Below are 65564 nucleotides of genomic sequence, written 5' to 3'. Positions count from 1 at the left end.
TCTTAATAAACTGCCTTGGTCAGCAACTTTATGGTTTTTAATATGGAAACAAGGCTTTATTATATTAACAGTAACAAAAGGACTAAACTATGGGAGGCAGAACCCTCTCCTGTACTAGCCTCTTCCATTAGTTCTGCTTACTGGACAGCTCACTCAGCGTCTATGCAAATAAAAAAAAAAAATTGCATTTGAAACATTAAAGAATCAAATAGAAAGAGGATATAAATAGTAAAATATCATCTGTTATAAAAACATTCAGTGAGACTAATACGTATCAATCAGTTCCCATTTTACAAGTGATGTGAAGAACTCACCACTGTATACTGTCGTTACCCCATCCCTCTTGCCAAAGCTGCATGTGCCACAGTTTACATTCGAAAGCATTACATCTTGTCTATCAGCAGCCAGCCCTCCTCTGGTTATGGCCACTGCATCGCCCAGCTGCATGTATGTGAGGGAGGGATGAAGACACGAACGTTAAAGAGAAAAGGACAGAACCGAATCTTTCGCATCTTGAGAAATGCTCAAGGGAGCCACCCTCTCCCTGTCCTGTTTTAGGAGCTGGGGTGGGAGTGGCAAGATGCTTGGCAACTCCAAACTAGCCATCCTTTGTCGATGTGCACTACACCCCTAGATTTATAAGTATGGTTTTCTCTCGGATTAGAGAAACGGATGACGTTATACCTTGGCGTAGCCTGTAGTAATTATATAACATTTGCATTTGACACAAGCATCCATTATTTAACATTTAGGATGTCTTACTTTTTTTTTATCACACACAAAAATCACAAAATTATCTGCACATATATCAGGTAATTTGAATGGAAAAATTGTACTTTAAGCACCAAACATTTTAGCTGAATTGCAAACAGTATAGAGCCAATAACTAAGATTTTCTAAACTCCTTAAATATTGCACTAATATCATTAAGAGTCTGAAAATACAATAAGATGAGAACAAATAGAAACAAAGTGCTTTTAAAATGAAAACAAATCTTTTGATCTACAAAAAATAGGCAGCAACTGATTGAATAATAATCCCATAAATAAGAATTACATTGCATTACCCGACATTCTTCTCAAATAAGGGCTGCAACAGATTTGCCACGGTGTTTATATAACTTTTCATCATTTCCAGTGGTATGTTGTCAACACCCGCTGCTTTACATATCTCTTCCAGAGCCTGTTTAATTTCTCATACTGTTGGAACATCCATCCTTATTCTTACACACGGGTTAACATCACCATGATTATCATTTTCCTCTTCCCCCATGTCTATCTGACAGGGTTCCCACACACCTGCAAAAACCTGGAATTCTCAGGGAATTTGAAGAAAAGTAAATACTCAGGGAAAATCATCATTGAGTCCCAATGAAGCACATCTGAAGGACTAAAATGTGCTTGTTCTTGTGCTAATAATTCCAACTTCACTAACTTGCTGTATATGAACTCGTATTTTGAAGATGTAGGCTCTAGATATGTGTTTACTTTGCATCACAGATTAATTGATATTATAACAGGGTGTCTACCAATCAAGAGTGTCAAGAAATCAACGGATAGGTCAAGAAAGTCAAGAAATTATGCTTTAGGTCAAGAATTTTTGCAACTTTTTTGCAGTATAGTGAACTTACATTGTTATTTACCTGTACAGTGATTTGATAAAATTGAATATTTGGAAATCTAAAATTGTATGGAGTTGTAGTTGAGATTTGTTCACTTTATTTCTTAAGAATAATTTTTACGTGCATTAATAATTAAAGCAAGTCTAAATCTCTTCTTAAAAGTACAGCTTCAGTTTTCATCATAACCAGCCTTGTGGCAGGAGTTTTTTATTGAATAGAAATATGTATTTTCTTAATTTCCAACTATACCTAAGTAGTGGGCGATTAAATAAATGTTAAGAATAAAGAAAAGGTCAAAAATTTTGGATTTGTTATTTTGGTAGACACCCTGTATAATCTTCTGTTTGCCCAGTCTTACCATATAAATATTTCAAAGCTCTGAATGGAATAACATAATATACTTTTAAGATAGTATATCCTATGGATATGAGTTACGTGGATATATTGTGTCACAAAGCACAAAATGACTGCCTTTGACCTGCACATAGGACTTAAGTCTGTGGCCACTCATCAATTGCATTACGCCTGTATCGAGGGGGAAATCTTCCGCTGCCTTCACAAGATAGTGGTTCAAAGTGGCAATACTGCATTATATATTCTTGCAAATCATGTCTTGAAGTACAGACCACAATTTCTAGTCCAGAGAGCCGAGGCCTGCATTGCCAGATGATCCATTTGAAGGCGAAATATAGTTCAGCACATTTGTCAAGCCAGTTTGAAAGTTGCCTCCATGATAATTCTTCTGTGCCAAATTATGCTTAATGATCCAGTAGGCACTTTGCCTTTATTGCTTTCTGAGGCTGTAATGTGGTCTGTATGTTGTTTGTAAGCTTTCAGTCCTAGGTCACTTTGCAACATATGAGACATAGACATATTGGAAGTGGTCAGTTCACAGACCATCACTGATTTTTCCAGTTGCACAGTCCTTATAGTACGTGGCTGTCCCTGGCTGGGCCCGTCTTTCACTTTTCCAGTGCCAATGAAATGCTGGACAATACGATACTTGAAACACTTGGAAGATTTGAAGCTTCTAGAGAATCTTGAAAATTTCAGCAGACTTCCCTATCTTACAGGCTGCTAAACAGCCACATGGTTTTCACAACCGCCCCATTCCATTATGAAAGCTAAAGACAAAATGTTCTATCACTACTGTAGATCAATTAGCAATGACTTTGAACACCACATGATGAACCATCTACTAAAGTTTGTGACAGTGTTTGAAATTAATTTTGTTATTTTGTGTGCTGTAAAAAATAGTGTGATAATTCCCAAAGAAACCTTACTCCTTAAGTGCATAAGGATATAATTTTATTATTTAATTTGTTTTGTTATTGGCTGATACTGATAAAGTACTACACAAAATTTACTAATAGGCCTACTGATCTGATATAAAATTGCAAGTGTTCCTTGAATGTTCGATGAATGGTTCATTCACCTCCTTAATTAATATATATAACCGGGTGATTGTGGTGGGTATTGCCTTTGAAAAGAAACTACCTATTGTAACGGTATAGTTTGTGCTTTTAAGCTGATTCTCAGCAACATACACAATATACATTACCATACATTTTTGAATCCTTGTCCCGAGGTTCAAAACTTGCAGTACCTGAAGTTCTGTGGATGCTAGTTTAGGCAATAGACACGTACTTCTTCAAATTATAGCTTAACACCCATTTCCTTTTAGATATATATAGGTTTATTCATAATATATTTACAGAAGTTAATTCTTGGCCGTTATTCCCAAATTACATTCCGGTGTACCCTGTCCCCCCTTCCCGAAGAGAGTGTGTAGACTCGCGTAGCCACTGGCTCCACGAGTAAAAAAAAATATAACCCTCAGTACCAAAAAAGGTGGCTGAAGGTATGTGTGTTGTGTACCCGGTTTCCCGCATGAAATAAACTATTGGAATAATGTGAAAAGAGCAAGTGTGTGTATTAAAAGAAAGAAAGTTAACATCCCCGCCGTCGGTTCACATAATAAGGAAAGAAAGCTCGCCCAGCCACTCCCCTCAGAGAAAACGATACCTCTTACATTGCTGTACTCCGCCAAACATCTGAGGCCGACTTCTCCCCTGCCCTTCCTATTTATAGGCCCTGCTAATGACCTAAACCGTTACTGGAAACTTACCGCTCCCCAACGGCCAAGAACCCCAAAGTACAGGAATACATAGCCATACACAATTTATAACATAAAAAAGGATCCAGTAATGATCGCATCATTACATAGTCCCCCCTTCCTGAAGAGAGAAAAATCAAAGTTCTGTAACCTAGAAAAATAATAATAATATACACAAAGCACTTGTCCGCAGTTTCTGTTCACTACAAACACACTTTCATTAGATCACACGACACTGACAGTCAATGTTCACTCTAATTTTGTCCACAAGTGTACTTCGAGATCCGCGATCTTCCCTCAGCACTGGAGCTGTTTAACACACGTCGATTCTTACCCACTCAGCATCTCTTCCATCCTTCCTCCTGGACCAATGAGAGACAGTCTCTTGGAAATCCATCCAAGTCACCAAGGCTGCTGGTTCGACTCCCGGCAACGCCACTACTCTGCGCTCCTGCCGAGATCGGAATACACCGCTTCGACCGGTTTCCACATGAATGGATCCGAAGATGTCACTGCTATGCTCGGCGCTAGAACTGCGTTTACTCGGCACCGAACTGCGACTTCTCGACGAAATTACACGGTAAAAGAATACGCACTAACTTTGCGTTACTTTCGCGATGAAATTGACTGCGGAACGACACTTTTGTATGAGGTATGGGATAGAGAAAATAAGTGAAAGATAGAATAAAGAAAAGATAGATAAATCCCTATGTACAATATTTACAAAAAATCCCCCTTTGAAATTAGACTACAATCTGTTTCTCAGCTTGTAACGCATCCAGGATATATCTTCGTCTTGCTGCTCCTGTCGAAGTTACGTGCGCTGTCTTTGCTGAATTGGGTTCGGCTACTTTCCTTGCAAAGTCAGGTGGCGAAGAATAAGGCTTTAACTGGTAACTGTTGACTCTCAATATTCTTCCGTCCCCGCTGTGTTTCATTTTGAAAGTATTTGCCTAAGTTTGCTCCACAATTGCGTGTGATCCAGAGGACTTCCCCGAGAATTTACTGGTTACTCTGCAGGCCTTACCAGAGATAGGATGTTCCTTAAGCCAAGCTTTATCCCCCACCTGAAACGTGCATTTGTGGCGTTTCCTATCACAAGCTTTCTTCTTGGTGTCTTCCATCCTGAATTTCGTTTCCTCCTTACTTGACATGAAATCTTGCTTTTTCCTGTCATCTTTTAATAGGCAGCATGGCTGGCACGACTTACAATACTGGATAACGTCTTTAGTTAGGCCTATCCAAGTGTATTGTTCCCTAACCTTCGCTAACGTTTTCAATCTCCCAGGATGACAAGCGAATGCATTACCATGCAACGACACGAGAATTTGCGAACGCAGAGATGCAGGTGCCCATATTTTCCCTTTTCCCTTCTCTTTGTACTTTTCCGTAGGCAAACTTCTCCTAAGAATTCCCTCGTTGTCGAAGTACGAAGATTTGGCCTGGGTCTTCACCTTTTCCTTGTACTTCTTCGTTCCTTCCACCTCCTCATTCCTTGTAGCCCTCGCTACATCAGCAAGAAACTTGTCTTTCATTTGCTCTGAAATGAGGGAGGCTGTGTCCAGAAGCCTATGTGGCTCCTCAGAATTGTATTCTTTATTTCCCTCAGTGGCAGAGAATGGCAACAATGAAGAATTTTCCATATCTTTTCTTTCAGAGAGACAAATCATGGGCAGTTTTGTGCTCCGAAGCAAATTTTCACTCTGTTTCTTCCTCATTTGCTTCGCACTTTCTGCAGTACACAAAGCGCTGAAATCTGCAACTGATTTCTGCACAGTGTCAGTCGAACATTCAACACGGTCAATCATGTTCTCAGTTTCGGGGTGTGGTTTGCAATTTCCCATCGTCGCGGTTAGCCCAGCTCCAGCTTCCAAAGTCGACGTTCTCCCCTGCTGCGAGAACGGAAGCCTCTTTCCCACTTCCCTCTTCTCCACAGAAAATAAATGAATGACGTTACTGTTCTCAAAACTGTAGCCTCCCTGTTTCAAATGTAGCGATATGCTGGCCTTCCTTATGAACCCACGACCTGCGATAAATCCCGTGAAACAATTGCGCAGAACGATGAATTTGTGCTTAAATTTCATCCCATTCAAATGTACAGTAAGATACATTTCCCCACATGATTGTACAGAGCCTACTGCCAAAGAAATATTAATACGTTTATTGTTAATCTTATTTCCTTGTTTTTCCAGTTCTCTTGCGATCTCAATAGACACGGTGCTGACAGACGCACCAGAATCCAAATATAGCGAGAAGTCCTTTCCCTGAACCTTACAGGTGACTAACGGTTTTTTGTCGCCAGAAGTGAAATTTCTGCAGTTGCGTATTTCCCTATTCCTCCCCCTATTTTGCTTTCCTTCTACGTGTGAAAGAACTGGAGTTATTTGTTCTGGTCTAACGGTATCTTTAGAAACGGCAAAGGTGGCACCTTTCTGCGGACCATCATACCCCCTTCTCCTCGTCGGTTCTTCTGCTCTCGACGGGGTTCCAAAATTCCCGGAAAGGCTCAAGCGGTTGAAAAGACCCGGATTTATGGCACTCATTGATACTTCTGTTCCCACGCGGCCGAAAGGGTTCATTGTCCCCGAGGCTGCTAATTGCCTTGTGCAACTCCCTGAAGTCGACACGGCTGACACTAAGGGTAAACTGCTGTCTCTTAGTTCTGGACAATAGTACAGGGCTTCTGAATACAATTTCTTTTGAATGTCCATAGCGTGAATCTCCAGATCTTTCAAGGTTGCAAAGGTTCTATCGTACAGGTGCGTTCTGAATTTAGGATGGGAAAATTTCAAAACATGCTGGATAATCTCGTCTTCTGTCCCCCGTTTCTCCCTCATTGCGAGAAGCTTCCTGGTGTGTCGAATAAATGCAAGAAGAGACTGGTCAGGTGACTGGTAATTGTTCTGAATGATCCTTACTATTTCCGAATCATAATCGACACTAAAGTATTCCTCAAGAAAAGCCTTCTCGAATTCCCTAAAAGTACCGAAAGGTCTCGAAAATCTGAACCAATCTGCAGCGATTTCCTTCAACGAAAGCGGCAAGATTCTATCTAAGAGAAAAGTATCCCCAATTTCCATGATTTCCTTATAACTGCGTAATTCATGCAAATAATCGTGTGGACTTACATCGCCGTCGTTTCCCTTAAAGATCGGAATGTTAATGTTGCTTTTTTTCAAGATTTTGCTCATTTTTTCCTCGCCGGTCCTTATCGAAGTTCCTTGTGTAACATTTAGAGACAGTCTCTCAAGTTCCCCCACAATATCTTCCTCAGGCCTTCCTTCTAAGTTCGCATTGCCTAGCAACTTGCTAATGAGCTCCCTGTCTATTTGAATTACCTTTTTGTCTTCTATTATTTTCTTTCCACTTCACAATAACTAATGCCTTCAGTACTTTTCACAAAAGAATATCCCTGACTGAGCCCCCAGTATGTAACGGTATAGTTTGTGCTTTTAAGCTGATTCTCAGCAACATACACAATATACATTACCATACATTTTTGAATCCTTGTCCCGAGGTTCAAAACTTGCAGTACCTGAAGTTCTGTGGATGCTAGTTTAGGCAATAGACACGTACTTCTTCAAATTATAGCTTAACGCCCATTTCCTTTTAGATATATATAGGTTTATTCATAATATATTTACAGAAGTTAATTCTTGGCCGTTATTCCCAAATTACATTCCGGTGTACCCTGTCCCCCCTTCCCGAAGAGAGTGTGTAGACTCGCGTAGCCACTGGCTCCACGAGTAAAAAAAAATATAACCCTCGGTACCAAAAAAGGTGGCTGAAGGTATGTGTGTTGTGTACCCGGTTTCCCGCATGAAATAAACTATTGGAATAATGTGAAAAGAGCAAGTGTGTGTATTAAAAGAAAGAAAGTTAACATCCCCGCCGTCGGTTCACATAATAAGGAAAGAAAGCTCGCCCAGCCGCTCCCCTCAGAGAAAACGATACCTCTTACATTGCTATACTCCGCCAAACATCTGAGGCCGACTGCTCCCCTGCCCTTCCTATTTATAGGCCCTGCTAATGACCTAAACCGTTACTGGAAACTTACTGCTCCCCAACGGCCAAGAACCCCAAAATACAGGAATACATAGCCATACACAATTTATAACATAAAAAAGGATCCAGTAATGATCGCATCATTACACTATTTAGACATTTACTTTTCAAAACCATAACATTAATTACATGTTCTTATTCATAAAATAAATAACAAGATGGCAGAATATTGCACTAAATTACAGATTGTTTATAAATATATCAGATCGGTAATATTACTGATAAAACAGATGCACCTTAGGCCATTGTAAAATATATTTAGAATAGTGTACTCTGGAAAACTCGGGGAAATCTCAGGGAAAATGTAGTTAGAGTTTACGTGGGAACCCTGATCTGAGCATCCACAGAGCGATTAAGGGTTGCAGAGAAGTGCTCCTTCCAACGTTTCAGTTGGTCCTCAATATTCTTAAGGAATGTCCTGAGGTTCACCTTCCCCCTACACCTGTAGTTACGTGATGCGGCACTTGGTTGGATGCAGCTATATATTATGCCCAGAACTTTGAAAAAATTGTATGTGTTGTAAATGATCTCGACAAAGAAGAATTCTGCAAGAACTGTTGATGGATCCCTCCTTAAAAGTTGAATTGGCATACATCTCAACAAACCTGTCCTTTCTCTCTAATTCCATATGAAAGCTTGAATCGTCCGCGAACACTTTGGCAGCTTCTGTGGGTGAAGTCTGTATAGTAAAAACAAAACTGAAAGAACTCGCTGGATCTAACGCACAAGTCTAAATGTCTAAATGTACAGAATTTTTTGAAAAGAAAAAAAACAAGGTTTTCAAACTTTGTGCTAAATTGCATGTGTTTTGGAAGGTGAAGTAGAGGAAGAGGAAGCTTTGGAAAACTTCAGCGTGAGTGACATTTTGTGCTTCAAATATGCAAGAATTGTTTCTTGTGACGTGTAGCGATCTTTCTCACAATATAAGATGCTTTTTAGAGATAATCGTCACAGATTTACAATGGAGAATTTGGAAAGAACTATGGTAATCCACTGCAACTCTTCCAAAAAATAGCTTGCTAAGAGGTAATCATTTAGAAACTGATTTCGGGTGTTTAAAATGCATGTTATAGTTTGTTTTTGTTACCAAATGTTTTTATTTTTGTCACATATTTTCCTGTTTTTATCACATATTTTCAACATTTATGACAAATAAAAAATAAATATTTCTGAGTTTTTTTAGCACATAAAGTTCTGTTCCCTATTCATAACAATCAAAATGTTCCATTGTCGTGGAGAATGTTCGAGCAGACAGCAGTTTACTGTTTAAGTTAGCTTGTGCCGCAAGTTATATTGCTTTGTGTAGCGGAACCACCAGCAAAAGAGCCTGTGCAGACCAGCGAATCCTATGGATCGTCCTCCCACGTGGAGGAAAGGGCAGAGTAGAGCATGCTTCTTTACGGCCGGAGTTGAACCGATGGAGGGGAAGGTGAGGGGAGACTTTTCGCCGAAGGTTCTTTTTCGTGTGGTCGCTATATAGAGCAATGAATAAGCATAGCCAAGAAGCGTAAATGTAGTTTCAATATAGACCTGTGACAAGATTTCAAATTCCTGCATCTTCACACAAACTCAAAAGACAATTAATTACGCATTGTGTGTAAGATAGTATGTGGGGAGTTGTATGAACGGTTGGTGAACAATAAGTTTTTCTAGAAGATTTGTTCTTCTGATAAATACTTCTGACACGGCTCAAATTCAGTGTGGGACTAACAACAAAGGTTGTTCAGAAGAGACCAGGTGTTATACAGAGATTATAATAATTAATACCTTTTGACAACTGGAGATAATATTTAATTGATTGTTTATGATATACCATTTATGTGATACATGGTTTAGTAAACAGTAATAATAATAATGAATGGATAAATAAACAAATGAAATAACAATAATACTCTAATCACAACGACAAATTTATAATTAGCTATAACCTTTTTTTCAGGAAAAGGGTGGAGGAGTGTAAACTGACCTCATTGAGGTATCCTGTTTTTTGGTCAAAACCCTATTCATTAAGGATTATCATCTGTTCACAAAGTGCTACTCGAAAGAGCATATACAGTATGTAACATTCTTATTTGTACACACGGATTTTCAAAGAAAATGCTTTAATATCTGAAAGGAAATACACTCTTTTGAAATTGTTTCTTTACAATTCAATAACTAATATCATTAGGAACATAAAATCTTACCCAAATTCTGTATAACCAATGACAATAATAAATTAAATGAAACTGAAAGAGAAACATGCCATTTTTTGTACAATTTTTCCATTCGTACATTTAATAATATACAATAAAAAAGTATATTCAGAGCAAATTGACTGACAGTTTTAATACTTTGATGCGTATCGTTTGGCTTTAATTCCTGCTTGACACCTATTCTGCATAGAATTAACCAGTTTCTGACATGTTTCAGACCTTATTTTATTCCACTCGGCTTGCACAACAATTTTCAACTGTTGTTTGGACTTGACGCCAGCTTTATAGACTCGGCTCTTCAAAATTGCCCATAAATGCTCAATGGGATTTAAGTCTGGCCAAATTTATAATAACATACTTCAGATCGGAACGTTCCTTCACCAGCATTCCTCTTGACGGGGAGCGCGGCTGCATGTTCAAACTTGTTACGAAGTCGCCCGTATAGCGGTGGCGCTGTATGCGAGGAAGATTGAAACTCTTCCCTGTACGAATAACAATGTTGCATGAAACAGCGTGTTTTTCTCTTTTCACACAAATTATATGCTCTGTTTATACACTTTGAACATACATTTTTATTGACATTTGTTGGTGAAACCTTCATTAACATTAATTTTCAGGTACATATGAAAATGATTATATTTACTAGTAGATATGACATTTTTTCCTCGGAAATTCTATGTGTACGAATAACAATGTTACATACTGTATACCAAGGTACATACAAAGAGCGTTCTATCATAGAATCCTACTATTCTATGATTCCATACGCTCTTTACTCTGTGCTCTTTGCAGTATACTGAATGCTCACAGAGCAGACGACAAACCAACCAGCTACTAATCTAATAAATGACGTATCAACATGGCGGATCGTGTTTTGAACGAAATTTTGGAAGTCTCGTTTCTGCCTTATATTCAACACAGAGGAATGCGATAATTTGATGGGTCATTTTTCCATAGCGTAGTTTTAAAAATTGTTGTATTAAGTAGAATTTAGTGGGAAAATCCCGATTCCAAATTCGATAAATTATTCCCCGATGTTTCGGGTTCCCAAAAATGTGAAAACAATCATTTCAGAGAGAAATGATGTGTAGAATTGGAGATGAAATCCTAAATATTTCCTTTTCCGACACAGCGAATATTTCCCGGCCCGAGTTGTGCAACATGCATGTGCATGAAGACGGAAAATTATCAAATGTACTTCCTCCTTCAGCTGATTCACATGACCAAAGAAAAAGAAGAGAAAGAAAATTTTATCAACAAGAAAAGAAGAATATTGCATATGTGGTGAGAATTCTTTTTAGGGGCGAGGGAATATAATAAAGATTCTTAAAGCCAAAGTTGATAAGTGTGGACCATGGAACAAAATATAAATTTTGTAATACTAACTGAGAATAAGCTTAGTAAAAAGTAATCCAAAAGAAAAAAAAAACCTTTGTTGACAACCTTGAGTCACCAGAAGACTGCATTTATCGGATGATAGCTAATGCCAATATTTCAAAATATGGATAGTGTTTCGTAATTATGTAAAAACTAAGCAGAAGAGAAGTATCCTAGTGATTTGGAAAATTTGTGTTGTTTTACATGTCACATGAGCGAACGGAAACAAACTTCGTCTGGTAATGACAGTTATGGACATCATCGTCAGACTAGCTTTTTGCTTTGGATGTATTTCCGCTTTTGGTCTAGGTAAGCAGAAGTATTTTACGTAAGCTTAATATGTCATTAAAAAAATGTTATGTATAAAATTAAGTGTGTTTTTTGAATGGCAAGTTTCTGTTTATGTGTAAGACGTATCCAATTTGAACTCTCATCGGTTGCAATTAATTCTACGCGAGGCACAGCATTTTTTTAAAATTGTTTATAGCCCATTCATTCAGTTGTACTTCAGTACTGCTGACTTCTTTCTATGTAAAGTTGGGGAGGGAAGAGTGGCGTGAGGTCCGATGGTGTGATTTTTTTGTGTGTGTTTGTGCAACTTATACAGAGCCAAGAAAGGAGGTGGGAAGGTGACGGTTCCTAATGTTTAATGAATTTCTTAATTTGGTAAATATGCGATATCGCCCGAACGGATTTCTTCAAATTTACAGGAAAAACGACGGCTCGGGTACCCTTTTCTACACCCTCGATTTTTCGCACATTTCAAATATTCTCGTTGCGAAAATTAGTTCTTCATAAGAAACGATGTTTCTAAATAGCGCGGAAAGTATTTTTTTTAGATCTACGTGCTAGGAAACTTACGTTTTTCAATATTTAGATTCCTTATGTAACGTCGAAACGGTTTTGCATGGATTTGATCATGGCGCATCTTGGATTCATGTCACAGGCGCACGTCTGAACATTTTCTTTTTCTTCTTATCTTTGACTTGTGCAATGGGATAATTTGCAATTTCTTCTTGTTATGAATGACTTGTGCAATGGGATAATTTGCGATTTCAATATATTATTTATGTAATTTATTGGCGGATTGGATATTTGAGACATTGCAATTGTTTTGTGCGACATTAGACATTGGAATTGATTTGTGTGACATTGAATTAATACAAAAGGACTAAATATGAGATTGACACACGTTCAACGGATGAAGGACATAGAGGGCTTTGTTCGACGAGACATACGGGACATTGTACTTGACTTACAGGGAGATGGTCTGCTGCCCCACGAACCATTGGCGCTAGGCCCACGAACCATTGGCGCTAGCCCCACGAACCATTGGCGCTAGCCCCACGAACCATTGGCGCTAGCCCCACGAACCATTGACGCTAGCCCCACGAACCATTGACGCTAGCCCCACGAACCATTGGCGCTAGCCCCACGAACCATTGGTGCTAGCCCCACAAAACATTGGCGCTAGCCCCACGAACCATTGGCGCGTGGATAGGTTAGTTCAGTTAGGTTGAGATCGATAGTTAAAATTTGGTGTCGTGTTAGTATCACGATCTAGAAATTGGAAATAATTGCGAACCATTTCAAACGACAAAATTTCAACTTTAAACGGCTGTACAGTCGTAAATACTTCTTTCCGCGCTCCATTTTTTTTTTATTCACAAATAGGATCACATAACCTTCATAATGAAAGAAAAAAAAATTTAAAATTCGAGGGTGTAGAATAGGGTACCCGACCCAAAACGACTTGCTGAAATCAGTTTCTGTAGCATTGTCGAAGTTCTTCGAGGTATTTTCTTTAGCGGAAAGTGAAAAATTCACCATAGAATGCTGCAGAACAAGAAATAATCACTTCTCATGTAGGGAACTTGCATTTTCTGTAAAGCGACAACATTATGCGACTAGAGTCTAGTTTACGTCCTTCTTGCCCGTTTATGTCCTTCTTGCGCACTCCTTCTTGCCCGTTTACAAAACCGTGCTAGCAGACAGCCGGCGCTCGGGCATCCGTAGGGTAAGTAAGTTTTTCTTTTTACACTTTCTGTCACTAACCATTCACGGGAACGAAGTATGCCTAGGAGGTTAGGTTAGGCCTGTTAGGTTAGGTTCCTTTAGCACTCAAGTCACCCCTAAATATGTGCTTCATCATCGAAAAATGTCCTCTGTACGTTCAATCACGCATATCCGGACAACATCGGTTTTTCTCAATTTTCTCCTCCAGGAAATTTTTCCTCGCCTTGGGATTTACTTTGTTGAATTCCTTATAAAATAACCTTTCCAACGATATATGACACGTATTCCTTAGGAAAAGGACGTAAACTAGACTCGTACCCATTATGCCCTTGTTTCCATTATGTACCTGCAGATGGTGCGAGCATCGAAAGTCACGTGGTCTCGTCAGTGTTTCTCAAACTTGCCTTTTTTTAAGATAATTTTTTTTTCTTTTTTTTAACTATGCTTACCTAACCTAACCCAACCTAGCCTAACCTTACTGGAAATGGTCCGTGGGGCTATCGTGAATGGTTTTTGGGGCTATCCGTCAATGGTTCGTGGGGCTATCGTGAATAATTTTTGGGGCTCTCCTTCAATGGTTTGTGGGGCTATCCGTCAATGGTTTGTGATGACATAATGAACACGAAAGTAGGTATTTTTCGGTTAAGAAGGTTGAAACACTGCATACCCACTCCAAATCGACAAAACACAAGCACGACACGCGATGATCTATGACGAGTGCACACCATATTGCTGTGCCATATTGTCTGTTGCTCAAGCGGAACAAGGAAAAGAAATAATGACTCGTAATATGAAAACTTGACACTAGTTTATGGAAAACGGCATAACTTCACATTAAAGAATCTTCCGCAATGTAGAATAGGTAAGTATCAATGCTAAAATTAACTAAATAAATGAGTTAGAGCTTTAGAGATTTAACGCTAAAAATATTACACTGTGAAAGAAAACACATTGAGGATCTTCAACGATGATACAGAAAGTGATTTCTGTAAGTAGTTTCATCTGTAAAAATGAAGAAATCAGTTTCCACTATACGGAAGTGTTGCCCAAAATTTTAACAGCTTGCCTAACCTAACCTTACCGGAAATGGTTTGTGGGGCTATCCGTGAATGGTTTGTGGGGCTACCCGTGCATAATGTACTGATTGGAAGACCAAAAGTAGTTAATATACCGAATATTAACGAAATTCGAGATCCTTTCTTACCCTAACCTTACCGAAAATGGTTCGTGGAGATATCAGTAAAATGTTTTGCAAATGAGCAAATATTGTAACAAAATATAAGTTTTGTAACACTAGCTTCCTCACTGCGCAAGACACCATTTTTGTAGAAGAATGCTCGAACACCATTGCCAAACTTACCTCTAATATAAGTCCGCATTCCACATGCTCTTCTACCTCGTCGATCTCACTGTCGCCATCTTCCTCATTCTGCTCGCAGGTTGTGGGATTGTATAGCATTCCGTCTAGCTTGAAAAATTCCGATGTGCGGTCATCAAGTAACGAAGCAACAATTAATGCTCTGCAAGTAACGAAGGAACAGTGTGGCAACGCTGTAGACAGCGCAACGAATGCCGAATGTCACTTGTTCATATCATCAAGTTTCTGTATGGAGAATGATCGTATTAATGAAGAACGTAATTTTACAACATATATAGACGTAAGTGTACAATTTTTTCACGTGACCCCCAAATCTTAACTCCAGATACGTTACCAGGACTGCATATTTAGTGAGTATAAGAAGTAGGAAAGATATTGGGAACATTCTCTGTATTGTTCATTCTTGCGGGAAGTGATTGTGGAGATAAGTTTGAACCTTTCAGAAATTAATTGGTGCAGTTTCAAGTTTCACAATGTATTATTTATTGTATAAAATATTATTTCCAAATTAGCTTACACAAGCATCCAGGCTTGGACATGGACTACTGCTGGAGTATCAAATGTTTCTCGAAATGGTTTTGTGCCTGAGGCTAGATATCACGTGGTCACCTGTTGAAAGCATTAAGAGATGCTATTTTAACACTAAGAGCCTTACTTACAATCTTCATATAAATTTGTGGAATTATTCTAGCCCAGCCAATCTATACATCTTTTTAAGGTCTTAACACTAGAATGACGAGAAAATTAACCACCCTAGAACAACGTAGGCCCATAAGATTTTAATGTAATTTTGAAATAAACATCTGCAAAATGTTGAAATACATGTATTTTGTTGTACTGTAATATTACATTACCTTTTAGTTTCTTCACTTTCTACACACACTGGTAGCAATAGACATCCTTCTGGCCGACGCAAGATCCGCAGACAGCTTTCTTACATCGCACACACTCCATATTTGTCTTGCTTTGGTTGCATCTTCCAATTTGGCACTGCCTTCTTTTCTTGATATCTACGTTGTCTGATGCATCCCTCACCTTCTTCATTCCTCTCTCTGTGTTTGAGGTTTGCCACAGGAAGTTCTGTCGCTGCTCTTTAGCCAATTTCCTGATGAATTCTTTTCTTTTCATCTTTTCCCCTGTCACTTTGCAATACAAAATATATCTGCAATATCCAACGAATTGTAGAAAACGTGAACAGGCCAAAGTCTGCAGGCTGCCTTTGTTGTGTATTTCCTTGACATCTGGTCAAAAATATCTATACAAAATTTTGTCTTATTATTAAAGAGTCCTTTCTTGGGAGAACTGCTGAGGTTAGACTATAAATAATTCAGGTGCCAGCCTCTTTTTCTCAGGAGACAGTTTTTATTAGAATTTCTTTTCTTTACAAATACGTACTTAGCAAATCATAAATGTAAGATAAGCTACGAAATGTGATCTTAAAACATTAATTTTATTAATTAATACAAGATTGGATTAAAAATTATTCATTGTTGGATGGGACTGGCCTTCATAAAGAAGGCTCAACTGGTAACAACATGATTAACTATGCAATACACTCTAATATATAGTCATCTCTATAAATTTTAAAATTTGACTAGCAAAAGTGCAAACATTTATAATGGCATGCTTATTATTCTGTTTTAATGAAACATGAACATTAAAAAACATACTGTACATGTTATTTACAAAAACATTTCCATAATGGAACTCAAATATTAAAAGAAAAAAATAGAACTGGATGTAAAAATTCAGTCACCAGGTGAAAATTTTCAGGCCCCATTTTCTCCCCCCAGCCCTTCTCAACTCTATACTTTGTTCCACGAATCTCTGGAGTGAGCGAACAAAAACAAGTTGTTCACAAGTGATGATTTCAGAGGGCTTGACCAATGAACTCGCGAGAGTGGAAGTGACTACATCCAGTGGCGCAACCACAGGGGGCATTGCACCCTCTAGCTTTGGACAGAAATGAGTTCTAGGGGGGGCAAACATTGAGGGCTAAGGGGTACCTCCAGGGGGCAATTATCACCCCCAATTTCAAATTTCAGGCAAATAAAAGTACTTTTCATAATTTTTTTTGCTCGCTTCGCTTTCAATCCCTTCTTTTCTTAGTCTTATAAAGTTCAGAGCCGTAGGTAGCTAGGGGCCGGCAGGAGTTTGCTCTGGGCGCTGAACGATCTAAATGAAAAAAAAGTTGTAAAAGAGAGAATGCCATGACGCCCCGTGAAATTATTTGCACCCTATTAAATCAATTTCAACCTGCCAAAAAATTAGATCTAAAAATTTTCTTGGTCGCTTCGCTCGCAATATATGATTCTTTTCTGTAATGCATTGTAAATTACCACAGAGAGAAGTGACACTACTCTTAATGAATTTTGTCTTCAATGCATGAACAAAGTTTTGAGGAAAGGGAGCGTGCACATTCGAGAGACAATTTATGTAATTTTTGCTTTTTATTATAAGATGGATGAATTGATTGTATAATGTATTTAAATAATATATGTTGTATGTATATGTAGGTATTAAAGAAACTTTGCATACGTACACAATTTAGTGTTAGCATGCTGCATATGTATTTTCTTATTTTACGTTGCTCCATGTTGTGCATGTGTGAAACATATACCGTGAATGAAAGTTATACATGTTAAGGTAAAAAAAAAAGAATTATATTCAGAATGCATTTATCAAGCATTTTCTGTCTTTCAAAAAATAGTTTGTGTGCTTGTTTTCCATTATTAATGTGAAATTGAACGTGTTGAAATATTAATTGAATCGTTTGTTCGAACCCAATTGCTTTAGCACCATCTTCTACCCCTTTTTTGCGTTATTTAAGAAGATAATGTCTTTGATACTACTACTACTACTAATAATAATAATAATGTTATAATAGAGTTATCATTATTATTATCCAGGTACTTGCCCCTCCACCCCAGACAAAAATTAGTGGTTGCGCCTCTGACTGCAGCTACCAGTTATTTGCAAGGGTGCGCACTGCTTTGCTCCACCAACTCACTTCATCGCCTTCACGTCTGGTATGTGTAATATTTCTCCTTGATGCAATACAGGATTTTGCTGAACAGGCTACTGCTGCTTTGTTTTCAGGTGGTGATAAATATCATGTTGATATCTCCAACAATGGGCCAGTAGTAATGGGAGCTACCATAACGTTCAAGGCAGAGCTCTTCAATTCATTTACAGAACGTCCCTCACGTGCAGACTACATATTCTACTGGAAAGAGTCCTTTCTTGGGAGAACTGCTGAGGTTAGTGTATAGTTTGTAATTTGTAAATTCCCAATGATGGTATAGTTAACATTTTTTTTTAAAAAAATGCTGAAGTTCTGTAAAAAGTGAAGGTGCTTTGGATATCTGTTATTCAGGGGTTGAAATTGGATCATTACATTTAAATGTAATTTGGAATCTATAATATCGCACCTATGTATTAAATTTAGGTCCAAGCCGACACTAGTTTGAACTGATACCAGAGCCGATTGTCTCACTGATTCCCGCTTATACCAATGCTTAATTAATATATGAATCAAATTAGCAGATTATTGCTTTAAAGTATTCAATAATTAAATATTAAATTGCATGTTACATTGTAACAAGATTCAGTTTTCTCACACAAAACTGGTGCAAAATGAAAAGAAACACCGACATGATATATGATGCCAAAATATCGTGATGATATATCTCCTACACTATATATATCACTAAATTATCGTCTAGTTTATATCGCCTGGACGATATTTTTTTTCAATATCACGAACGATATGTCACCCAACAGTATAGACTGACCACAAGGAAAAAACCTTGGATGAAAAGTTCCCGTGCAGCTTTCCCTTCTTCCATTCAGCTCAGGCCATTAGGAAGCATGGTCCACTCTCCCCCTCCCATCCACGCGGGAGTGCGGTGCACAGGAGTCGCAGGTCTGCACAGGTTTCTTTTCTTGTGGTTCCACTATAGTGAAGTGTTTAGTGGAGAAAGATTAAATATAAGCAGAGGTGGTGGTTCAATGAAGCAAATTTCATGAAAAGTTGTAGAAGAAAGTAGTTTAAAAAGAAATTGAGCTCTCCAGTTATGACATTGAGTTTGAGTGTGTGTGTTTAAGTGCTCTTTATACACGAATAAGCTAATTGGCACTGGACCTACAGTTTAAAGTGGGATTCGAACCACTATGTGCCTCCACCTGGTATCATATCGGGGACCTTTTGATTGCAAAGCAATGGTGTTACCACTACGCCATTGGGGAGGCCCCAGTTATAACATTGAGTGTAGCTATTCTTAACAATGGTATGTTATGCTCAAGTTTTATGATTCACATGCATTTTTCAGGTCCGAACTGAGAATGGTGTCAGTTATTGGAATGTGACTTTTCCCACTTCAGCTGGACTTACAGCAGGATCGTATAGCATCGAAGTATCCGTGTTTGAATGGGAGATTTTGGAATGGAGATTGGCATCTAAATCTGAAACATTTACAATATCACGTAAGTTGAATGGAAAACTAACTACTGAACTTTATTGGAACATGTGATACAGACGTTTTTGGTGTGTATTGAAACACACAGATTGCACGTATGGTGCGAGTTGCTTTTAAAAGATGATATGCACCGCATTATCTAACATTATTTCTTTAACACCAAACTTCCACTAAACATTTTACAACGAACTCCATACATAGAGAACAAAATCCAATCTGTTAGTGTAAACATATTTCCATTTCCAAAGTATTATAAATTGGATCATTTACATTCTTTGAATGATCGGAGTGTTACACATGACAATTTTGTCCCCGCTTCGAAGGCCCTCTTCAGGTTTTCAAGGCTCACCAAATGGGTAAAATCATTATAATTTTAGGGCCAGAATAAGTAAATTTTTCTCAGGTTGGACAAAAATCATAATTTTTATTTAAATCACAGTTTGTGATTTTTTAAGTAAACACATCAAATTGCTTGTATTTTTTTTGACACAGTGCACATAGATATATAGTATATTTGTGTGAAAGGTGTTTTCTGATCAGTCTTTCCCTTCTATAGTCTATAGATAGAATGCATATCAAAATAACAGCTTGTGGCAAGAGACTGTGTGCATAGTTTCATAGAAGTTAGTGGTTTTTCTTTATATAATGTTGTGTCAAAAAGTTAACAGTCATATCCCTGTTCTACAAGAGTCGTTCAAGGTTGACCGGGACTTTTATTTCTGCAGAGGAAGTAGGTAGCAGAAGAAACACCAAACTATGTCAGTTTTTCAAAGTATTCTCCGTGCGCGCCGAGGCACCGTTGCCATCGTTCTGGCAGCTCCCGAATTCCTTTGGCGTAGAAATAACTTGGTTGTTGTCGTAGCTACTGGAGGACATCGCTCCGCAGTGCTTCGTCTGTCGTGAATTTCTTCCCTCCGAGATGGTCTTTAAGGGGTACAAACAAATGATAATCACTGGGGGCTAAATCCAGACTGTAGGGGGGATGGGGCAGAACTTCCCAGCGCATGTCGGCCAGAGTTGTTGTTGTCACATTGGCCGTGTGAGGGCGGGCATTGTCATGGAGAAGAATGACATTTCCAGACAACATCCCAGGTCTTTTCTTGCGAATGGACTTTCGTACAGCACCACTCAACAATGTGGAGTAATACTGGGCATTAATCATGCTCCCTTTGTCCAGAAAATCCACATGGATAACGCCCTTCATGTCCCAGAAGACACTTGCCATGATCTTTCCAGCAAACGGCTGCGTTTTGCTTTTCTTGGGGGGCGGGGAACCTTTATGCCGCCACTCCATGCTGCGTCTTTTGGTCTCTGGGGTTGAATTGTGCAACTATGTTTCATCACACGTGATGATGGATTGCAACAATTCATCACCTTCTGCTCGAAACCGATTCAGAAGCTGTTCACAGACCGTCCTGCGTGTCCACTTCTGATCGAATGTCAGCTGGCGGGGAACCCACCTTGCACAGATTTTGTGGAAGCGTAAGTGGTCGTGAATGATTGTCTCAACACTCCCGACACTGATATTCACCTCGGCAGCAATATCCCGCACTGTTACTCGCTGGTTCTCAAGAATCATTTGCTCAACACGTGCGATATTCACTGGTGTGACTGCAGTCGGGCGAATGTGTCCATGCGCTTCATTTGTCACCAGCCCCCGTCCTTCGCGAAACTGCTCACACCATTCGTACACTCTTGTCCGCTACATTGTTTGTTCACCATACTGTGCTTGCAATCGTCTGAAAATCTCAGCTGGTTTCACTTTCTCCTTCACGAGAAATTTGATTACACACCGCTGCTCCACAGCCACAGACACACTGCTTGCTGCCATGTTCGCTGCAACTTCACCCGCACGTTTCATCATGATCCGGCTATTCATTGATTTTTTACGTACGAAAATCCCGGTCAACCTTGAACGACCCTTGTACAATTTAGGGTCTGTGTGTGTGTAGTTTATCACATACATTGGGTAATTCCTCAATTATGCTTTGTTATTTCACTTTGATTGCACGTGCACCTCTCTGTTAATGAAATTATCTAATAATTTCCAGTTACTTTTCTTCCAGTAAAAATCAAACATTTTGCATGTACTACAGGGTGTGCCACAAAAAAAGTAGCCTGTGTCAATGCTACTGACTGGGGCTACTTTTTCATGTGCCACCCAGTATATAATTGTAATTTAAACTATTTTGTACAGTCTTTATAGCTAAATTTTGGCAGGTTTTTTTAAAATGATAATTTGGAAAATATTATTAAGTTTTAAGGCAATAGAAATTTAGTGTATGTACAGTTTATATATTACATTTTCTTTTCATATTTGCTTCACTCCATCAGTACATATACAGTGAAACCCTGATTTTACATTCCTCATTATACATTCAATCTGGGTGTTCCCAACATAGCAAAATGTTTTAAAATTTTCCTCGTTTGTACATTTTCATTTACATATTAACACATACTATGTGCCAAGAATTACGTATGGAGCAGAGACTTTGACAATGACAGAGAGAGACAAAAGAAAGATGCAGCCAGTGGAGATGAAATTTTTAAGGAGTATCTTGGGGAAGACTAGAAGGGATGAAATCAAGAGTGATGTGATCAGAGACCGGGGGGGAATAGATCAGGCACAGATGAGATGGTTCGGACACATGAAGAGGATGGGTGCAGAAAGACTGCCAATAAGAGCTTAAAATGCACAAGGGGTGGGAGTAAAGTCAAAGGAGAGACCAAGATGTTGGTGAAATGAGCAGATAGTGGAGAATGTTAGGAAAAGAGGACAAGATTGGAACACCGTGGAGAGAGAGAAGGTGTGGAAGACCAAAGAAAAAAGGAGAGGCTTGACTTATATGTGGACGCAGCCAGAGGCAGGAAACAGCGAAGGATGATGATGAAGATGTAAATTTTCCTGCATTTCAAGTTTTTTTCTGCTTTGTTCCCTGAAAAATGTAAATTCGAGGTTGCACTGTATTTTGTTTGGATGTGAATTTTTCCCTTTGAAAATTTTAGAGTATCTAAGAGCCTAACAAACACCATTGAATGATTACAAGGTTAATGTGAATCTGCTACATATCTACATTACTAATGTACATTATTCTATATTTTATTTCTTTATTTTTAGCATATCTCAATGGCGATTTGGTAGCGAAGCAGAACGGGACTGTGAGAGAAGAGTATGTTTCCACACGGGGGGAGACGGACGTATTCGTAAACCTAAAACCACCTGACCTGACGTTCGTGAAGAGAAATGCTTCTGAATTCATCACCTATTGGGTTGTTGACTGTGTGTATTACGGACAAACATCTAACAGCTCTTTCAGATACAATTTTCCAAAGAAGGACAAGAAGTATCTCGTGGAAGGGTTGGTCGAAGTGTCCTTTGACCCATTACCCAAACCCACAGAAGCACCTATAAATGTGACCTCCACTAGTGAAAAATCCACGACACAGGGATCCACAACTGTCACCGAGGATTCATCGAATGATGTGAATGCTTTTAGAAGTGTTTCCCCCAGAACTTTCAATGCTGATGATGAATTCCCATCATCATGTTTCAATTCAAGTATTATAACCATAGATCCCAATAAGACTTATGGATATTTCTCCAAAAAGATTATTGCTAAAGGTAAGCTGAAATATAATTTATAGTATGAACCATGTTTTGCTTCCGTAAAATGTAAATTTAAACTCTTAATTCTTTTAAATTAAATTGTATATTCAGTTTTAGGAGTGACACATAATTTGTCATACAGGGAGGGCCAAAAGATGTTACCACTTCAATCGCAATTTGAAGAGCGAATGAGTTATATGTTTATATGCCTTGGAAGTGATTATTGGAGACATGCTACTGAAGGAACGGAACTGAACTGCACTGCATCCTTGAGATAAACTTTGTACCTTTCACATACATACATACACATATGTAAATTAGTGAAAATAAATACCTAAAAATATACTAACCATAACCTCGACATATCCATTTCAGAGGTAACATCTTTTTGGCCCTCCCTGTAATTTGCATATATGCCGGATGGTTATAATGAACCAACTGGCCTATTGCAATTTTTTTCATATTTCTATATCCCCGAAAACTTGGTCTAAACAGAGATTTGGAAATTATGTAGTAGAAGAATTTGGAGTGCCTGCAGCATTTGGAGAAAATTCATTTTTCACCCACCATCTTGAAACATTTCGATTGATGTCCCTCAAATGCAATACCAGATCAGTCATAGGACATATCTAGTAAAAGTTTGAATTTTAGCTTAAAAACCTCTAAATTTGCTTCAGTTATCATGGTCACAATATTGGTAAATTACTCCTAAACTATGCACACACAACAAAGTTTTTACAAAGAACTTATGGCTGTAGTTATTCCTTAAATCTACAGAGATTTTCATTCCTTAATGTACGAAAATAGGGCCTAAATATAAGCAAAGTTTGAAGCTCTTGCAAGACACAAAAAATTTTTTTTTTGCCTATCTTGAAATGGCTGGACTGATTATGCTCACATACAATAAGGTACCAATGTTTATTAGTATCTAGCAGCTGTAAAAATTTTGTCTCAGAATCTTCAAATTACAATAGTTATTGCATTCATATTTACAAATACTTATATATATATACTTATATATATATACGTATATATATATATATATATATATATATATATATATATATATATATATATATATATATATATATATATATATATATATATATATATATATATATATATATATATATATATATATATATATATATATATATATTATAATATTCTCCTCATATATTATAGATTATATTTTAAACTTTCGTCTAAAAATTAAATTAAATAATATTTAAAAATACTAAAAATTATTGTACTTACGATTGGTGAGTATATATTATTTCCGAACAACATTTCGGGAAACCACTGTTCCCTTCATCAGGTTCTATTTTGACTATCGAAAACACTCCATAGCCACGTCAAGTCGATTCAAAAGCCGGGAAAAAGGATATAGGTATGACTCTGGTAAAGGAGGAATTTAGAAAACTAGCCAAAACCTGTTAAAGCTGGCATTCCCACGCTACTATTTAAAAACACAAACATTAAAAAATCAATCTAAAAGGAGCATTTCAATTTAAAAAGTTAAAAAGGTGCATTCCATTTCACTTCCCCGAGGCGACTTCAGAATGACTTCTCGCCAAATGCAGGAAGTCGTCCACTTTCCGCTCTCCTCTTACATACTTCCCCTACATTTCCCCTTCCCGCTTACTCCACGTCGTATTCAAAGTCGCGTGTTTCCTGAGCCTTGCGAATTACGTTCTGGGTAACATGAAAACCTATCTTTTTGTACTCGTGCTTTTCCCAACTTTTAAACATCCCAATCCAAATCTCGTTCACATTGATTCATTTTTTAACGTTTGTGTTTTTAAATAGTAGTGTGGGAATGCCAGTTTTAACAGGTTTTGGCAAGTTTTCTAAATTCCTCCTTTACCAGTCATACCTATATCCTTTTTCCTGGATTTTGAATCAACTTGACGTGGCTATGGAGTGTTTTCGATAGTCAAAATAGAACCTGATGAAGGGAACAGTGGTTTCCCGAAACGTTGTTCAGAAATAATATATACTCACCAATCAATCGTAAGTACAATAACTTTTAGTATTTTTAAATATTATTTAAGAATACGTGTTATTCTGTAATTATGCGTAATTCGCACAACCATAAGTTATGATAGCGTGGTATAATGTGTGCAGTACTGAAAATCGTTTGTTTTTTTATCTTGAAATGGGTTATTCTTGCTTATACAGAATAGTGTACTCGCAAATAGTGTTCAAGCAAAAAAGAAAGCTTCTCCTTCAGTTATACCCTTTCCAAACTGCTCAATTTGGAATAATTTGATTACAAATTGATAATGTTAATATATTAATAACGTTAATACACACCAGCAACAACAGTGGGAGTGATACCAGTTTTGTGCCCCCTGTAGAAGTGAATAAGGGGGGCCCTACATAAATTGACACTCATAACTTTTCCTGTATTTCCAGTATGTTAGATATTTACACATTTACTCGAAAAAATGAGTGAGAATTCAACAAAACCATTGAATATCAAGAAAATGGAATAAATATTCAATAAAAATAAAACTATTTTAACATCTTACAATCCACCTTGGACCTTATTTGCTATAAAGGGTGACTCTTTTACCACTATAGCCATTGCACTGGCTACGGAGTTATTTTGCTAAATAGGGTGCATTGTTAGAATTGTTATTATTTGATTGCTCAAAAGGAATTATTTGGCAATTGATAAACAAATAGGAATATCATCTTTGATTACTAAGTCATTAATGTTTCATATTAAGTTTCAGAGAGTGAAATGTTCTTTACATTAAGGAACCTTTGTTCCATAATGACAAGTGGTACAAAACCAATTGTTTAAGTCCCCCTTTACCTTCTCCCCAACCCAGAAATGGGGGGATCTGCAAAGCCCTTATCACCACTATTAATAAAAACCTAAAAACCTAGTCGTCTTTTCCAAACAAAGTTTCTTCTCTAACTGATGTCCAGAATGGCTTAGGATTAATGAGTATAAGTAGAATCCACTTCTCAGCATATGAACATAAGAATATCACTAAAATATGATTTAAAATATTCTGTCTGGAATTTATTTTACTGTAATTATCTTGGTAATGAATACACAAGGTGTTGCCATACAACACCGACCACTTTCACAGTCTGTAGAATATGTCAGGGCGAACCACTTTTCTTAGTAACAGTTTGCTCGTTGAGGCTCAAAAAATGGGAATTTTGTATCCTAAATGTATGCAACCTCATGGATAGTTTCATGATTCCCACTGGCATTTAATTTTAGTGTCAGATAAGATTCTAAAAGCAATTGGATGCCATGGAAATTTCATGCAAACAATGGTCCTGTCACTGATATTACCCTTTTGCTTCAGATAGTGCATTTACCACTACATATATTTTAAGTGTTCAATAAAAGAAAGTCTATCTGTATCGCACTATTTATTTTGTCACTTTCCAGTTGAAGTAGTAACCATAAATTTTCTTATATAAACACACATAAGGTAGAAAATGCCATTTTCTAGAAGATTCAAAACATCGAAATAAGCAAAATAATAATAAGTCAACATTTGTTTGTCATAGTTCATTTAAGTCGACTTTATGCTGAGATAGGCTAATCAGAATTGGACCTACAGTGTGTCTAATTCGGTACACCATAATTTCAAGGCAACAATGTTGTACCACTCTGCCATCAGGAGGTCTAAAATAAGTAAAATGTTAAGAGGAGTTGTTCGTTTTCATGTTCTCTACACACTGTGACAGTTTGTAGGTGATGTCTATGCATATTGCACAGTGTCTCAGACACTATGTTAATCACATAAATAAAAATAATTATAAGAACACGAAACACACATACAATATCAAGGAAAGAACACAGAAACACAATTTACTTGCAGAAGCTGGTGGATTGTGACGTTTCTCAAGCAATCTTATATCCCTATGATGCCATGTTTTTACAACTAAGAAATTATCATAAAAGATTCAATCCACACTTGCTAGCTCGTAATGTAGTTTCAAATTTGGGAATTAACTTGGTGCCTCATAGAGTACAGAAATCTCTGGAACATACACTCGCACACCTTCTGTGGGGGGACTCACAAAGCTTCTGCCCATGTACTGCATGTGCAAATGCACTTCTTTCATTAGAATTAGTACTTCATATATTATTATTATAATTGGTACTTCATATATTATTATTATTTTATGCATCTAAGCACTACCCAGTACAGAAGCTTGGTATGGGTCATTCAGTGCTTATGGGAAGGTTGGTGCCAGTCATAAACCCCTCTACCCTTTAGCCCTGCATTCCTAAAAGAGCTGGTCTCCGTGGCAGAATGGTTAACATAGCATGCTACGATGCCAGGGGTCCCAGGTTTGAATCCTGGCCTGGTCATGTGCATTATTTGTGAGTGTCTATTGATCAGTTTTATCATATCATCACTCATCATTGTGATTAGCGAGAGTGGAAGAAAAGTGACTCTAAATAACAAAATGCAACATCATTCCTAAAAGAAAGATTGATTGGGTTTTAAGTCTACTTTTATGCTCAGGCTAATTGGGACTGGGCATACAGTTTCAAGTGGAATCTGAACCACTATGTGCCTCCACCGAGTATTGTACCTGGATCCCCTTGATAACATGGTTGTGACTTGACCACTATGCCATTGGGCAAGCATTCCTAAATGAAAGAATGCCAAATGTAGGAAAAGATGGCACATAAATTAAAAATCAAGCCTCCTCCTCATGAGAATTCTGCTCATGCCACTGGGGTAGTTGATACAGTTTTCATGTTTTATTATTTGAAATCATAGTCTAAGGCTATGAGCTTAGATTTACACTGGAGAATAAGTATGTGCAAATTAAGTTAGTAAATTCGTATTTACCAGCCAAGATAATGAACCCCTACATTCATGATTTTTTTTCTTTTTCAGATCCACTGACCAACATATCTGTTTCTGGAACCTTTTGGCTGAAGCAAGGAGATATCTTAAATTTAGAAGTTGGTTGCGGTGGTTCAAAACCCTTCTCATATTGCATAAACAGAATGAAAGGAGCTTATAATGCTACTGGTAAGTTTAAATAACAAATGCTTAATTTTCTGTTCTGTAAACGATGTGAATGTAGCTGATCTGTCCTGAAAATATCGAGCCAATGTTAATATAATGAGAACAGTTTGCGCACCCGCAATGTAACCTGGAAGCCGATGAAAGTGGACTGTAATGCGCATGCATAAGTGAGGAGGATGTTAGTTGGGAGTTAAGAGTGAGCACATGTAGTGTGTAATTATCACATTTGTAATGACTGAGTGAGTAATGCAGCGAATCTGCATCAAATTTTGTGCAAAGCTGAAACATTCGTCCGCTGAGTCTGCGGAAACTATTTGGATGATTCAGAAGGCTTTCAGGATTGAAGCAATGAGTGTAGCACAAATAAAGGCATGGTACAAACTATCCAGAGATGGCCTGGAATCTGTTGTAAGTGATCCATATTCTGGAAGACCAGCAACAAGCAGAGCAACAGAAAATGTTGAACGTGTATGGGCTACACGATTGACAGTCCAAGAACTAGAAGATGAGATGGGGATTCCAAAAACTAAAGTGTCTAAAATTTTGACAGAAGCTTTTCATGAAACGTGTTGCGAAAAATTTAGTTCTGCAGGTACTGTTACCAGAGCAGAAGGAACAGGTCAATCAGCTATGCTACTGCACATGCAGGAATGCGTGTGAGTGCACGCGCATGGGCAAAGTGTAGCAAATGTGTGAAGAAAATTAATAACTCTGTAACTATAATCCGACAATATTTTCAGTCACTCCAAATATTCGCCTAATGTTTTTATTTGGTTATTTAACATCGCTTTTATATTCAATTGTGATGGTGGGGCCTAATATTTTATACTACATACTATAATGTTAGATTTTTTAAAAGTGAAACTTCATTGTTGATTCTGATTCGGTATTTGCAGACCCAGATACTGATAAATAAAATTCAGGTTTCATTATCACTCCCATTAAAATATGTAATTGTTTTGTCTGCATTGAAACAACACTGCAATCTATGCATTTGCATGGCCGATGCTTTAACTGTAATCAGTTGCTACCTCAAGTGCTGAGGTCACCGCACGTCACTACCCTTTGGTGTGAACCCCCCATGTTGCATGCCACTTGTTTCTTTGGTCAAAAAGTTGCCTTATTTCTGTATTTGGGTTTATACTATGGTCAGCACTTAAAAAATAAACCATTATTATTGTGCTATTAAAGAATCTCGTGTATGAGCATGAAGTATCACAAATGAACCAACCAGAGACTGCACAAGGTGCTGGTGTTTGGTAGCTGTTAAAAATTTTATTGAGGTTTGTATGGATTGATTGAACTTGAAATGGTCATTCAGGTTTTCTTGACATCATTAATATCAGTCTTTACACTTGGCTAATGTGTTCCATTTTAAATTTTCATTAATTTTTATGCTTTGACTGATTTGATTCTGACTAAAACAAAATGTTGTGCTTTCAGGAAATGAAACCTGCACACCAGACTCCCTTACTGTCACGACTGAGTGTGACTTTCCAATAATGTGGTATTTCCGAAAGCCTTCCCTGTACACTTTTGTAATAATAATAAGTAATGATGTAAGCAAGAGAGTGCAGGGTGTAGGCATCAATGTATATGCAGGTGAGTGTACATAGGCAGTAAAATTACTATGTATCTACAGTATTTTTATTAACAGAGATCATTTTGTGATGAATTTTATTGATAGACCTGTATCTGATTCGCTCTATAATATATGTATGGGTGGGTGGGTGTGAGTTATTTGTAACAACAACACAAGGCTTTAGCTCCCTGATTTTGAATCCTGGTCTGAGTATGGATGTTCTTTGTGAGTGTCCCTTCATCAATTTCATCATGATATCACTAGGGAATGGTTTTTTAGGTGCTAAGAAAGAAGGATATAGGACTTTTAGGTGCTTATAATAAATTAATATATGAGGGCAATTTGGAAAAAAACCTCCGTTTGGTTATCAATGACAGACACTCGTAGATACAGAACTTCTATTATATACATTAGAAAAGTACAACATTCATTACTTTTCGACATAATAACCATTCAAATTGAGGCACTTGTCATAACGTTTTACAAGGTTTGAAATACCTTCTGCAAAAAAAAATTCCCACCTGGGAATGAAGCCACCCTCTAACAGCACAGTGAAGCGCATTGTCATTGTCGAAGCGGTGCAACACAAGCCACTGTGTTGAAGTGTGTGACTCTGTTAGTGTTGTGGACACGGGGGTCATTAGCTGGAACAATGTTGTATGTATTTGCTTGGTGCCAAGTCTGGGCTATAGGGAGGATGATCAAAAACATCCCAACGGAACTGCTCCAAAAGTTCTTGTGTGTGTTCAGCGGTGTGCAGGTAAGCATTATAGTGAACCAACACCACACCGGAAGTCAGCATCCCCCGATGCTTGTCAGTTTCTTTGCTGACTACAGATGGGTGCCCACTTCTTGCCGCATCATGCTCGTCAGTTTGTCCATCTTTAAACATACGACCATTCACATATGACACCTTAACTCATCACGTTTGGTCCGTAAACATTGCACAGTTCGCGATGAATCACAGCTGCCGAAAGTTTTTCGCTCACAGAAATCTTATTTCTGCACGAACTTCACATTTGGCGGGATTTTCTATTGTAGCGTTCATTTTTAATTGTTGTAGCGGACAAGTCAACTGCAACACAGCCTTCTCCTTTCACTTCTCACTGCCTGCTGAACTACTGCGCACAGCACCACAAGACTGACGTTGCTTTCCCGGGCTATTTCACACACATGCGCAAACGGAGGTTTTTTTCCAAATTGCCCTCGTATGTAATTATTAATCAATAATAATTTTATGAAATAACTAGTTTTACAATTTGAACACAAAAATGCAGTTTTCAGTGCAACGAATTCTAATTCTTTGGTTATGAATAAGATACAATTTGTCCAATACAAAATCATTATCATATTTTGAAGTACTGCACCATCATATCCTTTTTGAAATTCTCCTTGGTAAAGTTCTTCCAGTCGTCCGTGAGTAGGTGCTTGTACATGGTGAACCTTTTCTCCATGCTGGAGGAAGTCATTGGAAAAAACTTCTTAAATACAACTGCTGCTGATTCCCAAGCCAGGTTTGGGCAGTTTCCAGTTCCGATTAGCCTATCTGTGCATAATGTGGGCTCAAAGAACTCAAACTCAAAACTGAAACTGCAGGCAGGTTTGATGTGATCTTCTCTCCTTGATGAACGGTCTCTATACTAGGGCAGTTGTAGTTTTCGGTGCAAACTCTCCCCTTTCACCTAGACTGTTGTTTCAATGGGGAAATAGGCAACTTGATTGGCACCTGCACGATTGCCTTTCCTACCCACCACAGCAGGAACTTGAAACATCCAATCAGACGGGGGTATTCTTGGAATCTTTCCCTGCTCTTACAGTATTGGAGGCTGGGAATAATGCTGCCACTGCTTTAATAACTGAATGTTGCTTGTTGCCTGCATCTTTGGTATGCTACACCAGTCCCTTTAATTGCCTGGGAAGTACAGAACTCGAGAATGGAGAATGGCGCAATTAAGCCTACCATAGGTGAATGGCGTTCCTCATCCCGTCCCTCCCTTCGAGGAGATGTTTTTCTTTCTCGGCTACATATTGGACACAGCCGTCTAACGACTGGTCATTTGCTGCAGGAGCTGGACCCTCCAATGTGTTGTGTAATGCCGTTGAAGAAATCGGCATATTCTTGTTGCTTTCCTGAGGCAGACTTTTAATTTTCCCAGCTGTTTGTCATCCCTGTTGGGCGATGACAACAGTGTTTTATCAAAATGTTTTTAGCTTTTGAGAAGATCTGCTCTCTTCCACTGTCTGTGAAAAAGTTTTTAGTATATTCTTACTTTTTAATGTGTTGTGTTTGTCTTTACAACCTTCAAGGGACTTTTTACACCCCTTTCTTTAAATTTTTAAGTAAGAAATTTAGATATAAGGGAGGATATTTCCCAATATACATTGAAGGGTGCAAAATGGCCTAATGTGCCAACAACCCAACAATTTTAATTCAGTCAATCAATCACTCCATTTTTCCAGTTTTGTGATTTAGGCTGCAAGGTGGTGAAAATTTGCACAGAGGATATCCTTTTACATTACATTTATGTTTATATTCCCTTCGTCCACTTTGCAATTAAAGATCGTCTTGTAATCAAGGGATCCTGGGTTGAATTTGCAGCAGGGTTTGTAAGGATTTGATATCATCATCTTATTAGTGCTTTTGCAAATTTGAACATCCAGGTTATTTTGTCCACTACTATAATAGATCACTTGTTTAAATTATATATTTTCTCAATGTCCAAATATGTTAATGTTTATCAGATGTGATTCTAAGTGATTCTAATGTTTTTTCCCTTTTTGTTCCAGTTGTGAAAAAGTCTCAGTTGTCAGTGATCGTTGTGCCAGTTGTCTGCAGTGTTGTTGCGGTAATCTTGATAGCTTTTGGCCTGACTTGGTACATACAGAGCCGAAGGAGGTATGTCAGGAAATGTTTCCTTTTGCTTTTTAATAAGTAGTCTGATTTTTCGAGAAGTATGAATTTCTTGTGACACAGGATCTAGTCTTATGCCTTGTGCTTGAAATATTTTATTTATGATTTGATGTAACCAGGACATATAAACAAGATATACACAATAATTTTCTGAGCTTTTGCCACTTACAATAAGGATGTTTTTATGATATTGAATAATGAATATCATAAGATATAGAAAGATTTAGGTATGTAGCTTGTTTTTGTAGTAGAAATTTTCTGCAATTTTTTCTGACTTGTGTCTAATTGCCGCCCCTCATGGAAAAGAAATATTGGGCAAGGCCCACTTGAATACATTTTTTTTGTTTCTGAGATTTGGAAAATATGTTCATAATATAAGCACCTAGTCTCACACTGTGACCATGCAGTCTAAGGTGGAAGCTTCGAGCTCCGGCTGCGGGACGTGCACAGGTTCGAGTCCCCTGGGGGTCGATACCCGGTGAGGCTCATAGTGGTTCGGATCCCACTTTAAACTGTAGGTCCAGTTCTGATTAGCCTTACTGTGCATAAACTGGACTTAAGACACCAAATCAACCAACCAACCCCGCTTCTTTTCCTTCAAAGCTGAATGTAATTTATCCAACAGGACCACATAACGTTCAGCATTCAAGGTGGTGCCTTTTTCCATATATTTGCTGAGTATTATGCACCCACAATCCCAAAATATCACACCCATTACTTTTCCTGCAGATTCTGTTGGCGACATTTTTTGGGCCATGATGATTCACTATGGCACCACTGCATGGATTGATATTTTGTCTCAGGATCATACTTGCAATGGAGCTTCATTCACTGTCACTATTCGTTCAGCAACACTGGCTGCACTACATGAAAAATGGCCCAACAGCACCTTAGCACTGTCCCTCCTTCTCTGCTTGTGATCAGCTGTCAAGAGTTTGGGCACCCACTTGGCAGAAAGTACTTTCATCTCCAATTCTTCATGCACGATGTAATGCACCCCCTCTAAACTGATGCCTAGGGTGTCCGTTATACATTACAGACCAATCCTCCTGTCTGCAATGATCAGATCATGGACACTATCAACAATTTCCTCAGTCACTACTGTTCTGGGTCTTACTTTCCTTTCCTCATCTGTGCTTGTTTCCCTCCTGAAATCCACCACCAACTATTTCACTGTGCTGTATGAAGGACAGTCATTGGGCATTGTTTGTGCCAATTCGTCGCATCTTGGCTCCCATGTTCTTCGAGAAGAGGTACTTGATGACTGCTCTCTTCTTCAATTTGGAAAACTGCACACTCTGCATTGCCATGGTCGCTTTAAGCTTGTATTACAAAAGTATTACTTGCAGTATCTGTCTCAAATTTTGCACAACATGTTCTGAAACATTGACTCTCAACATACTAAAAGGATTTTCATCTATTTCGATACTTTCCCTGTCAGGCTGGAAACTTATCAAAACCCCCTTGTACATAACTTTATGTATTCTAAATTTTCTATACATGCATTATTACACTACACTTATATCATGCAAGAATGCTTATCCATTTTATACTTATTGTAATGTATATTTCTAAATCGAGACTTTCCAGGGCTACCGAACAGCCCCGTTGCTTGATCCTGCAGAATGTCTGTAGAAGACACCTGTAGAATCACGACGACTTGTAAAATTAAAGAGGAGATAAATGGGGGAACCAACATTTCCATAAGAGACATCCTGGTCTTTTTAGGCACCAGGACACAAGCGCATAACCCTCGACTGTATGCAGGTGGAGGCTTTGCATTCTTTGGGGGTTATACCCCAATCAAATGCCAGAGTTCCTGGGTTCGAATCCCAGCCTGGGTGTGGGTGTTCTTTGTGAGTGTCGCTTCATCATATCCTCACTCATTCTCATCTTCGCGATCAGCAAAAAATGACAGAAAGGCGAAGTATAAAAAAAAATCCTTGCTAAAATTCCCGCACTCGTTTCAGATTTACCGTCGAAGTAGCAGATTTTGATTTTGGCCAAGTGAACGAGCTGGAACAAAAGACATTCTACGAAAGAGTGAGAGAGGCTGTGACAAATGCTTTCAAAGGAGCTCCGGTAGATATTGACGAAGACGACAGAGTGTGGTCACCAGAAAATGTGTGGCCTTCCAGGTCGGATTCCAGAAACAGGAAGTATGGGAGTATGCAATAATCTGCTTCTGAAAGGACAATAATTCTCACATGTGATGTTAAAACCAATTTGTGTTGTGCAAAGCAAGAAAAGTGATCATGCCAGTATATTTAAAAATAAGAAAAACTTGGATAGAGTGGATGTGCGAGTGTGTTGAGTATGTGAATGTGTAAGATTCACATTCAAGGTCAAATATATCTATATGTATATGTTTGCAATATTTGTTTTGTTTTGATAAGAAACATTTTTCTTAGGACTGCTTTTGAGGAGAAGTGTAATGAAATTCAACCTTTGCACATTACTTATTATTATTATTACTATTGTCAAAGAACAATGACGTTTAATCTTAATGCATTTTACAATGTTAATCTGAAAGGGGATAGCTCTTGGAATAGTTTCTGTATCTTGTGTTTTCCTTCTGTTTTATAAATGGAAAAGTCAGTTACTATTGTTGTGAATTCAGCAAATCGTTTACGATTTTTTGGGGGTAATTTAGTGATTTATATATTCTAATTTTTGCTAATGTTATTTCTTAACAGATGTCTTCTCAAATTTGGTGAAAAGTATTCAAGTCTCTTTCCTTTTTTTTGTGAAAAAATGTTACCTTTCTTGCAAATGAAGTATAACTATTTTGTTATGATTTGCATTTTTTAGAATCATGCTGAATGCCTTTTGCTCTCATGTATTACAGTTATATCTTCTTCATTTTTTAAAAAAAAAGAAAGAAATCATTAGAAATTTTTCACTTGTTATAAGTTTTTGATTTTTTTATACAATTAACACACAGTCCATACCTACTCCTCATGATACTTCCTGAAATTGATAAAAAACAGAAATAAAAGTGAAAAGAGCACAGTGCTCATCTTGTTGGTGCTTTCATTTATTTGGTCTCCCCAATAGTGTAGTGGTAATGTTGTTGCCTTGTAATCAAGTGATCTTGGGTTCGATACCTGGTGGAGGCACATTGCACAGTGGTTCGGATCACACTTTAATCTGTAGGTCCAGTCCCAATTAGTCTATCTGTGCATGAAGTGGACTTAAAACAAATCGTCTCAACAACTCATTGATTGATTGATTGCTTTTGTTTATTTTACTTTGCTTCACTGCCTCTTTTGGCTAATTAAGATGAGTTATATGATGATATTGATGTCACTCACCATGATTCAAACCCAAGACCTTTTAGTGTCATAGCATGTTGTGCTAACCACTCTCCTGTGGAGATCGGCTTTGGTGTTTCATTATTAGAGTTGGCAAGAATTATTCACATGTCAAATTTTTAAATGTCAACATTTTAATTATTGTGTTTTTTTTATATTTACAGTGAAACCTCGATTTTACGTTTTTCAGTGGATAAAGTTGAAATGCGGGAAAATGTAAAATCCTGGAAAAATTTTGTAGCATTTTGCTCTACTGGGACCATGAGAATTGAATGTGTAATGCGGGAAAATGTAAAACCGAGGAACGTAAAATCGAGGTTCAACTGTATTCTGTAAAATATATATTAGCTATGATTTTTTATATTACAAAGGTGCATTTTACTCACTATCAATTCAAAATTAAAATATATAAATAACTTAGTAAGGGAGTAGGAATGTTTCAGAATGACGTTTCGGAAGTCTGTACTACTTCCTTCATCAGGTAATTAAAAAAATAACAAATGTTAGGTGCCAAACATGGTACCGCGTTGTTAATTCGTAAGTTGAGGATTCAGGTTGAGGATAGAAAAGGTAAAAAACTTACGGTGATGTCATAAAAACTGCGATGGAATTTTTCGATGGTTAAAAATCTCTATGTTAAAAACAAAACCACAACTAAAACAAATAAAAATCGAGGACCTATTACAGTCCCCTAGTGCCTTCCGTCAGGGTTGGGTAGAACACATGGACTGTGAGCGCTCCTATCCTGCATGGAAGGTGAAATTTCCCCTCCATCATTCTCCTCTTACGATCGTATACATCACCATTCCAAGGTGAACTCCCTCTCTTCTTCGACAGCCTTCACAACCTCGGGAGTGACATGAAAACCCATTTTAGTGTCAGTATTCACCACTTTATCCCACTTTTTAAGAAAAGCGATACACCCTTCCTCCAGATTACCATCATCTCTGTTAAGCTTATTCCTTTTTCCTGTACATATAAAGGCAGCTTCATAAATGTTCCTGTTTAATTTATTCTCCTCTTTCCTAATTACTTCTCTTTTTATAATCCTATGTCTGCTCATTATGATATGTTCGGATAGGCCCGTTTTTGGTACCCATCTAGTTCGTCCCATCTAGTGCGCATGTTTCTCCCCGTCTGCCCTACATATTCATTCCCACATTCACATTCGATCCGGTATACCCCTTTTTGTTCTTCCTGGTTATCCTTATCCCCCCCCTTTTTTGAACCCGGTAAAATTCTTGTCAATATTTCTAGGGGCCTTCATCCCGCATCCCGTATTTTCTCATTGTTTTTGCGATCTTTTCGGAGACCCCCTTGTAATAGGGGATTCCAACGTGTCCTTCATTACATTCCTCATTATCATCTTTTTCTTTTTGATTATTATTTTCATTCACGATAACCTTTCTCGCTTTCCTAGCGATCTTCTGACCTGCCCTTTTAATCCAGGCGATTTCGCTCTCTTTTTCATTGCTATTATTACACAGTCTTTCAACTCGGATAAAGAAATTAAGGAAAATGTTCAGTTTAACCCCATTGGGGTGTTCTGATTTTTTGTTGAGGTACAATTCGCCTGCCAGTGGTTTATGAAAAAAACAGGTTGTAAGCCCTTTTTCTGTTTTGGTAATGCTTAAATCCAAAAAAATAATCCTCCTGTCCTTTATATTTTACTTGGTAAAGCTGATTCTTTCATTTTGTTTCACTAATTCAACAAAAGCTGTGTAATGCATTGCTGTCCCCTATAATGAGGATGTCGTCAGCGTATTTGCCATAGTACATTAGGCCTACCCCCACTTGATCTAAAGCCGCTTTTTCAACATAATGCATGAAAATGTTGGCGATGAAACCCGAGATTGGGTTACCCATGGCCAGTCCCTCTTTTTGCCGAAAGATCTTACAGTTTACAGAAAAGTAATTATATTCAGTAACAAGAAAAAACCATCAGATATACTCCCACATGACAAGGATCTCCACCCCATTATCTAAAAGCCATCTCTGGAGGCAGTCTCCAGCTTATTCTCGGGGTACACTCGGGAATAATTTAACAACATCAAAACTACTAATGGTGTCATTGTCAATTTTACCTGGTACAAAAAGGGGGGAGGGGAATAAGGATAACCCGGAAGAACAAAAAGGGGTATACCGGATTGAATGTGAATGCGGGAATGAATATGTAGGGTAGACGGGGAGAAACATGCACACTAGATGGGGCGAACATGCTAAAGATATTAAGGAAAGGGTACCAAAAACAGGCCTATCCGAACATATCATAATGAGGGGACATAGGATTATAAAAAGGGAAGTAATTAGGAAAGAGGAGAATATATTAAACAGGAACGTTTATGAAGCTGCCTTTATATGCACAGGAAAAAGGAATGAGCTTAGCAGAGATGATGGTAATCTGGAGGAAGGGTGGATCGCTTTTCTTAAAAAGTGGGATAAAGTGGTGATTACTGACACTAAAATGGGTTTTCATGTCACTCCCGAGGTTGTGAAGGCCGTCGAAGAAGATAGTTCACCTTGGAATGGTGATGTATATGATCGTAAGAGGGGAACGCTGGAGGGGAAATTTCACCTTCCATGCAGGATAGGAGCACTCACAGTCCATGTGTTCTACTCGACCCTGAGGGAAGTCACTAGCGGACTGTAATAGGTCCTCGATTTTTATTTGTTTTAGTTGTGGTTTTTGTTTTTAACATAGGGAAACAGTGAAAACTTCCATCGGAGTTTTTATGCCGTCAACGTAAGTTTTTTACCTTTTCTATCCTCAACTTGAATAACAACGCGGTACCATGTTTGGCACCTGATGAAGGAAGTAGTACAGACTTCCAAAACGTCTTTCTGAAACATTCCTACTCACTCACGTAAGTTATTTATATATTTTGATTTTTTATCATACACGTCATTGGAAGAAGAAATATGTTAAAAATGTTAATAGTCTGGATAAAATGTAAATTTAAATGTTGCTGTTTGATATAATTACCATTCATTTTTTCATTTTCTCTCTTCTCTTCAATCTAACTTACTTCACTCAGATATTTTCTTCATTGACAATGCTTGTCATCTATTATGTTTTGGATTTTACAAAAGTTGTATTGCTGAAAAAAAAAAATTGCATCATGAATAGGTATTTATTATTTTTCATGTCACATCTGTCACTTTTTGGCAGTGATCAGAACGCTACATTTTAAAAGTAGTTTAGCTACATCTACAGCTACTCTTCCAAAATGTAGCTTCGCTACAGCTACATTTACCAAAAAGTAGCTCGCTACGCTACTCATATTGCTAGTCACTACTTTGCTACTTTTTTGCGCTACTTCTACATAAAAAAACCTAAAAACAACCATATGGATATTAAAAAAAATCTCCTACTACTGGTAAATAGATTCTGTTATTTAATATGATTCCCGTCATTTGATAAGTTTGATAGCAGTTTTACTTAAGTTACTTATTTTTACTGTTGTGTTTGAGAACAACGTACCTATGTAAGTGGCTTATCAATTCAAATTTGATGAATATCGCAATTAAGGTGTTACCCATATTAATGATTACAACTATACACAATTAAAATTTTATAAAATTACGTATTTATATTCACATCAACATATTTTTCTTGAGAATAATTATTTCATTATTTAATATACTGATATGAAGGCATCATTTTGAATGAAAAATACCTGAGGCCCTTTGATTACAAAAGGACCTCAGGTTCGAGATATATAGTGGTTTGGATCCAGTCTCTATCAGCTTATCTATGCATAAAATTGACTCAAAACAAAAACTAAGAAAGATGCCAAGTTGGGAGGATGGGATTCTGCTGCTCCTCCATTTACCACACTGCTCATCATTCACCACACTTCCTCGTTCTCATAATTAACCGAAAGTGGCAGAAAGCGACTAGATAAGAGAATAATTAAATAAACCATTCATCCTCATTGTCATGATTGAGAGAAGTGGAAGAATAGATTAGGAGGTAAACAGAAGAGGACAAATGGGTGGTGGACTATATCAAAGCATTCGAAGATTAATATGGAACAGGGATGTACCTATGAAATGCAAGAAGGTAATATATAACACATACAGATGTGCCTATAATTATGTATGGAGCAGAGACTTTGACAATGACAGAGACAGACAAAAGAAAGAGATAGGCAGTGGAGATGAAATTTGTAAGGAGTATATTGGGGAAGACTAGAAGGGATAGAATAAGGAATGAGGAGATCTGACAGACAGTGGGGGTGGTGAAGCTTCAGGACATGATAGATCAGACACAGATGAGGTGGTTCAGACACACGAAGAGGATGGATGCAGAAAGACTAACAGTAAGAGCTTATGATGCACAAGGAGTGGGAATAAGGCCAAGGGGGATACCAAGATGTCTGTGGAAAGAGCAGATAGTGAAGAGTGTTGGAGAAGAGGACAAGATTGGTACACTGTGGAAAGAGAGTGGTGTGAAGACCAGGAAGAAATGGAGTGACTTGACTTCTATGCCGACCCAGCCAGAGGCAGGAAATGGCTAAGTATGATGATGATGATGATGTCATGATTAGCAAAAGTGACGCAAAAGTAGGGAAAATACATAAATTTGAAAACTAGGTATATTAACTAAAGAAAATTGTCGTTTCTGCAAGAAAGTCAATAACTCGTATGTACTTTTTACAAAGTCTTCATGAATTAAGTAATGATAATGGTATAAGATTGATTACTTTTGCAACCTCCAAGAATTTAATTGTGAAAAGTACCACTTTTAAACATAAAGATATCCATAAATATACCTGGTCTTCTCCAGATGGTAAAACTCATAATCAGATAGATCATATTCTCATTGATAAGAGAAGGCATACTAGTATAATTGACGTTCGTACACATAGAGGTGCTGACTGCCAGTGACCATTATTTAGTAATTGCTAAATTAAGAGAAAGACTCGCAGTAATAAATCATAAGCAACAAAATCTAAAAGTTATAACATTTAATCCAGGAAAATTTGCTGATGAAAGAATTAAGAAAGATTACCAAATTAAACTGTCAAATAGATTTGATGTTTTGCAGGATTTAAATGATGATGAAAATATAAATGAAACAGATGTAAATAAGAATTGGGAGCACATATGTAATGCAATAGAATGAGCAGCTAAAGAAAGTATAGGATACCATAAACCAAGAAAAAATAAGCCATGGTTTGATAATGAATGTCATAATCTAATAGAAATAAGAAATGAGGCTAGACTTAGGTGGTTAAATAACTCTGATGATACAAATCTAAGCAATTATAATAGAATAAAACTAGAAGTTAACCGAACGTTTAGAAGTAAAAAAGGAGATTACTTGAAAAGCAAAATTAACGAAATTGAAACAAACAGCAAAAACAAAAATATCAGAGATTTATATAAAGGTGTAAATGAATTTAGAAAGGGGTGGCAACCTAGTTTACAGGCCGAAACCAAGTGTTAGGTAATAATCAAAATCTAATTATTGATAACAACTCGTTTGAACCAGTTTCCAAATTCAAATACTTAGGAGTAATATTAACAAATGAAAATTATATTAAAGAGGAAATAAAAAGTAGGCATAATTCAGGAAATGCATGTTATTTCTCTCTTCATAAACTTTTGTCTTGTCGTTTAATATCTAAGAAACTAAAAGTTAAAATATACAAAACAGTAATTTTGCCTGTAGTATTATATGGGTGTGAAGCTTAGTCCCTTACATTGAAAGAGGAACATAAATTGAGAGTATTTGAAAATAAGATCCTTAGGAAAATATTTGGACCTAAAAGGGATGAGGAGACAGGTGAGTGGAGAAGGTTACATAATTTAGAATTACATAATTTGTATTCATGTCCAGATATTATTAGAATAATTAAATCAAGAAGACTTAGGTGGGCAGGCCATGTGGCACGAATGGGAGAGGAAAGAGGAGTTTACAGGATTCTTGTTGGGAAACCCGATGGTAAGAGACCTGTAGGAAGGCCAAGACGAAGATGGAGGGACAACGTTGAGATGGACCTAAAGGAAATCTGTAGGGATGGAAAAGAGTATATAGATCTTGCTCAAGATAGGGACAGATGAAAGGCCTGTGTTGCTGCAGCCATGAACCTTCGGGTTTAAGAAGGCTAGATAGTTAGTTAGTTAGTTATTGGAATCCTGATTTAATTACATAAAATTTTATCTTAGTAGTTTCCTAAATAACCAAATTAAGATAAGTATGTGTTTATTTTTGATAGTTATCTTATTGGGGCATTTTACCCACAAAATCGTAGGTGCCAATTTTGGGATGACTACACGAAATACATGTACTGTACATATATATTTATTGTTTTACAAATTTTGACCCACTTTGTCAAACAGATTTCCAGAGAGATTGATTTTTCTTATACTCTACTATACTACTAGTACTATCGGATTAAAAATTATGGATACTTGAATTTGGACTCTAAATGCAAATTAACCAGTAGACCTACATAAAATCGAGTCAAAATTTAGCTTATTCAATTCTGAGTTAAGCTATAGTAACCAATATTTTTTTTTGACTATACCTTCGATTTTTTATTGTCGACAACCAAAAAGGTGTCTATTTTTTTGTTTTCCAAGCGACCGGTTTCTTTGAAATTATGATACGTTCTTGCAATTACTTCACACGTCGTATTATTTTATTATTAATATTAACTTAATAATACTCAGCGGTGAACGATGAGACTCAGTGAAGTACACAGACTCCTCTCAGGTACAGGGATAGTGTTAGGCAAAGACAATATTCACAGCACAGAGAAATAAAACCACGTTACTGCAGTATGTATAAACTGAAAGGGTTTATTCTTTATTTATTGCAATTATAATTCAAATGTACTTGAGACGAAGGCGAGGACTTCGCTTTGTCGATGAATTGACTCAACTAAAACGCATAAACTCAATGCGTGGCTATCGGCAAGCCTATGATCACATAGACCTAGCTTGCGCCCCGAACTACCACACCAAGAGATATGCAATGATAACTGAGCCAATATTTGCTCTTTAGCCTTTTATTCCAAATTAATCCTTAGGCTAACTTTATTATTTAACGTAGAATGGTTGCAGTATTGTGCATATCATCAATGCATGGCTATAGGTCGAGGTTCATAAGCCTCGTCCATCTCATTCCAGGGACTGCATATTTTGTATACAGTTTATAGTGGTATCACAACACAGGTTATAATTCATTATTAAGTCTGTTAAAAAAAATCGTCAGTCCATATGAGAATTCTTGCTGTGAAATTTTTATGCTGTTTAACCTAACAGGATTCGAATCTCCGAGAGATTTGAGGTGCGGCTATGGTACCTGATAAACAACACCTTTCGGTTTCATAGTGATGGTATTTTATTTATATATCATGCGAGGTTAGGAAGAAAGTTCGCGCCTCAACCAATGCGATGAGTTGTGTGATAATGCTGTCTGTTTCCGCGTTTGACTCATACCAATCGTACGTATATCGTCTCCTTCCTTCCCTCGCCTCATGAAACTCGTCCATCCTATCGGCCAACTTTTTGCCTGCAGCCCGAAAAAGAGAATCGGGATTCTGCAAGTTTTTCATACCGCTTATTTTGCGAAGATTGTCCATAAAAATCATCTCGCACGGTGGACGAAATTCAGGGGCTATTTTGCTTAACTCGACGAGCCTTGCGACATCCTCACCTCCATCGAATGTGTACGCAAAAATCTTGTGCAGCAGTTCGAGTGGTAAGTCGGTTATACGAGTTGACATTTTTACAAAGTGTTATTTAAACAGAAGTTTCTCGGTATTTATATATAAATTTTCTCGGGGAAAAATACAAAACGCACAATCAAGTCAAAATTCAATAAAATTCTATTTACTAGAAAAAAACACTTTTAAACTTACGATAATTGATAGAATATAACTTAAAAAAACAATAGTTATAATTATAATATTTTTTCAGCTCTGGTATTTATATATAAATTTTCTCGGGGAAAAATACAAAATTCAATACAAATTCAAATTCAATCTGTGTGAAAAACAACTTGAACCACCTTCAAAATAAAATAATTTTAGCTATTACGATAAAATTTTCAGCTATGTTATTTATACAGAATTTCCGGAGACAACAAGTAACATCTGATCACATCAAAACTCAATCTGATCGAAATTACTATGAAAAAAAATGACTTGATACACTTTTTAAACTTAAAATAATAAAATAGTATGTAGCTTTAAAATAAATTAAATGCTTAACTTTTAACACTGCAACAACACATCCGTACTCTTCAAAACACTCTCACGATACTGACTGATCTGTAGTGCGAAAATCCTTTTAAGTAACCTAAGCGCGGATGAAAACATCCGAAACAGTAAGTCAATCAGAAGACACCCATTACGCCATAACCAACAACAGGCTAGATACGGGTCTGCGTAATAACTTGCTGCGTAAACATTGCGTAATAACTTGTTGCATAGCGTGGGTGTACGTGGGTGTAGGTGTAGGTGTAGGTATGCGTGGGTGTTACGTACTTTAACTCGTAAGAAATTATGACACTCGTACGAAGTATGAGATGAAAAATCACAGATTTGCAATAGTATAAAATCGACAAAAACATCGTCAAAATAGGTTTTCCATTGTGGTTAAATTAATGAAAATAATAGGCCTCGTACCAAGTACAGCGTTGAACCCCTAAAATATATGTACTTGTATACTTAAAAAAAAACTGGAAAAACTCACAGGTGTCTGTCAAGTAGACCGGAAGTAAATAGGTGGGTGTGGGTGTGGGTGAGTGTAGGTGTAGGTGTGGGTGGGTGTAGGTGTGCGTGGGTGTAAGCGTTACGTACTTTAACTCGAAAGAAATTATGACATTCGTACGAAGTACGAGATGAAAAATCACAGATTTGCAATAGTATAAAATCGACAAAAAACATCATCAAAATAGGTTTTCCACTGTGCTAAAATTAATAAAAATAATAGGCCTCGTACCAAGTATGGATTTGAAGGAACATGATTACACTACTCATTTGAATTTTAAAATGAAATACTAATGTAATTGAAAAATCCCCAAACCAAAAAAAAAAATCGTCTGCGGCGCAATGATTGTCGGACTTTGAAACTCACCCACTGTCAAAGCTTAGCTAGGGGCCTGCTGTTAATATTTTTCTTTTGACGCCTGTTTTGCCTGAGGAACGAACTTTATTATTATTATTATTATTATTATTATTAAATATTTATGAAAATCATAAAAGTGTGAAGTAATGGGCAGCCACTCAATACGATTTTTTTTCGCATGTTTCCCAGATATCTTTTCATCCGCAGATAAATGCCCACCACGTTTTCTAACCTTTTTGGGAGTTGCAGGTAGCTTCCTATCAGTCACCTCTTCCATTCTCCTTGCAACGACACAGTACACACAAAGTCACACACACAGCCACTAAGACACGTTCTGAAATGATGGATGGAACAAGAAAAAAAAATGAAAATCGCATCCCAAATTCTTTCCAGGTGCAGCGCGGCTCGGGCCTTGAGGCCTTGCTAGGAAACGCGACAAATATAAGATTGACCGGTCAAGGTCATCTATAACAGGGAGAAAGAAAGCTTACTGTAAAGTGTCACTGTTGCTAACCATTCATTTGGAAAAGTACACGCTGAAAAAAAAAAATTTTCGAACTTTTTAAAAGAATGAAACGAAAATATGAGTTTAAATTTCCCTGTTTTTTAGCTATTTTTCATTAAATTTCCCTTTTCCCTTTTCCCCCTCAAATTTCCCTGTGCCGAGGGAAATTTCCCTGCTTTTGGCATCACTGCGTTGCGCCTGTGGGTTTCGATTTCACCACTATTCACATCTAACGCAAGTGCAGTTCGTTGCAGGTATATTCAATAGATGTCACTTACATTCCAGCGTCAAGCCCTGACATCTAACGTATAAACCTGTAACTAACTGCGCCAACCGTTGTGAAAGTGGCGAATTAACAGTTTTTTTCCATCGGATTAGCAGGTGATTTAATCAGTCCACATTCTAGAAGCGTGAATAACGAAGATTCTTTATATCAATAAGATATGAGACGCAAGGAATGGAATATGGCTATGTTTACAGTACTTTTAAATTATTGAAAAGTCTCCCGTTATAGTTCAATTTCGAGTTACAGCAGCAGTATTGGGTATTCACGTATTGGCAACGCTGAATGTAATTGAATTTAATTTCAGTTTCAGAACTGATATTTTCCGGTTGGGATTTGTTAATTATATAGTCACAGATTAATATAGTGTTGTATTTACGTTTACTTCTTATGCATTGGGTGCTAAAATTTAGTAAGAAACTGTGTAGACGTATTCTGTGTAGCTTGTTGAAAACATGCGTTAAGAGGCCATATCATGGGCAGAAGAAAACAGAGCTTCTTTCAGTACACTTTATCTCTAAAACTATTTGAGATATTTGAATCAGGTTTGTGGTAAATTGATTAGAAAGGATGAATCTTAACAGTAACTGTTTTGCTTTAAGCTGAATGGGCTCGTGTCGCTTGTTGCTTCGGTGTGAATGCTGTGTCGCTGTCGCTTGGGAACGAGCCAATCAACAGCAGCGTTTCTCGCCGTAGCCATATGACAAATCGCACAAGGGTTCGCTAGATTTCTGAAATCCTCGAGTGACACGTGCCGCGTGTCGCTTTGGTGTGAAATCTCCATGAGGTAGCAGTCTGAAGCTAAACATTCACTGCATATGCGCGAACAACAGACAGAGGAGGGGGAGGCACGATATTGAGAAAAAGGTCCAGTCCGAGCGACATGCAAACGACAAGCGACACGAGCAGCTTGTTTCAGTCATGAACAAACCATGAAATCTACAAATACGTGTTGTTACCTCAGGATTATTGGTACGGGTGGGAAACATGGAGCCAAATACAACAATACTATAAATATAAGCTACATTTTTTTTAATTACAAGGAGTCGTGCAGGAACAAAGGTATACAAGGATCCCCCGTATCCCTGTATACTCCTTAAACTTTTATAGGAGGCACTGTAACAAGTGATCCCGAAGGCATTTCCCCAAAGTTCAAGTTTTATGTTTATTTATCAGTGTGGGCGTTCGAACAATGCATGTATTCGTACACAGATTTTTAGCATATCATCTATGCCTATCTCAACACACGCACACACACACAGAGGCGCTCGTACCCAGAGAGATGGGCTCATGTCCTTCCCCCTCGAGCTATGAAATTTTTTGATGCAAACCTACAAACATAACATGGATAATTTTTAAGATTTTTGCAAGAATTTAGATTTTCTTCTTGCATAAATGAATGGGTTGTTTCTGGAGAGAGGCATACTCCAGAAGTCTGCAGTCTACTATATTTAGTAATTTTAGTATTATAACGATTTATTCTAATATACTAAATGTTCCAATTTGGTCGGTATAGTTCACCATATTTACTCCCTGTTTTGACTTTTTTCGAACTGCAGTCTTGAAAAGAAAATACCCTCTTTTTGTGCTTAATTCACATTCAGATATGTTCTTCATTATAAGGATAATTCCATAGCGTTGGTGGTCACATCCAGGGTACGAATTCCCATGGCGGAAGAAGGATGTCCCACCTTCCCACCTACGATATTGTTCTATTACAATTTTCCCCCCATTAAAATTTCCCGAGGGTAAGAGTTTGTGTTATAACAACAAAGATAAGCAATTAGTTTGGACTTCAAACATACTTTACTAAGAATAACATCATAAACACATACAAAGAAGGAAGAACAAAGAATGATGTCAGCCTGTGTGTGAATGTTACATACATCTCTATCTCTCTCTCTCTCTCCCTAGAACTGGTAACAGCATGGGGATAAAACGTATTTCTACAGTCATAGATATTATTTTAAAATTACCAATATCAAATTAGACTAGTGAGAAATGGAGCCGCAGCTGCGAAGGCGGTTGTCAGTGTCGCCCTAGGCCCCTACAACACAGAAATTAAACTGACCTCTCATTTGTCCTCCATTTCTCAACTCCTTTCGGCGGGAATAAAACATAGTACTTACATGTTAATTTAATAGAAAACTAATGTCTTCTTAAAGCTTCTCATTTTTTGTCCATCCACCTAGTTATCTTTAATTTGCAATCGATTTTGCAGATGTGAACAATAACACACACTGCTTCAATGAAGATGATGTGGAATGCACAACCGACTGTCCTTTTATTAGCCACATTTGATGAATGCTAAGTTTTCTTTTCATCGGATTCAGCGGAAAAGAGTAAGTACATACAATTTCTACAACGTCTAAGTATGCCAGCCACAACTAGGTAGGGGGGGGGGGGGGTGCAAGTTCGGTACAATGGGTGCGAAAATCATTCTCGTTCTGGGCGCTGAAATCTCTAGCTACAACATTGATAAGGAACTATTTCGTTTCGAGAGACCATTAATAGATTTACACCATTATAAAAACATAACACAATAAAAGTATGAAAATTTAATTATCATTTTTAATAAAAAGCAATAATTGAATAATATCCAACACTTATTAAAAACATTTCAACTATCTTCTAATTTCTTGACATTTTGAACAAGTCGTTAAAGGAATTAATTTGTTAGTTTATAAATGTAGCAAAATAATTTGTTTATATATGTTTATAAATATAAATATATTATATATACATATATAAGTAGAGCAGTGTCCCCGGTTCAGAAACCGAAAATGAGGCTCGGTGAGGCTCGCCTTAATGGATTTCTCTCGTAAGGCGAGAGCCTCATTTTCTTGCAGTGTTGCCAACTCCTCACTCGAAAAAATCACCAAGGTTTTTGTTTTTGGGTATAACCTAACCTAAAGCAAGGAGCTGGCAACACTGCTTGAGGCTTGCACCTAACCTAACCTAACCTAACCTAACCTAACCTAACCTACCTAACCAACCTAACCTAACCTAACCTAACCTAACCTAACCTAACCTAACCTAACTGGTGAGGCTCGCCTTAATGGATTTCTCTCGTAAGGCATGAGCCTTATTTTCTCGCAGTGTTACCAACTCCTCACTCGAAAAAATCACCAAGGTTTTTATTCGGTCTAACCTAACCTAAAGCAAGGAGCTGGCAACACTGCTTGAGGCTTGCACCTAACCTAACCTAACCTAACCTAACCTAACCTAACCTAACCTACCTAACCTAACCTAACCTAACCTAACCAACCTAACCTACCTACCCTAACCTAACCTAACCTAACCAAACCTAACCTAACCTAACCTAACCTACCTAACCTAACCTACCTAACCTACCTAACCTAACCTAACCTAACCTAACCTAACCTAAACTAACCAAACCTAACCTAACCTAAAGCAAGGAGCTGGCAACACTGCTTGAGGCTTGCCTTAATTAATTGCATAAAGCAATTTGCCAACCTACTGGTATTTTTGCCATAGCTTTTTACAAAAAAAAAAGAGAGGAGAGAGAGAGGGAAGACTTAAACAACCGACAATGCTGCTAATATTTACCTACAGCTTTTTTTTTTTACTTGGCAAGGGTTTAGCCAATTTATACACTGGCGCAACATACACACACTGGGCAATAGAGCCGGCAACAAATATATACTGCCGTAAAAGAGAGAGAGATGGATGGATGGCAACACAGTATGTGTGTGCGTGTGTGTGTATAATATGTAGCATTATTAACTAGAGTGTGTTGGCAACCCATCTACAACTAAAAAAAAAGATAGAGATACCAACATTGCCGTAAGATAAAGAAAGAGAGACCTATCGCGATTTTTGTAAACCTCTCTTGGGGGAAACACGATGTGCTATACACACGTGCGCGCTGGCGCCTCTTATTATTTTTCGTATTGTGAGGCAAACAAACAAATAAATAATTGTTGTTTTTTTAGGATGCCTGGCCCCTAACCCCGCCAGGGTGCGTGGTGCCCAACCCAAAAAGGTTCTAACGGCTGCGGCTGTAGATAACCGCACCTCTGTAGGGTTTCACGTGTTTTTTTTTGTATGGTAGTGGTGGTGTCGGCAATAGTGGGTGGGTTAATTGTTGTTGTAGTATTTTGGCTATTTGGCAAAGTGCTACTGGTAACTGGAGAAGTTAGCGTGGGAACGTGAGGCGGTGGCGTTTGATTGTCTCCTGTGTTATTGTTCCCACCCGAAGGTCTGAAGGTCTGCTCCGCCCAACTCCGGCCGGTTTTTGTACGGGTGACCTCGTCGGTATTGTGTTGATTCCGCCGGGTATTGATTAACATCTGGCGAATCCGGGGCGTGATACATGCCAGGGCTTTTGTCTGCTTTTTCGCTATTCTTCTTGCTGGATTTTTTATAGTATGCCAAGGTGACCCATATTATGACGACTACAATACAGAAAATTCCAAAGGCAGCGATCCAAATCATGATGGACGGGTGTGTTGTTTTTTGTTATTATTTATCGTCAAAAGCCATGTACACGTAACTCAAACCAACCTTGGAATTTTAGCTACCGACAGGTATAAGTTTTTATTAGAAACCCCGCGCACATCAGTTGCAGTCGAGTATTGCTACTGGGTAGTTGCATAAAAGTGTACGCTATACCAAGTGTAATATCAAGTGTAATAGAAACCGAATTAGTTTGGTCTGTCAGGTGAGTACCATATCAGCATAAGTTATATGCACACAAGTTGCTTGACCAGTTATAAAACTAAAATTTACGCAATTATACTACTGTTTTTGTGTGTGTTAAATTGCTAGCAGCTTTTTGTAGGTAAGTTTTGTTTTTTTTGTTATTTTTTTGCATGTGTGTGTGTTAATAATAATTGCGAGCGGTGTTAGTGAACAGAAAGTGTTGTTTTGATTAAACAGCGAAATTATGCTAAACAAAAAAATATGAGCATATATAACATGTGCTTGAAAAGAATCCACTTCCACTGGGTATCGAACTTGAAGTTTACAATTATACAAGTGTACAGGGGAAACTTTATTTTTTTGAATTTGTTGATATTTTCGGTTGGATTTTGTTGTTTTATGTCTATTTTATGCATAGTAAGGCTAATCGAAACTGGGCCTACAGCGGGATCCGAACCACCTCTGCCGGGTATCGAACTTGGAGTTTAAAATTATACAAGTGTACAGGGGAAACTCTATTTTTTGAATTTGTTGATACTCTGGATTGGATTTTGTTGTTTTTAAGTCTATTTTATGCACAGTAAGGCTAATCGAAACTGGACCTACAGTTTCAAGAACCACTTGTACCTCTACCGGGTATCGAACTCTTGATTACAAGACTATTGCTGTGCTATCGCAGAGGCTAGTGGAAGTACTGATTGATTTGATGTTTTAAGTCTATTTTATGCACAGTAAGGCTAATTGGGACTGGACCTATAGTTTCAAGAACCACTTGTACGGGTATCGAACCCTTGATTACAAGGCTATTGCTGTGCCATCGCAGAGGTTAGTGGAAGTACTGATTGATTTGATGTTTTAAGTCTATTTTATGCACAGTAAGGCTAATTGGGACTGGACCTACAGTTTCAAGAACCACTTGTGCAGGTATCGAACTTTTGATTACAATGCTACCGCTGCGCCATCGCAAAGGCTAGTGGAAAGTACATAGTTATTCGAATCTTATTTATTTAAAATATTTAGTTTTTTTATGCACGCTTATTGATTTTTAAACCTAAAGTTAAATAAAATCTGGCAATTATATCCAAATATACTTATAGCTACAACGAACAATCACAAAAAAAAATGGCTTGAGATTTTTTTTGCTACGTAAACAAAATGGTCGACATGCCAAATATGAACAGGCTATATAGATTTGAGAGATGGATAGAAAAAAAAGTTAATTAAAATTTAATTTTATGATTGCAACACGGAACTTAATAATTGATTGATTGATTGATTTAGTTTATTTTAACTTCGCGTTTTGTGCCTCTTGGCTAATTTGCGAAGATGGGGATGAGTGATGAAATTGATGAAAATCGACATTCACAAACAACCATACCCGACCGGGATTTGAACCCGGAACCCTTGGCGTTACAGCGCGATGTGCTAACCACTCGGCCACAGGGTCGGGCAAGTACTAGTATATACATAGACCAAAGTTACATAGTTCTAAGCCCCATAGGAGTCGAGAAAATCAATGTCTTGGAAAACGTCTTAAGATATTTGTCTTAATCTTTAAGAAAGTCGACTTCCGGTATCTCAAGATGTTACTTCCGGTCTGTCAAGAAAATTTTCTTAAGACAAAAATCTTAAGATGTTTTCCAAGATATTGATTTTCTCGGCTCCTAATTGACCTAGGATGATGATTTTAGGTTTGTTGGATAGGATTCGACGAAAACTATTCGACTAACAAATAAAATCGATTCCACCCCCTCAAGTTTTGGAAATACAGACAATTTTTTTATTTTTTGAGAAACTTGATTTGCCGGCTTAGTTTTTACTCTAATTCGAAAATTTTAATGATATTTGATAAAAATTGAAGGTACTCTGCAACCTATTGGAAACATAATGATTAGTGTTTACTGTTTTCGAGTTATTTTAAATTTAAATTTCAAGATGTAATTTCTAAGTTGTTTTGTAACTTGTAAACTATGGGTCGTAGAAAACCCATTCTTGTTTTATCTGCTATTGCCCGACAAATACTATAAACACAAATAATGTTTATTGTTTGATTTAAAAAAATAAAGATCGAAAATAATTTTGTTTTCTGAAAATAAAAAAATGTGTGTATGGAAAAAAATACGATTGTGTAATTTTTTTATGATGTAGGTTTGCATGTAAAAATAAGTATACCTGAAAGTTTTAGAATTTCAAAATAGCTATATATATATATTTGCTATTATATCAGCCAAAATAATAGAATATATATAAACAAGTACATTTTCATAGTTTCATACCTCTACTAGATTGGTGGAAAAATATACTAATGGGCAATAAAATCTGAAGAAAATTTGTGTCTAACAAAAATAAACTAAATAGAATTACACATGCATACAATATTTATTGTGTTTTTTTTTCTATCTACAATTATATTTTTCTTATATATTTTTTTTTATTTTTTTATAGAGTTGATTAAAGCACATATTTGAGAAAGGCAACACCGCCCATATATAAATAAACATACCCCGAAAAAATGCGCTCCATGAAAAGTTGCCCTGTGTGCAAAAAAACTATATCAAGCAAAAATTTTGCAAGACATTGTCGCACCTGCGTGCAAGGCAAGCATTTGGCTGCCACCGAACTGTGTTCCGGATGCAATAAACACATTACAATTGCATATGCCAAGAAGCATAAGCTTACTTGCCTAAGCAAAAATACATCTGGGGCCCAGCCTTCGACCTCCACCAAGAGGGAGGCAGAAGCAGCCTCCATCAATGCACCACCTGCTAAACGCGTCAAGCCTGCGATAAAAGCAGACCGGTCTGCTTTCGGAGGAATATTAGAAGATTACGTCCAATTGTCGGATGGCTCTTGCGATGTTTGTAGCTTTTTAGAGGAGAAGCGAGCAGAGATAGTTTCTATTCTTAGTAATACATTGGCTACGCACTCCTCCACTAAATTCTACGCATCGCTACGTTGCTGGTACAAGAAGCCGCCTGATGAAATTTACAGCTTCTGCCACAACACCAAGGCGAAGACGCTGCATCTGGCGGATGCCGAAAACCTAGAGGACATCTACAGCAAGTTTGTCGAGGAGCTGCTGGCAAAGCAGGAGGAACATCAAGCCAAGGGCTCGGGGGGTTCGCTGTGTGGGGAGCGTCACGAACTGCGCGTCAAACTTTGCAAGTTTGTGCCTCTCTCCGCCTCCAGCTACGTCCCCTTACCAGAAGCGATTGTGGAAAAAAGGCTGTCCTGAACATTCAGAACAGTGACGCCAAGTGTTTCGTTTGGTCTGTGCTTGCAGCATTGCACCCTGTTCACAGGAAAAAACAACCACGCCGAGTTAACCACTACCTACCCTACGAGGCAGAGCTGGAAGATGCGATGGCTGGGATTGACTACCCGGTGGAGGTCTCGGACATTCGCAAGTTCGAGGCCCGTACACACAACCCTCGGTTGGCCATCAACGTTTATGGCCTCACCGACGAAAATGTGGTGTACCCTATCCGGGTGAGCGACGTAGACGATGGCGGTGCGCAGGAAATTTATCTTCTGCTCATCAAGGACGAGACCCATCACCATTACACTCTCATCCGTTCCCTCTCTCGGCTTGTTTCGAGCCAGCTGAGCAGTGATAGTCACCACATAGAAGTTTGCCCCAGGTGCTTGTCTATATTTCGTAATCGAGAACGGCAGGATTACCAGCGCATCAGAGGTCGCAACATCGCTGCCGAGAAGCTCGCTAACCACAAGCTCTACTGCAAAGCCAACGAGCCTGGGGTGGCAGACTTGCCCAAACCTGGTGCCGTGGAGCGTTTCCACATGCACGGTGCCATGGTGGAGCACCCCGCTATCATCATCGCGGATTTCGAAGCCTTCCTCAAACCCCTGTCCACTTGCGATCCCGATCCCGAAGTTTCCTCCACCACCCCTTACCAACTCCACGAGGCATCCAGTTTCGCATACGTTGTGGTGCGACGGGGCCAACACATTGCCCCCGAGCCCTACGTGTATCGCGGTCCCGATGCAGCCAAACACTTCCTCGAGAGGATGGTTGTCGAGGCCATCGAGATAGGGAAGGTGCTGTTGACCCCCAAGTCTATGCTCCCACTGTCCTTCGACGATCAACATAGACACGAGGAGGCTACTACCTGTCCTGTGTGCACCTGTGAGTTTAGCATCAACAACCGTAAAGTCCATCACCACGATCACTTTAACGGTAGGTACGTTGGTCCTTGGTGCAACGACTGCAACCGTAGGGCCTGGGACCCGCGCTTCATCCCAGTGTTTTTTCACAATGGCTCGGGGTACGACTTTCACCACCTGATCAAGCATCTTGGATACGACAATGCAAGAATCAATATCCTGGCACAAAACGAGGAGCGTTATATTAGCGTCAGCAAGTGGGTGCCGATCCCCAACTCAAAAAGCAGGAGCATCGAGCTTCGCTTCCTCGACTCCCTGAGGTTCCTCCCGGCCAGCCTCGATGCTCTCGCAGGGAAGCTGAGCAACAAACAAATGCTTATTACCTCTGCAAATTTTCCAAACTTGGACGCCGGTCTCTTCAGGCGTAAGGGGGTCTACCCCTACGAATACGTCACCGACTCTACCAAGTTTGCGGAGACGTCGCTACCTCCCCAGGCGAAGTTCTACAGTCAGCTACGAGGCTCGAACATCAGCGACGAAGAATATCATCACGCCCAGTCCATGTGGCGCGAGCTGGGTTGTCGAACTCTCGGAGACTACCACGACGCCTACCTCAGACTTGATGTGACGCTCCTCGCCGACGTGTTCCAGACGTTCCGGGCGACCGCAATGAACATCTACCACCTGGATCCCGCCTACTTCTATAGTCTCCCCGGACTGGCGTGGTCAGCCATGTTTCTGGTGACGAAAATCAAGCTGGAGCTTTTTTCGGACGTAGACATGGTGCTGTTTGTGGAACGCGCCGTGCGGGGTGGAATGGTCCAGGTGTCGCAACGGCACGCGCGCGCCAACAACCATCACATGGCTACTGGCTACGACTCCACCCAACCGTCGAGCTACATCATGCACACGGACGTGAATAACTTGTATGGGCACTCCATGATGCAATCACTCCCTTTTAGAGGGTTCGAGTGGGCTGATCCTTCCAAATTCGACATCGAAAGCTTCGACGATTCGAAACATGGGTTTTTTGCCGAGGTGGACCTTGAGTTCTCCGAGAAGCTGCAGGATTTGTTCTGCGATCTTCCCCCTGCACCCGAGTTTAAGTGTCCACCCGATTCCAATCAGAAGAAGCTCGTCATGGATTTTGAACCTAAGAAGAATTACGTTCTTCACTACCAGAATCTCCGGTGGTTGATGCAGCAAGGGGTCACAGTCCGCACAGTTCACCACATCCTCAAGTTCGAGCATTCTCCGTGGTTGCGTCCATATATCGAAGTCAACACCAAACACCGCACCGCAGCCACGTCCGAGTTTGATAAGGATTTTTTCAAGCTCATGAATAATGCGGTGTTTGGCAAAACCATGGAGAATGTACGGAATCGCGTGGACATAAAATTGGTGACGAGGAAAGAGCGATGTCGTCAGCTTGTCGCAAGTCCATTGTTCAAGTCTCGAACAATCTATAACGAGCAGCTGGCTCTGATTCACATGAAGCAAGGTGTGGTGAAACTCACCAAGCCCATCTACGTCGGAGCTACTGTTCTGGATCTGAGCAAGCTTCACATGTTCGAGACGTATTACAACATATTACGTCCACACTACGGTCACGACATCTCGCTTCTCTACACGGACACGGACAGCTTGGTATACCACGTTCGCACAGCCGACGCATACGGGGATATAGCCACAGTTCCATCTTTGGTTAAACTCTTCGACACCTCGGGCTATCCCCAGCCGAACCAGTACGATATCCTGGCCCACAACAAGAAGTGGCTGGCAAACTCAAAGACGAGAAGGACGGAGACGTGATTCTTGAGTTTGCAGGTCTTCGCGCCAAGGCCTATACCATCAAAGCCGAGGGCAGCGTTACCAAGAAGGCCAAGGGTGTCGGCAGACAGGTGGTTCGGGAGCATCTCACATTCGAGGACTTCGTGGATTGCCTCAAGACCAGGTCGTCTGTTCTAAGAGCTGAACAGCGCATCCAGAGCGTCGACCATGTGTTGACCACCAACAAAGTGAGGAAGATTGCCCTGGATCCCAACGACGACAAGAGGTACGTTCTCCAATGTGGAATCCACACACTGCCGTGGGGGCACTATCGCTTAGCAGAAAGCAAAACCTGCAACATATGCCCATCTTCAACAGAAGATTCATAAAACAAAACAAAAAAAAAAAAAAAAATATTTTGTTAGTCATTACAAAAAAAAAAAAAACACTGACTGTTATTACAAAAAAAACTTTGACCGTATTTTAAATAACCAGCATACCTATGAATCTTTTTGGTTTCCGAAAACAAACCAACATGGAGACTGTACACCGCGCGACGACAGATCATGAATTTCTACCTTCCATGTTAACTAAACTCAACGGTCTACTGATTGTTCACCTTAACAGCATTTGGACGAAATTGGATGACGATGTAGGCAAGATGTTTTACGTCTTCAACAACAATTTACATTTTTACAAAATTCCAATCGATGGAAAACTTCAAATCACCGTGAATCCGGAAAACGTAGGCGAAATCAAAATATCTACCGGCAAGAACATTTTTCGAATCAAGCACGACAAGATGCTTTCTAACATTACATACGATGTTTCTGCAGGAGATTGTTTATACGTGGAACTCCTAGGAGATTACGACAAACTCATTCCTCTCTTCGTAGAATTACGAATCATCTATCCTATTATAAATAACCGTTAACCAAAATGCCTAACGATATTTTCGGCAACACTAAGCGTGTAGACCACGCAGAAGAGATTCTCATGTTGGACGTCCGAATTAAAAAGTTGAGGAGCGATTTGATCGCTTTGCAGGAGACCTTAAACAAAAGTTTAGAGTCGGAGATCGCTACGCTCCAAACGCAATGTCTCGACCCCATTCTGAAAATCGATTCCGAACTGAAAACGCTCATAAAAAATTATGTCGACGTGCCTTCTTATGACAACGTTCAAAATATACAGTTGAGCGTGGATAAGCTTCAAAATGATTTGGTCAAATTGCAGCAATTTCAATCGAAAAATGAAGATTTGGAAAAATTGAAACTCGAAATCGAAGAACAAACTTCGGCAATCGAAAAGAATTTCTCTGAACTTCAAACCGTCGTGAAGGATATTGATGTAGAACGCTTGCATGTTGTTGTTTCCAAATTACAAGAAGAATTCGCAGGCACGTTGGAAGAAATTAAATCCAAGTTACAGACTTTGGAAGATACCATGACGAACCTACCATCGTCAGACGAACTGCAGGTCATCAGCAAGAGCGTCGCGAATATAAAAATTCAATTGGAGGCCTATCAAGATTTCGAACACATTCAAACCACCATCGCTACGCTTCAGGCGTCTCTGGAGTTGATCAACAAAGAAATTAAAAATATTCACGCTGAAGCCAGTGCGTTGACGAGCATACAAGACACGTTAAGCACGGTTCAGCAGAAGATCGAATATTTAGAAAATTTGAACGTCGAAACGAACCTTGCTCATTTTCATCACGTACTGGACAACATACAGGGTGACTTGGAATCGTTACGGACGAGCGTACCTTCGAGCGAAGATTTGGAAAAATTGAAATCGGCGGTGACGGCACTATCCGATTCGAGCGACATCAAAAGTTCATTGAGCGATCTCGAGAGTAGGGTGGCCAATCTCCCCACCTCAAAAGAATTACACGCTTTGAAAAGGAGCATATCACGTATGCTGAAACAACTAGAAACAGAAACGGCGAACGTGGAACAGATTCGAGACGAACTTGCTTCGCTGGTGTCGACGCTGCCCACTTCGCAGAGCGTCGCCGACCTTCACACGCAGTTTACCCAGATGCGAAGCATCGTGAACGATCTTACCGAAAAAAGTTCGAAATTGAATCAAGTCGAGAATCTTCAGAGTATCGTCGTCAACATCAGAGATCAAGTTGGAGTGCTGGAATCCACGCAGGAATCGACTCTGGCCTCTTTCGGTGCCAAATTACAAGAACTCAACGAAAACTTCAAGCAGTTGAACGTGGAAGTGAAAATCAAGCCGTCATTTTCTTCAGTAACGGATACCATCGTCGAACATTTGTTGCCCGTACAAAATACACTGGGACAGCTTCACAGCAACCTCGTTAGCGTCGATACTAAATTCGCTAAACTGCATTCTCTGCAAGCCATCGAAATCAACAGCGTACCCAATCAACAGAGAATCTCCACGTTCGTCGAAGGGAACAAACTGTACATGTTACATCCTTATCATCCGTACTACAAGTTTCTCCTCGATGGCACGATTCAGATAAACGAATTTTCGTACTGGTCTCACGGCTGAAAAGCTAGCGTTCCCACCATGACCTTGATATCGAATCGTGGTGTCCAGAAAGCAGGAAACATTCCTCTGGCACGTTGGAACGAAACGCGCAACATATATGAAATACACGAAGACGAAGATCTCACCGTTTTTGACGTGAGTGCCGGCGATAAGCTGATCATTCAAAACACTGGTGAGGTGCCACCCTCTTTGAATCCCATCACGCTTGTGCTTCTCTTCAAACGTAATCTCTAAAAAATGTCTAGGCAAGCCATCGTCGAAGAATTGCATAAACCTGCACGCCGCAACTACCAACGTTTGGCGGTGGTAACCAAGAGCATCGATGACCTCTGGCAAAGTGACCTCGTGGAGATGAGTAGCGGCAATCTAAAAAATGTGCATAAATTGAACAAGGGCAACAAGTACCTCCTCACCGTCATAGACACGTTTTCGAAATTCGCATGGGCTCTACCTTTGAAAGCCAAAACAGGAACATGCGTCACGGAAGCATTCAAGACAATTTTTCGCGAAAGCAGCAGACGACCTCGGTTTTTGCAAACAGACAAGGGGAAGGAATTTTACAATGCCGTATTCCAAAAGTTTATTCGGAAACACGACATTCGACATTATTCAACCTTCAGTCACATCAAAGCCAGCATCGTGGAAAGATTTAATCGAACCTTGAAAACACACATGTGGAAACGATTCACGCTTCGAGGAAATTACAAATGGGTCGACATACTGCCGGAACTCGTCGACACCTATAATGATACAGTACACAGAACGATAGGCATGAAGCCAGCTGATGTTACGAAATCTGACGAGCAACGTTTAATTTCTACAGTTTACTGTCCAAAGTATACTCCCACGACTACCAAGAAATCAAAATTCAAAATTGGAGACCAGGTGAGGATCAGCAAATTCAAACGCACCTTCGAGAAGGGGTTCACAAAAAATTGGAGCACGGAACTTTTTACGGTGGTTCGAGTTTTACCCGGAAACCGACACACGTATATAATAAAAGATAGTAGCGGTGAGATTTTGAAAGGAAGATTTTACGAAGAGGAACTCTCTAAAACAAAACATCCCGACACGTACCTCATCGAGAAAGTATTGCGTAGGAAAGGCGACAAACTGTTTGTCAAATGGCTGGGACTTCCGGAAAAGAGTTGGATCGACGCGAACGAAGTGATCTTGTGAGTACGTGGAACGTGGTGAAGCGTCTACCGGATTCGGAAAGTCAAACAAAAAAAAAAAAGAACGGCGAGTTGCTTCCCGACAGCATCCGCTGTCTAATCGTAGGTCCTTCGGGGTGTGGGAAAACAACACTGCTCGTGGACAATTTTCTCCTCGCACCGAATTGGTTAGATTGGAAGAACAGGCACCTCTACGTGTTCTCGAAAAGTTTGGAGCAAGCGAAATACCAGCAACTGATAAAACTGTACGATGGTCTGGACATTGCAACGTTCTCTTCGGAAATAAAACCACTCGACGATTGTCGTGAAAATTCAGTCGTTGTGTTCGACGATGTCATCCTGGAAAATCAAAATGAAATTCGCAATTTTTTCACGCAAGGTCGTCACAAAGGAATAGATTGCTTCTTCCTAGCTCAAACGTTTTCCAAAATTCCAAAACAGTTAGTACGCGACAACGCCAATTTCATATGTTTGTTTCGTCAAGATCACACCAACCTCAAGCACGCGTATGATGACTACGTAGGCGGAGACATGAACTACAATCAATTTTCGGAACGCTGCTGCTCCCACTGTTGGAACAGTGACGATTTCGGATTCGCGACGATCGACATGACGAGAAAACCCAACGACGGAAAATACAGAAACAAAATCAACGACTTTCTAAACGTTGCAACGTTGTGAGAAACGACGTGTATAAATAACGTTATGACGAAACGAAAAATTGAAGACGAAAATCTCAAGCTTCGTGATTACCTCGCGAAACGCTTCAAAGGTTGGAAATCCGAGAATCGCGGATTCTACGAAGAGAAGAAACGTCAAGATCAACCTGTGATCGACGCCATCAGCGATCTAGGTAAAGAAATTAAAGGCGTCACGGAACAAAATAAAAATTTGATCAACGAACTCGTACCACTTGCAGCTAAAAGTTACACCGTACCCACGCCCATTTCAAGCATTCCTTCCACGCCGTTCGAACTGAAGGACGTACCGCCACGACGTCGAGCCATAGGTAGCACGCCGTCGTCTTTGGATAAGATCGAGTTGGGACCTTTGGCACGAGACTACCTGAGCACGGGGAAATTCGACAAGGATGAAGTGTTCGGATTGTATCCAAGCATGGAGAGCAACGAAGGCGGCGGTGTGGTTTGGAAGATTGGAAAATCGAAGGTGAGCTTCGAAGGCAACGACATTAAAGTTAATTTAGGCGAGAAGGATAGTTGGAACAGGTATCCGGGTACGGTGGGACTGTGGGAGCTCGTTGCCAAAAAGCAGCCGAAAGATTACACCGACGAAGATTACCAGAGTTACAAGGAAATTTTGATCATGACGGATGCCTTGTACCAGAACAACGACGCCTCGCAGAATAGGGTGAAATCGAGCAGCGGCGAGAAGTACAGAAATCTCATCAAACCGATTTGGAACCAGGTGAAAACAGGCAGCGGCGTCAAACTCTACAACACCCTGCCCAAAGAGTTTGTGTGGGTGGACGATGTGCGCAAGCTCATAGACCGATTGTTGGTTATTGCAGGAGAGGAGAATGCAGGCAATCGTAATTTCTACAACGAGAAGGTAGGAATTGTGGACATGATCAGCACCAAACTTTCCAACTTCATCGTGAACGACGACAAGGGCATAGGTCACCTCATTAAAATTATCAACACGCTGCCTCCGAGATTCTGGAACGTGGCCGAAGGAAAAGGACTCGTGAACGACATCATCAACAAGTTACCTTTCGAGATGCATTTACCCGGCTACCAGTACTGCGGACCGGGTACCAAACTCAAGAAAAGATTGGAGAGAGGAGACAAAGGTGTGAATCCGTTGGACGCCGCATGCAAAGATCACGACATTGCCTACAACACCACTCGCACCGATCTGGATGCACGTCACGAAGCAGACAGAAAGTTAGAGCACGCAGCTTTCGAAAGATTCGTTAGCAGAGACGCTTCGCTGGGAGAAAGAGTTGCAGCACTGGGCACCACCATAGCCATGAACACAAAACAAAAATTTGGATGGGGTGTGTAGAAATAAAAAAATTTCTCGAACCGTGAAAAAAATTTCTTCGGCATATAAATAACACTACATAAAAAAAAACTCCAATTGTGTTTGTCATCTTATAAAAATGAGTAAACAATCACTAGACGCCCAAGCATTAAAACAAATGCTAAATTCATCAGTCGAATATGTAAAAATTCAGGAATTGGAAATGGACAAACCTTACACGATAACTTCCGGTTCAATGGTTTCTACCCAGTATGGTCCCAAGGCGCGTCTGTTGCTCAACGCACAATACAGTCTATTTTTACCAGATCGATACGCTAACATGTTATCTGACGAGAAGCTAGCTATTTTAATCGAGAACAAAACTCAAATCGTGTACAAGGGTACAAAGGAACTTCTTGGTAAGAAAACAAAGCACGTAATAGAATTTGTGTAACGGTTCTGAGCGGAGTATATCCTTGAAAAAAAATTACACAGAACAAAAAAATCTCAGAACATTTATATATAAATAACATACCGAAAAAAAATTACACAAAACAAAAAAAATCTCAAAACATATATATAAATAACATACCGTGAAAATAACATATAGAGCATCAACATGAAGCCCAAAGGTGTCGTGTACCAGATACCATACTCCAATCTGAAAAATCTAGGTGCCCTCGATGGTTTACTCACCAAGAAACAACGCGAGAAGAAACGTTCTTGCTTGACGAAAGGACACGGAATGAAATTACTTCTCAGCACACCTCAATTGAGACGCTTGCAGCGTTCGCGGAAACAGCAAAAAATCGGAGGTTTCATATTCAGCATCCCAGCCATCCTGGCAGCATTGGGGGCCGTTGGAAGTTTGCCCGGCGGAAGTGCCGCCATCGCGAAAACCGTCATAGACTCGAAGAAGAACAAGGCAGAATTGGAAGAACAGAAACGTCACAACCTGGCTATGGAGAAGAAGGGGAAAGGTATAACCAAAAAACAAAAAAGCAACCTCGATGCTTTGAAAAAATATAAAAAAAAGAAGAAGCCCTGTCCAACTTCGATATTGAATCTCTGATCGAACTGTTGGGAATAAAAAACTTCAGGGGTGTTTTCATGTCCGATTCTCTACCCTCTGCTGTGAAGAAAAAAGAGTATGGCGTGGTCAACCTGGATAGTTACAAAAATTCTGGTACACATTGGATATGCTACCTCAAAATTGACGATAACAATGCATTTGTTTTCGATTCGTTCGGTGGCACACCACCTGCCAGGTTGGTGAAGTATCTCAGTGTTGCCAACCTCTACTACAATGACAAACGCATCCAGGGTTTCACCGATGTTAACTGCGGCCACCTATGCCTTTCCGTTCTCGCATACATGTCTAAAATAAATAACCCGTCGGTGGAACATTTTCAGAAAGCATTGTGGAATCTTAAACACGATGGGCGTGTTTCATCTCACGAGCGAATCTTCAATCTTGAAACTCACGCTGCACGACGACATCGTCTATCCTAAATCCGTAGCTCTGCGTGCATTCTACAGCATGTACCTCATACCTAACGTCACGCAGCACAACAACAAAATTAGCGTCGGAAGCGAACACATCGTCGTCACGCCAGGCCAATACAATCTTTCCACTTTGCAAGCTCAATTACCCAAGGGCACGTACCTTTCTCAAAATTCGGTCACGCACAGAGTGGAAATCGTGTCGGCGACAGAGACCGTTGACCTGGGTACCATAGGAGAACTTTTAGGTTTCGAGAACAACACCAAACTCGAAACTGGCATCAAGCACACGGCAGCAAACATTCCTAAATTTCTGGCCATAGAGACTCTGAACGTTCACTGTAACGTGGCGGAAGGAATGATTACTAAATCTTCGGACGGATTGTTAGGAAGTCACAAGCAGACGGGAATCATAGCTACGTTCAAACCCAGTTCCGAGTTCATGGAACCGATCATCTACACACCCTCTTCGCCGATCTATTTTCCAGTATGCCGCAACCGCATAGACGACATAGAGTTGGTGGTGACAAACGAGAAAGGAGACGTGGTGGATTTCGCAGGTGCCACTACGACGGCCATCGTGGAGATCAACATATAATAAATAACACGCATAGTAAAAATGGAGCAAATCGAAAGTTACGAATTACAATCTTTCCCTCCCAACCGTCGCACGTTCGCCAATCTCAACGAAGCGAACAGGGAGATCGAATACGACATGGACGTAGGCGACGGGTTTGTTCATCCTCACAGAGCGGACCTCTACCTTCAATTCGACGTGGTGAAGAAAGAAAGCGGAGACGCGTTTCCGCCCAATGCAAATTTGATACTCGTGGACAACTTCGTGCCTCACCTGTTCTCGCAGGTGGAGGTGAGGAAACACAACACCGTCATCGACAGAATAGACTATCCAGGCATCACGTCGACGGCAGTGGGAACATTGAAATTATCCAAAACAGACGCAACATACTATCAAGCAGGAGGATTCGAAGCAGGGACGAAAATATCGACGACAAGTCACACGGTGCTCTTTCCCATGCGTCTGCTGCCGGGATTCTTCTCGGACTACAAAGAGATCATGTGGAAGGGAGGATTGCGCGTCACGTTTCGAAGAGCAGCCAACGACAACGACGCGCTGATGCGATACACCAACTTGAACGCCGACGGCACGCCGATAGCCAACACTTTACCCGAAGCAGCCAAGTGCGTCATCCGGAGCATGGAGTTGAGAATGCCGATCGTGGAATACGAAACAAACTATGCCCTCAAGTACAAAGCGGAGATCTTGAAGAGTCCGCAGGTGCCGATTCGCTTTCACGGTTACCAGTGCGTGCAAAAGATGGCGTCGGGAAGTCACATGGAATTCGACGTGACGACGCAGTTCAACAACATACAGTTCGACATGCCAGATTTCGTCGTGGTGCTTTTTCAGACCGGGCGCGATAAAAATCAGGAAAAAAATTCCAGCAAATTCGACAACTGCAAGATCAAGAATATTTATCTGAAGAATGGAAGAAACGAAGTGTTCCCGCGCGAGAATTACAACCTCGACATGACCAAAAACGATTACCTAAAACTTTACGAAGCTTACACCTCTTTCAAACGCGTGACCGAGGGAAACGTGGACATGTACTACACGCCCAGCGAATTCATAACCCACAGACCCATGTCCGTCATCAATACCACGAAGAGGAAGCAGGTGGTGGTCAACGATCGCACCAACATCAAGATCGTCTGCGAGTTCAACAGCCCGTTGCCCGAGGACACCGTATGCAGTGTGATCCTGGTCGCCGAGAAGTCCATCGTCCACGACGTGAAGAACGAGAGGGTCACAGAGCAGTTTTAACAAGTTTTTAACATTTTTTCTTGCACAATAAGAAATTTTTGTACTAGCACAATCAGTTTCAATGGCACAATACGAAAAATTTCACTAGTTCAAGATCAGTTACAATATCAATTTCATCACTTATCAGTTACAATATCTTTTTTTGCACTATAGCACGAGAGACAAATCAGAAAATTTGCACAAAAAAATTTGTTGTTGTTTTTACACGAGAAAATTAACAATAAAATTCTTTTTTTATCGTTTCAGATGCTGTCGAAACATCAAAAACACATACACATACAAACACACTAAAAAAATAAGCATGCAACTTTATTTGTAACACACACACATACATTCTCCATCTTCATCAAAAAAAAATATTATAATAAACATAATTATTTTTATCTATCACACAATAAAACTCTATATCCAAAAT

At 39.1% G+C, this 65564-nt stretch overlaps 1 protein-coding gene across 1 annotated transcript; it reads left to right on the top strand.

The window, feature by feature from the left end:
• Positions 1-11202: 11202 nt before the first annotated feature.
• LOC145989917 (uncharacterized) lies at positions 11203-35388 on the top strand. Its single transcript, XM_083125427.1, has 8 exons — positions 11203-11683; positions 17868-18028; positions 19100-19253; positions 22365-22868; positions 27743-27880; positions 29321-29479; positions 32247-32355; positions 34341-35388. Exons 1-8 carry the CDS (start codon positions 11617-11619, stop codon positions 34546-34548), a joined length of 1500 nt encoding a protein of 499 aa, XP_082981553.1. The 5' UTR covers positions 11203-11616; the 3' UTR covers positions 34549-35388.
• The last annotated feature ends 30176 nt before the right edge of the window (positions 35389-65564 follow it).

Source organism: Lepisma saccharinum, chromosome 7 (assembly GCF_977018435.1).
Source record: "Lepisma saccharinum chromosome 7, izLepSacc3.1, whole genome shotgun sequence".
NCBI lineage: Eukaryota > Metazoa > Arthropoda > Insecta > Zygentoma > Lepismatidae > Lepisma > Lepisma saccharinum.
Note: the sequence above shows the minus strand (reverse complement) of the source record. Positions and strands in the feature narration are given on the sequence as shown.

What these genes read in the sequence shown, in the direction of transcription:
- LOC145989917 (XM_083125427.1), top strand. Translation starts at nt 11,617, where the DNA reads ATGACAGTTATGGACATCATCGTCAGACTAGCTTTTTGCTTTGGATGT. An exon ending in CAAAAAGATTATTGCTAAAG is followed by an intron (nt 22,869 to 27,742) that starts GTAAGCTGAAAT and finishes TTTCTTTTTCAG; the next exon opens with ATCCACTGACCAACATATCT. An exon ending in AGGCATCAATGTATATGCAG is followed by an intron (nt 29,480 to 32,246) that starts GTGAGTGTACAT and finishes TTTTTGTTCCAG; the next exon opens with TTGTGAAAAAGTCTCAGTTG.